At 37.0% G+C, this 72,089-nt stretch overlaps 3 long non-coding RNA genes and 1 pseudogene across 5 annotated transcripts in view; 3 read left to right on the top strand and 1 right to left on the bottom strand.

Moving 5' to 3' along the window:
* Positions 1-13,588: 13,588 nt before the first annotated feature.
* Positions 13,589-35,357, bottom strand: LOC142527921 (uncharacterized). Its single transcript, XR_012815562.1, has 3 exons — positions 35,222-35,357; positions 33,839-34,303; positions 13,589-13,725 (listed from the first exon to the last, which is right to left on the bottom strand). It is a non-coding gene; the product is annotated as an uncharacterized LOC142527921 (long non-coding RNA).
* A 4,212-nt stretch (positions 35,358-39,569) lies between these two features.
* Positions 39,570-49,093, top strand: LOC142527913 (uncharacterized). Of its 3 annotated transcripts, none has more exons than XR_012815559.1 (3): positions 39,570-39,800; positions 39,901-39,959; positions 48,885-49,093. It is a non-coding gene; the product is annotated as an uncharacterized LOC142527913 (long non-coding RNA). The 3 variants fall into 3 exon arrangements; XR_012815558.1 differs by lacking the exon at positions 48,885-49,093 and adding an exon at positions 43,051-43,266; XR_012815560.1 differs by lacking the exon at positions 48,885-49,093 and adding an exon at positions 42,150-42,250.
* An 8,778-nt stretch (positions 49,094-57,871) lies between these two features.
* Positions 57,872-71,470, top strand: LOC142525969 (calmodulin-binding transcription activator 6-like; annotated as a pseudogene).
* A 262-nt stretch (positions 71,471-71,732) lies between these two features.
* LOC142527912 (uncharacterized) overlaps positions 71,733-72,089 on the top strand; it is a 445-nt gene continuing 88 nt past the window's right edge. The window contains exons 1-2 of the long non-coding RNA XR_012815557.1: positions 71,733-71,899; positions 71,980-72,089. The exon at positions 71,980-72,089 is cut by the window's right edge and continues 88 nt beyond it. This is a non-coding gene — a long non-coding RNA (uncharacterized LOC142527912). The remainder of the gene's footprint in view (positions 71,900-71,979) is intronic.

Here is a 72,089-nt window from a genome sequence, read left to right as displayed (position 1 = left end):
TAGATTGAGTATCTTATGTTTCCGCACGTGTCATTTAAAGAAAAATTTTATGTCCCACATTTCTTAATTGTTATACTGATTCATAATAATGATTAAGAAGACGAGTTAGGTTCGGGTCCCCACAATAACAGTGTTTCTTAACGAAGTATTATTTCGAGTTTTTTCCGCTTGGTTCTATACCAAACTCGATCTAATTCATCGGTGTATACATTCTTAGAACACGAGCTATTGTAGCTCTTGGAGAATATTTTGTTTGAAGCACCACAAGGTGCTCTGCAAACGATCATTCAATATATCATCATGTAATCATAAACGTGTTCATTTTCCATATTTGAATTCAGATCATTAGTTGTGACTTTTGTATCAGCTCTAGTCGATGGATTCATCTATGTATAATCCCGATGCCCGGTGGCGGGGACATCAGCAAGAGTATTACCCATCCACTGAGTCTTGGCCTTATATGTTCATGTTCTTGTTCGTGTTAGTCACAACCAACTCTCATCTTTTAAAAACATGTCATTGTATTCACCACTTATAAAATCATGCATATACGTAATTTCCTTAAAATCAAGCATGCAACGTATTTTCCGTCTTTTCATAAAAATTCATGTTCATAATAACATATAAATTTTTAAACATGCAATTTTTAGTGATCAGGGCGCTGCGAGGACTGCTAACTCGACCCAGATGCAAAATGACCATTTTGTCACTGGAAACCCTAATTGCCCATTTTACCCCTGGACTTCAAAATTTCGACCCGGTGTCAATCAAACTTATTAGAACACCTCAAACATACTTATAACTATTTCCCAGACGTAAACTCGAGTCCAAGCATTAATTCTATAGTTCGTTTTAAAACTTGGACTGAAGACCTGGTTTTAGCCCGAACTCAATCAAAATTAAACCATAGTCCGAAGATTCCTAATCGAACCCCGTATGACCTAATTTAACTATCAATATCCTAAGTCACATCTACATATAAACACCCAAACAATTCATAAGCGCTAAAACCAATATCCCATCCATACTGCACTTGCGCCTAGGCACTGACACTGTGGCGCTTGATTAGCGCCTAGATTCCTGGCATCAGCGCTGCAGCGCTACCAGCCCCGAAGATCGAGCATTGTGGCGCCTAAAGGGCAATGCCGCGGTACTAACCCTGTGGGAAACTATCCCAAAATCAACTTCGATGCCAAACACTATGCCACGCCCATATGGCTCGGACCAGGCTCGACTAACCTACCCTAGACCACAACCAAACCTTCCTACACGACCCTAGCCATGATCCTCTAACCCATGCTCTCAGATACACGATGTAACATCTACTAGTTTTAAAAGTGCGGAATTTTTTTTTTTGTACAGCTCGCATTTTCGAAATAATATTTAAAGATGATCTTAAATATTTGTCAGTAAAAATAGCGTAGTTTAAAATAATCAAACTCGTCCAAAACCATACGTAAACGTAAACGTGTAAAAATCATAAAATCATCATCTTAAGAAAATGTTCATCTCCTCTCAATTGCATAAATCGTAATGCGGAAAACATGTGGTCCTCGGGTTGTGTCACCGCACCAGGTCTGCCTACTCAGAGTTCGGCACCTCCAGTCTCCTCAACATTTAGCTCACCTGCATCACACACGCCTAGTGAGTCTAAAGACTCAACACACCTGTACCAGGAATAACAAGTACATATACATAGCACACAGCAGTGAAAAATATCATACTCAACATATCTTTCATGAACTTAAAAGTATAACGTAAACGTGTTGTGTAAAATCATATCGTGTCAAAGCATGTCATCTCATGTCATCATATACGTAAACGTGTCGTATCCTTTCAAAACATGATAATAATCATAACATGTATCATCGTATCAACATATACGTGTTAAAGCATGTCAACTCATGTCATCATATACGTAAACATTTCCTTTTTAATTGAATTCAGTTCATTAGTTTTGACTTTCGTATCAGCTCTATCGTATCAGCTCTATCGATGGATCCATCTACATGTAACCGTGGTACTCGACGGCGGGGGACATCAGCGACAGCATTACCCGTCCACTAAGCCCGGGCCTCAGCTCATCATATCTCATATCATCGTATACATATACATCGTCAGTCACAACCAACTCTCATCCTTCAAAAAAACATCATCATATTCACCACTTAATAAAAATATGCATATACGTAATTTTTCCTTTAAACCAAGCATGCGACGTATTTATCATAATTGACTAAAAATCGTAAATATAATGCATAAACATTTAAAATATCATAAAATTGTGCTCAGGCCGCTGTCTTGACTAAAATCTCACCCCGGGTGCAAAATGACCATTTTGCCCCTGGAAACTCGAAAATTATCTTTTCACCCATGGACCTCTAAAATTGACCCGAAACTTACCAAACTCCTTAAAATGTCCCAAAACATATTTATAATCATTCCTAGACGTAAACTTGAGCCCATTACATAACTTAACCGAATTGTTTTAAAACTTGGATCATTGTCCCGGTTTTAATCCGAATCGACTCGAAACTTAACCGAATTTTCCCAAACTTTTTACCATATCTTACAAACACTTAAAAGTCCAAAAAACTCAACAATTCTAGCCCATAACTCACGAAAACAACCTCTTACAGCGGCTGGAAAGTTGCTGGAACTTTCTCTCCTCAAACCCACATGGCACCATACGCCCTTTAGCACCTCTAGGCTCGCACCCACTCGCACCAACCACAAACCAATCCACCTAGGACCTAAACCAGACCCTAAGGAACCTACCCGCACCACAGAACCAGACCCATGCACACTAGGAACCGCGATCCCACGCTAGCGTCCCAAGAATGCCACTCGCGGCCTCTCCTCCTTGCACACGCTTGATCTGCTCTATGGACGGCACCAGCAGCACTCAGCCTTCCTCAGCCACGTCTCAAACCCCACATGGTCTGGTCCAGGCCTTGATTCGGCCTCTACACGCTGGAACCCAAGAACCCGATCCCCTCTCTAAGAAACCTCCCTCACGCACCTCTCCTTGCTGCGTTCAGCAACAACCCGAGCCCCCAAACCAACATATTGACACCACTAGCAGCCTCTAAACATTCAAGACCACAGCCCCTTGCATCCAAAACCAGAAAAACGTGAGTTCAAAAATCAAAGAATGCATGGTAAGAAACAAAACCGAATATCCTTTCCTGCTCCCTGATAAATCGAGATTTTCCTACACGATATGCACACTTAACAGCAATATACAACGCATGTGATGCAGAAATAAAAGTACGGAGCGTGCCTTATGATGAATAAACGCAAGAGGAATGAAGAGAAGAGCGCCGGATAGCCTTTGATGCATGAACCAACAAACAACCGTGGCTTTAAATTGGTGTCTCCCATTATTTTTCTGAAACTAAGGGTCCTAAATTTTTAATGGGGTGTCGGTTGTTGTATAATATAGATGTAGGGTAGTTCTAATATAATAATTGAAAATGGGGTGTCGGTTGTTGTATAAAAAAAATATTTAAGCCCAATAAACTTAAAAATAAGCTCATTTAATCCAAACACACTCCTGAAAAATATTTCGTGTTGGAAAGTTTTTTGAAAATATTAACCGAACCCTCAAAAAGTCCCTCGAATCGTTAAAATTTGCGTATCTTAAAAACATAAAATCATGCGGTTAAAATACCCCAAAAATTCCATTTTAAAAAAATACACTTAAAAACACCTTATATTAATTAATAAAAATAAATCATGTAATTAAAATAATTTTCTTGAAAATTCTCCGGTCCGGTCCCCATTCCTCGTTCAAATGTGAAATGCAACTAGAATCCCTAATACATGAACTTTTAAAATTTCGTGAAATAATTACTACCATGTATGAATTATGCATAAAATGCATAAAATAATTAAACATATAATTTAAAATAAAATCCTAGATTGCATGCATTCAGGTTACGTGAATTAAATTACTGGACCTTACAACTCTCCCCCCCCTTAAATAAAATTTCGTCCTCGAAATTTAGAACGTACCGAATAACTCCGGGTATCGACTTCTCATCTCGGTCTCGGTCTCCCAAGTAGCCTCCTCTTCGGAATGATTCAACCATTTGACCTTGACCATCTGGATCACTTGGTTCCGGAGTTTCTTCTCCTGCCTGTCCAAAATCTTAGTGGGTTTCTCCTCGAATGATAAGTGTGGTGTCAGCTGAAGTGGCTCATAGTTAAGTACATGAGAAGGATTCGACATGTACTTCCGCAGCATAGAGACATGAAATACGTTATGAACTCCCGCCAGATTCTACGGTAAGGCAACTCTGTACGCAAGTGTTCCTACTCTCTCTAGGATCTCGAATGGGCCGATAAATCTAGGGCTGAGCTTACCCTTCTTCCCGAACATCATCACACCCTTCATCGGTGCTACCTTCAGGAACACATGATCCCCTACTGCGAACTCAAGATCTCGTCGCCTCTGATCAGCATACTCTTCTGGCGGCTCTCTGCAGTCTTCATCCTGTCCCGAATCCTAGCCACTAAATCTGCTGTCTGTCTGACAATATCCGGACCCAACTCTGCTCGCTCTCCTACCTCATCCCAATGAATTGGCGACCTACACTTCCTCCCGTAAAGTGCCTCATATGGAGCCATACCTATCGATGCCTGATAACTGTTGTTGTATGTGAACTCCACAAGAGATAACTTCGACTCCCAACTGCACTAGAAGTCGATCATGCAAGCTCGGAGTAGGTCCTCCAGAATCTGAATCACTCTCTCTGACTGACCGTCTGTCTGAGGATGAAAAGCAGTACTGAACAATAACTTCGTACCCAAAGCCTGGTGAAGACTCTTCCAGAATGCAGACGTGAACCTCGGATCTCTGTCTGACACTATGGACACTGGAATCCCATGCAGTCTGACTATCTCTTTTATATACATCTCTGCGTACTGAGTCATGGTGAATGTCTTCCTGATTGGTAAGAAATGGGCCGATTTAGTGAGCCGATCAACAATCACCCAGATGGCGTTAAATCCTCCAGTAGTCCTCGGAAGCCCTGTCACAAAATCCATAGTAATGTTCTCCCATTTCCATTCGAGAATAGGGAGTGGCCTCAGCTTCCCTGCAGGTCTCTGATGCTCTGTCTTAACCTGCTGACATGTCAAACACTCAGATACGAAACGCAGAATATCCTTCTTCATGCCCGGCCACCAATATAGAGTCTGAAGATCCTTATACATTTTTGTACTCCCTGGATGGATGGAATACGGGGTGCTATGGGCCTCGTTCAAGATATCTGCTCGAAGAGAATTATTGTCAGGAACCCATATGCGGTCTCTATATCTGACTATGCCATCCACCACTGTATACAGTCTCTGGCCCTTAGCCTCGTCCCTCTGTCTCCACTTCTGTAACTGCTCGTCAGAAGTCTGCCCTGTGCGGATTCTGTCTCTCAGAGTCGGCTGTACAGTCAGAGTAGCAAGATTCGGGGCCTCGGCCCTGGCATAAACTGCAAGCTCGAATTTCTGAATCTCAGCCTGCAACGGTCTCTGTACTGATAAATGGGCAAGCACAACGTTCTTCCTGCTCAGAGCGTCTGCAACCACATTAGCCTTACACGGATGGTAGCTAATGTCGCAATCATAATCCTTCACCAGCTCAAGCCATCTTCTTTGTCGCATGTTCAATTCCTTCTATGTGAAAAAGTACTTCAGGCTCTTATGATCTGTGAAAATCTTGCACTTCTCTCCATACAGATAGTGTCTCCAGATCTTTAGGGCAAATACCACTGCTGCTAGCTCGAGATCATGAGTCAGATAGTTCTGCTCATGAACCTTCAGCTGTCTGGACGCATAGGCTATCACTCTGTCCTGTTGCATCAGAACTGCGCCCAATCCAAGCTTAGATGCATCTGTATAGACCACAAACTCTCCCTGCCCTGATGGCATAGCTAGTACTGGTGCAGTGGTCAATGCTAGCTTCAGTCTGTCAAAGCTCTCCTGACACTCGGGTCCCCAGATAAACTTGGCATTCTTCTTCGTCAATGCGGTCATAGGCACCGCAATAGAAGAGAAGTTCTGGATGAACTTCCTGTAATAGCCTGCCAATCCCAAAAAACTACGGATCTCTGTCACACTCTTAGGAACAGGCCAATCTCTGACTGCCTCTACCTTGCTGGGGTCAACCTCTATGCCATCCAGAGATACGATGTGGCCCAAAAATGCCACCTTGTCAAGCCAGAACTCATATTTGCTGAACTTGTCATACAATCGTCTATCCTGTAGAGTCTGCAATACTATCCTCAGATGCTGCCTGTGATCCTCTCTGTTCTTCGAATATATCAAAATATCGTCAATGAAGACTATGACAAACTTATCTAAATATGGATGAAACACGCGATTCATGAGATCCATGAATATCGCTGGCGCGTTCGTCACACCAAAAGGCATCACCAAAAACTCATAATGCCCATAACGCTTCCGAAAGGCTGTCTTATGCACATCTGACTCCCTCACTTTCAGCTGATGATATCCGGATCAAAGATCTATCTTGAAGAACATCGACGCTCCCTGAAGCTGATCAAATAAGTCCTCGATCCTTGGCAGCGGATACTTATTCTTAACTGTGACTCTGTTTAGCTCTCGGTATTCAATACACAGTCGCATGCTGCCATCCTTCTTCTTGACGAATAACACTAGAGTGCCCCAAGGAGAAAAGCTAGGGCGAATGAAACCCTTATCTAGCAGATCCTAAATCTGATCCTTGAGCTCCTTCATCTCAGTAGGCGCTAAACGGTATGGTGCCTTAGATATCGGCACTGACCCGGGCATAAGCTCAATAGAGAAATCCACCTCTCTGTCCGATGGTATACCTGAAACATCGTCAGGGAACACACTAGAGAACTCACGGACCACATCTACATCCTCCAGCCTCTGACTGACTGGCTCTGTCACTGATATAATGCTGCTAAGAATGCCTGGCAACCTCTCTTGACAAGCTTCCTCGCACACAAGTAGGAAATGACGTGCGGGAACTGCTGATGTCTGGCTGCCTCAAAAACAAATGGTTTTCCACTAGGTGGTATGACAGACACTGACCTCTATCGAAAATCAATGACTGCACCATGAGAAGATAACCAGTCCATGCCCAATATGATGTCGAACTCCGGTAGTGGTAGTACTATCAAATCTGCGTGCATCGAATACTTCTGTAACCGAAGCTCTAATCTCTTTACTATCTGGGAGGTGAACATCTGATATCCGGATGGGATCGATACTTTGTAACCCAAATCCATCGCTACTGGTATGATTTCTAGTCGCTTCACGAAATATTCGGATATGAACGAATGCGTAGCCCTGAATCTAGCAATGCATGCGCGGCTACACTTGCAATATGTATCCTCCCAATAATCAATGTCGAGTCTCGCGCTGCTTCCGACTCCTCGGCATGCATCACGTAAGCCCTACCAGTAGTGGGGTCCTGGATCCTAGGGCAATCTGCAGCCTTGTGCCCCTCATGTCCGCACACAAAGCACTTAAAGGTCCCCCACATGCACTTACCGAAATGGAATCTGTTGCACTGTGGGCACGGCTGTCTGTCGTCTGGCTTAGGTGCCCATGGCGCCTGAGGGGGTCTCTGCTGCTGCTTTGGCCTCCTAAACTGCCCTTGAGGCTTTTGCTGTTGTCTCGACGGTCCGATAAACTGTTTCTTATGAGGCTGGAAACTGGACTGAGTCTGGTGCCGTTTCCGCTGCAACTCAAAATCTATGTCTCGGAGTGCCTGCTCTGCCTGGAAGGCACAGGAAGTGGCCTCATCGTAATCTGCCGGCCTCATCATCATGACATCTCGGCGAAGGGTAGGTCTCAGTCCATCAAGGAAATGCCTCAGCTTCTGGGCGGCATCCCCTGCTATCATGGGCACTAAATGGCAGCCCCTGTCAAACTTGCGGATGAACTCCGCCACAGATAAATCTCCCGGCCTGAGGCTCATGAACTTCTCGTCAGGCGGCCCCTGACGTCAGCTGGGAAATACTTCCCGAAGAACATCTCCCTGAATCTGGCCCACGTGAGAGTATCCACATTCACTGCATGTGCGGCTCCCTCCCACCACAGGGACGCATCATCCCTCAGCATATAAATGGCACACCTGGCCCGATCGCCATCTCTCATCTGGAGGTAATCAAAATGTAGCTCCATTGATCTAATCCATCCCTCTGCAACGAATGGATCAGTGGTACCCCGGAACTCCTTCGGGTTGAGCCTACGGAACTGCTCAAAGATATCAGTCTGCTGTCTAGGAGCCTGCTGTACTTGCTCCAACAATCTAGCCATACCCTCAAGAACTCGGGTAGCTGGGTCCCCTGGCGGTGGTGGTGGAGGCCCTCTGCCATCCTCAGGGATATCATCCACTCTAACCATCCTGGGCTCGCGTCTGGGAGGCATATCTGATTACAGTCCAATTAAAACGTAACCCATCATGCAATTAATCTAGTTTTGAAATTAGTGGACCTTACAGTGTAAAAACAGTTAAACATAAGCAGTAAATCATCATAATGCGTAAATCATGAAATCATGCCGGTGATAACAATCAATCAATTAAAACATTTAAATCGTAAAAGCTTACAGACTTGAGGCTTTGAAGACTGAGCGGCAGAAGCTGACGGCGGCACAACCCTATACAGGACCCAGGCTCTGATACCAACTGTAACGTCTACTAGTTTTAAAAGTGCGGAATTTTTTTTTTTTACACAGCTCGCATTTTCGAAATAATATTTAAAAATGATCTTAAATATTTGAAAGTAAAAATAGCGTAGTTTAAAATAACCAAACTCGTCCAAAACCATACGTAAACGTAAACGTGTAAAAATCATAAAATCATCTTAAGAAAATGTTCATCTCCTCTCAATTGCATAAATCGTAATGTGGAAAACATGTGGTCCTCGGGTTGTGTCACCGCACCAGGTCTGCCTACTCAGAGTTCGGCACCTCCAGTCTCCTCAACATTTAGCTCACCTGCATCACACACGCCTAGTGAGTCTAAAGACTCAACACACCTGTACCAGGAATAACAAGTACATATACATAGCACACAGCAGTGAAAAATATCATACTCAACATATCTTTCATGAACTTAAAAGTATAACGTAAACGTGTTGTGTAAAATCATATCGCTGTCAAAGCATGTCATCTCATGTCATCGTATACGTAAACGTGTCGTATCCTTTCAAAACATGATAATAATCATAGCATGTATCATCGTATCAACATATACGTGTTAAAGCATGTCAATTCATGTCATCATATACGTAAACATTTCCTTTTTAATTGAATTCAGTTCATTAGTTGTGACTTTCGTATCAGCTCTATCGATGGATCCATCTACATGTAACCGTGGTACCCGGCGGCGGGGGACATCAGCGACAGCATTACCCGTCCACTGAGCCCGGGCCTCAGCTCATCATATCTCATATCATCGTATACATATACATCGTCAGTCACAACCAACTCCCATCCTTCAAAAAAACATCATCATATTCACCACTTAATAAAAACATGCATATACGTAATTTTTCGTTTAAACCAAGCATGCGACGTATTTATCACAATTGAGTAAAAATCGTAAATATGATGCATAAACATTTAAAATATCATAAAATTGTGCTCAGGCCGCTGTCTTGACTAAAATCTCACGCCGGGTGCAAAATGACCATTTTGCCCCTGGAAACTCGAAAATTATCGTTTCACCCATGGACCTCTAAAATTGACCCGAAGCTTACCAAACTCCTTAAAATGTCCCAAAACATATTTATAATCATTCCTAGGCCTTGATTCGGCCTCTACACGCTGGAACCCAAGAACCCGATCCCCTCTCTAAGAAACCTCCCTCACGCACCTCTCCTTTCTGCGTTCAGCAACAACCCGAGCCCCCAAACCAACATATTGACACCACTAGCAGCCTCTAAACATTCAAGACCACAGCCCCTTGCATCCAAAACCAGAAAAACGTGAGTTCAAAAATCAAAGAATGCATGGTAAGAAACAAAACCGAAAATCCTTTCCTGCTCCCTGATAAATCGAGAGTTTCCTACACGATATGCACAATTAACAGCAATATACAACGCATGTGATGCAGAAATAAAAGTACGGGGCGTTCCTTATGATGAATAAACGCAAGAGGAATGAAGAGAGGAGCGCCGGATAGCCTTTGATGCATGAACCAACAAACAACCGTGGCTTTAAATTGGTGGCTCCCATTATTTTTCTGAAACTAAGGGTCCTAAATTTTTAATGGGGTGTCGGTTGTTGTATAATATAGATGTAGGGTAGTTCTAATATAATAATTGAATTATTAATTAGTAGATAATATACTTTAATTGTTTAATTAGAAGTAAAAAAAATATTTAAGCCCAATAAACTTAAAAATAAGCCCATTTAATCCAAACACACTCCTGAAAAATATTTCGTATTGTAAAGTTTTTTGAAAATATTAATCGAACCCTCAAAAAATCCCTCGAATCGATAAAATTTGCGTACCTTAAAAACATAAAATCATGCGGTTAAAATACCCCAAAAATCCCATTTAAAAAAATACACTTAAAAACACATTATATTAATTAATAAAAATAAATCATATAATTAAAATAATTTTCTTGAAAATTCTCCGGTCCGGTCCCCATTCCTCGTTCAAATGTGAAATGCAACTAGAATCCCTAATACATGAACTTTTAAAATTTCGTGAAATAATTACTACCATGTATGAATTATGCATAAAATGCATAAAATAATTAAATATATAAATTAAAATAAAATCCTAGATTGCATGCATTCAAGTTACGTGAATTAAATTACTGGACCTTACACACGAGATACACCCAAACATCTCCAAACCGAGTCCTAACCATGTCTAGCTTCCTCGATTTAATCCTAGCCCAAAACCAGTTGCGCTCGAGCCACTCCAAGCCACGTCTCAGACCCACCAGGGTCTGCTCCACGTCTCGAAACAGCCCTTGCACAGCTGCACCCCTTGAACAACCGATCGAACCTAAAACCCTACCCCAAAACATGTATGTCCAATCGATCCTTACGTGAAAATGATCCCACTTCGATCTCTACATCTAGATGCCAACAATCAGACTTAGTTGAGTCCCCTACCACTCGTTCCAGGCAGCCCCTTCAACCAAAGCCCAAAAAACGTGAGAAGCATGGTAATAAAATGCGTATTTTCGTGCAAGAATTGTATAAAATCAACAAAACATGATAGATCGATGGTTCCTCATATAAAAACATACAAACCAACATATATTGATGTGAATGATGAGAAAAACGATATATAGCCGTGCCTTTAAATATATACGCTCGAAACCATTGAGATATTCGCATAGAGCTTGCACCAGAGAGACGGTGAAAGAGTTCTTTGAAAAACTTGAGAGAAATCAAGAGGAAAAGTTGATGAATTTCTCAAAAAAATGCTGCTGCAATGGGGAGAGGGCGGCCAAAGCTAGGGTGGGAGGTTTTAGGGTTTGGATCTAGGGTTTAATTGACCCTTAATTAAAATTAATGAGGTTTAAAAGGATTTTAGGCTCATTATGCGATAAAATAGTCCCAAGAGCCTAAAAACACTCTCGAAAAATATTTCGTTTGGGTACGTTTTTGAAAATATTTCACGAACCCTCAAAAAGTCCCCCAACTCGCTAAAATATGTATTTCGAAAATCACCCTTAATTACGTCATATATTAAATAATTATTTAATAAAAATATTTTTTCTTAAATATTCCCGGTCTCCGTTCTTCGTTCGAACGCGAAATATTAATAAAAAGCTCTAATACATGAAACCTTAATAAACCGTAAAATAAAACACATATACATGTCATAATCACTCATTTAATGCATTGAAATAATTAAACACTTATTTTAGTAAAACCCTAAATTGCGTAGTCAGATTACGTAGCTCGAATTTCCTAGGCCTTACACTAATTAGGGTTTATTAAATTTATTATTGAATGTTAAGCTTGTTAAATGTACCTATATTGGGTAAGACGCTACAATAAACATAATTTTCCAGTGCATGATCATTCTTTTATCTCCTAAAAGTAGTAAAACCAACCATTGTGTGGTCTAAAAGCTAGAATTTACCACAACCTCATACAAATCTCAACTAGAAAGTGTCAAAACAATCTTACAAAAGAAAAAAAGTCAAATCTTAAGAAAAGAGAGCCAAGTCTTAATGATGTGAGATGATCGCATCTTTACAATCCCAAATAACTTTTCTTTATTTATTTCCTAAAGTTGAGAGGAAAGGGTTACAAGAAACAATAAAATTTCCAGGTAATTTATAAAATTGTTTCATGAAGTCCATGCATTAAGCATGTTAATGACCTCATCAGACATGATGTCAATTGTCAAGTAAAATAATTTCCTGTCATGCTTGTTTCTATTTTCAATTCAAATTTATGAATTTTCATTTTGTTTAGCCATGGAAAGATAGTCCATTGGAGAAGAAATGGAGTCGACCAATGTTTTGATCATGTCAGATTCGAGTTACCCATGAGTGGAATTGTTTCATTAAAAATATGGAGAAGATATGAAGAAGATTGTTTGGCTGAATATATTGTAGATTGTTGCTCTATTAACCCTCAAACAATCCATTCTGGGATATTTTTATATTTCTGTTTCAAATAGCCGAAATGTATTGTATTTTATTTGGCTATATATAGTAAGGATTGAAATTAAGGATATATCAATATTGGAACTTGAACGTAACTCAACCTCAAAAGCTAGCTCAAGTGGAGAGGATTGTCTAAGTCCATATATGCAACTCACAAATATTTTATCCAACCGATGTATGACAACTAACATGATAGAATTTTAATTGTCATACGACTTATAATTTTTGAGTTGCATTGTTACCACAAAATATTTAACTGTATGATTGATAGCTGAATCAACATCCTGCAAATCCTATAAAGTTGTATGTTTTATTGTACGAAGGGCGATTGTCGTGGAACAATAACCGCTCTTCTTATCCTTAGTTTCAATTTATGAGTACATAGTTTAAGAATTAAGACATGAAAATATACAGACTTCGGTATAAACACAAATACGAGACGTAAAATCAACTAGAATGTTTTTTTTAATTATTATTTTATTTTATGCCTCTAACAAGTTTTCTGATTGTGTCTAGGACACAATGGCAGAAGAATCAGAGAGAAGGGAGAAGCGTGAGAGATCGAAGATAAGTCACGTACCAAGTATTCGCCTCGAAAATGGCATAAAGAATGATTCTAACTCATCAGCCTCTCTACCAACCTCACCAGTGGCCTTGAGAAAGACAGCAAGTGTAAGACACAGTTGCTTGTGTTCGCCGACAACACATGTAGGTTCCTTCAGGTGCCGATTCCACAGAAACGAGGCTTTCATGCATAGCAGCAAGTCCGTTGGATCTAAGCTCTCTGAGTTTGCAGGAAAATGAATCAAAACTTGCTAAAGCACTTAGTTTACATGGATAAATATGAAGGGATTTCAGACAGATTCTGCACATCCTGGTTCTTGGTTTGAAATATGTTGATACCTTTGAGTAGTTCAGCTGACTTCAGTATCTGAATATAATTTGTTTGGTTTGGATATTATGATCATTGATCTGTCAACTCTCCAAAAAATTCTTGTTTACGTATGTTTGATTCTGTATAGGTGTCCTCGTTGCTTTGTCCTCGAAAACATTTTGCCCCTCATATTTCTTCATTAGGATCCTGGATCTCTGATTAATTACCTCTTATATATACTCAAATTTCTGAAATGCAAAATTTAAAATTCGAATTTTTACGACCAAGTATTGTAAAACTGAATAAAGAATACAAAGAGAATATGTTTATATACCTAGGATAAACACAAAAAGAATAAATGACTAATCTACCCTTGAGAGCTAACAATAATATATTATATTCTAACATCCCCCTTCAAACTCACGATGCTACAGCTAAAAGCATGGAGAGTTTGTCAGACAAAAAACGGAAGCGCGAAGCGAAATGTGCCTTGGTAAACATATCAGCTATCTGCAGAGAAGAAGGAACGAAAGATAACGTGATGGTGCCAAGCTGGAGATGATGACGAGTGACGTGACAATCGATCTCAATGTGCTTTGTCCTCTCATGAAAAACTGAATTGCGTGCAATCTGAATTGCACTCTGATTATCACAATATAACGGAGTAGGATGACAAAGAAGAATACCGAAATCCGCAAGCAACCAACGTAACCAAACAATCTCGCAAGTAGTTCAAGCCATAGCACGATACTCGGCTTCGGTAGAAGATCTAGAGATAACTGCTTGTTTCTTACTTTTCCAAGAGATAAGAGAATCTCCAAGAAAAATACAGAAGCCAGTGGTTGACTTACGATCCGTGGGATCGCCAGCCCAATCAGCATCAGAGTATGCACGCAGCTCTAAGGAGGAAGTAGAGGGAAACAAAAGACTCTGAAACTGAGTTCCCCGAAGATACCTGAGAATGCGAAGAACAGCAGCCCAATGAACTGTAGTTGGTGCAGTGACAAACTGACTTACTACATGAACAGCATGCGCAATATCTGGACGAGTCACAGTGAGATAAACCAAGCTGCCAACAATAGTACGGTATAAGGTAGGATCTGGCAAAGGAGGTCCATCTGACAGAGAGTACCGAGCATTGGTCTCAAGAGGAGTATCAACTATTCTGTTATCAGTTAGACGTGCACGCTCAAACAGATCTGCTATGTACTTTGACTGAGATAAAAGATAACCTTTTGGAGAATAGGCAACCTCAATTCCTAGAAAGTAAAGTAGCAAACCTAAATCCTTCATAGCAAAGCAGCGAGCTAACTCAGACTTCAAAGCCTCAATACCATCAATATCATCACCGGTGATTATCATGTCATCAACATATAAAGACACAAGTATACGACCTGCAGGAGTACACTTGACAAATAATGCGGAATCATGATGACTAGGAATAAACCCAAGCGAAGTAATCACTATAGAAAATTTCTCAAACCAAGCACGAGGAGCTTGTTTGAGACCATAAAGAGCCTTACGAAGTCTACAAACTTCACCAGGTTGGTGAGCAACACCAGGAGGAGGAGCCATAAAAACTTCTTCATGATGATCACCATTCAAGAAAGCATTCTTGACATCCATCTGACAGATTTTCCATCGACGAACAGAAGCAACAGCAATTAGAGTACGAACTGTCATCATTTTAGCAACGGGGGCAAATGTTTCCTCATAATCCATGCCATGCTTCTGAGAGTAACCTTTAGCAACAAGACGAGCTTTGTAGCGTTCAATAGATCCATCAGATTTGGTCTTGATCTTGTAGACCCAACGAGAGCCAATGGTGTGCTTTCCGGGTGGCAACATAACCAAATCCCATGTATGAGTATGATGAAGAGCAGTCAGTTCCTCAGCAATAGCATTCTGCCAAAGTGGATTACCAACAGCTTCGCTATAGGATAAAGGCTCAGAGAGACGATGAACAGAGGCAACAAATGAAGCGAAAGAGCTAGAATAACACGAATAAGCAAAATCAGGTAGGCGAGTAGACTTACGAACCCGAGTGGACTGACGGAGTGGAGGATTATCCGCGATGCCAGGAGATGATTGGGTTGTTGTAGGGGGATTTGGAGGAGCATGAGTCTCTAGTGTGATCGTGGGCAAAGTCTCGTCGGTGTCGGAGGTGAAAGGGTCAATACGAATAAGATCTGCATGTGTCATATTATGCGAACTAACAGGTATAGAAAAGAATGGAACATGTTCAAGAAACACAACATGACGAGAGACATAAAGTTTTTGACTAATTGGATCAAAGAAACGATACCCTTTTTGACCAATACCATAACCCAGGAAAACACACAGAGCAGAGCGCGGAGACAACTTATTGCGCTCGATCTCCGGTCGGAGAACAAAACAGGCACAACCAAAAACACGCAATGAAGAATAATCAGGAGCATGACCATACATTTTTTCAAAGGGTGACAAACCTGAATTGTGTGAAGTTGGGATTCTATTGATCACGTGAACAGCAGTAAGAATTGCTTCACCCCAAAATGCACTAGGAACATTAGAAGACAGTAAGAAAGAGCGAGTTGTTTCAACAATATGTCTATGTTTTCTTTCGGCAACACCATTTTGTTCAGGGGTTTCTCTACACGAGGTTTGACGTATGGTACCATCAGAAGCAAGCAAACGCGAAAAATCATTAGAAGTGTATTCACCCCCCAAATCACAACGAAAACACTTGATGACAGCTGAATGTTGATTTTTCACAAGAGCTTTAAAATCATTGAAAATAGCAAGATAATCATATCTATGTTTCATCAGATAAATCCAACAATAACGAGTGCAATCATCAATAAAAGAAACATAATATCTCGACCCCCCTTTCGTGGGAACAGGAAATGGTCCCCACACATCTGAATGAACAAGATCAAAAGGAGTAGGAGAAAAAGATAGACTTTTATAAAAAGGTAATGCCGAAAATTTTGCCAGTTTACAACCACTACAATCAGAAATATCATGACTTTTCAAAGTTCCTAGTGCTCCTGTAGACGCTAAAAAATTCAAACGAGACGCGGAAACGTGTCCTAGACGATTATGCCATAAATAAAAAGCAGAAGACGACTGACTCAAACGAAAAGAAGAGAGATCCACACTAGATGCTGCAACATCTGGTACTCTGAGATAATCCAAAACATAAAGTCCCCCCTGTCTACGGCCTGTCCCAATCAGCCTCTGGGATCGCGGGTCCTGCACATAACAATTTGAAGAAGAGAAGTAGACTAAGTATCCAGACTCACATAATTGACTGACCGAAACAAGATTGAGTGTAAGATTGGGAATATAGTATACATCGGGAAGAGATAAACAACACGTAACAAGAGAACCAACGCCTACTAATGGCATAGGTGTACCATCAGCAGTCACAATTTCAATGGAAGAATTGTGAGACAAAGAAGCAAAAGATGACAAATCAGGAGACATATGATGAGATGCTCCTGAATCCAAGACCCAGATGGACGAAGATATACCTGAAGTGCCAGAGGATGACAAACCTATATGTGAAGAAGCTGACATAGCATGAGGCTGTGAAGCGAGGAACTGTTGAAACTGCTCAAACAAATACGGATCCAAAGACGGTGCAGCAACTGCATTGTTAGGTTGAGGTGGTCGATATGTCCACTGGTTTGATGGATTACCAGGTTTCCATGGAGTGTTCTGAGATGGCTGCTGCTGCTGCTGTGGTTTCCATGGAGTGTTCTGAGAAGGCTGATGTTGCTGCTGTGGTTTCCACGGAGTGTTGTGTGGTCGTTGTTGCTGCTGTTGTGGCTGCACTTTTCCTTTACTCAACAATAGTGGGAATTGAGCTTTCCAGTGCCCCTTCTCTTTACAAAAAGCACACTCATCTTGAGAAACATTCGTATTTGACCTGTTTTGGTGATTAGCTTGAGGTCGTTGAGGAGCTGCAAAGACAGATGGTGTAATCGGGATTGTCCCTTTGTCAACGTGAGACTTAAGACGAATCTCTTCAGCTAACAATTCACTTACAACCGAGTCAACAGAAGGAAGAGGGTTACGATGAAGAATCGTCCCACGCAGACCCTCAAAATCATTCCGAAGTGCCATCAAAAACTGTACCAAGCGCTGTTCTTCTCTCCTAGCAATATAAGGTGAGAATGCTCGCAATTCTGCAGATTCTGTTAATGCCAATTGATCCCAGAGTGACGACATGGCAGAATAAAATTCTTGGATGCTCATATCTTTCTGCTGAAGGGCACAAATATCTATCTTCAATTGATATTGTTTGGCAAAATTAGACTTTGTATACAAGCGTGCCAGATGATCCCAAACCTCCTTAGCAGAATCATATTTTGCCAATTGAGCACCTATTGAGTGCGCAACAGAATTATTAATCCACGTAATAATCTTCGAATTATCTGCCTCCCAAACATCCAATGACACAGCATAATCAGGGTTCGTCTGGTCTGTAGGCTTGTCTCGTACACCTGTGACATAGCCCCACATCGATTTCCCCCGCAAGAAATTCTTCATAACATAACCCCAATACGAATATTTTTTTCATCCAATTAAACACTAATTGACTGAAGAGAATCGTCTTTACGAGTAGCCATGATGCCAAAACCAAATAAAACCGAACGAATAAAACAAAACACGATGCAGAGAAGAAGTCGATTACCAAAGAGAAACTAGACGAACGAAAGATGTGGATGAGATTAACAGTTCTTCTCTACAATTGACAGATCCATGAGATGGAGGCTCTGATACCATGAAGAAATAGAGAGTGAGCGGAAAGCTCAAGTCGTAGTATTGTAAAACTGAATAAAGAATACAAAGAGAATATGTTTATATACCTAGGGTAAACACAAAAAGAATAAATGACTAATCTACCCTTGAGAACTAACAATAATATATTATATTCTAACATTATGCAACTTAACCATAGGACCAACGTCTTGTACTTCTGTAGTACATAAGATTAACAATGTTATATTATTATAAGAGGATAAAAGAACATGAGGAGGTATCAAACACCTCAGATAATGCATACTTTGTGTAACATCTCATAGTACATAGATGTGTGGGATTTCGTTTTTCTCGTCTTCAAAAAGCAGCGGAAGTTTAAAATTTTTATTTTGATGTTCAAAATTTTCTTTAGATACTCGTATGGTTTAAATTAAATAAACATTCATAGGGTGTTAGAAGTTATACCTTTAGTCAATAATTTCACTTGGTTCCAACTACTCCGGTATTAGCGGACGTAGCTCTTGTTGTAATTTCCTACGAACTTTCTATTGGATCTTGGTTTTCGTGCCCAAAACGCAGCGGAAGTTTTTAAAAATTTTAGATCTTGACATTCACGATGTATTTGTTTGAACACTCGTATGATTTTAAAGAACAAACATACATAGGATGTTTAGTAATATATTTTTAGTGAATTTTCACTTGGCTCCAACTACGCCGGTATAAGCGAACGTAGCTCTTATTGTAAATCCCACGTACATTCTTCCAATCTCCTTTCTTCAATCTTCGAATCAGGTCCACGACCGGATTACTTGTTCCTCTTCTAACTTGCACTAGAAAATTAGAAGGATTTTTCGTTAAGATTAATTAAACGAGAGGAGGCCGAAAATTTTGAGAGGAGAGGAGGAGGATTTTTGAAATCCATGGCTTGGAGGTTAGGGTTTCAAAAATTGTGAATGAATTAATTCTAACCCTAAACCTAATACACATATATATAAGCTTAGGGCCTATTAAATAAATTAAATATTTAATGGGCTTAATCAATTAATTATTCTAGTCCAACTAGTTTAATTAATTAATTAATCATTTTAAAACCCAATTAAGAACCTTAATAATTTGTATATTGGTCTTGTACTTTTACAAGCCCATAATACATACACCCATTACATTTAATTTAAATCTTTTATAAATTTAACATTTGAATTTAATATTTAAATTATAAATTCAACTTCTTGAATTTATCACCTCCGAAAATTTAATATTTAATAAACCCAACTTTTGAGTTTAATAAATTAAATTCTCAAATTTTGTAAATCCAACTCCTAGAATTTATTCTCTTCAAATTTTATAAATTCATAAATTCAACTTCTTGAATTTACTATTTTAGAAATTCAACTCCTTGAATTTATTTTCTAAAAATTTAATTATCATAAATTCAACTCCTTGAATTTACTATATCATAATATAAATTCAACTCCTTGAATTTATTCTCTCAACGGGAACAAATGATCCAGTACTTGTGTGACCCTCAATGGTTTAGGATACAGCTAGCCGTGGGTTCACAACTCTTTGTGATTCAGAATAACATTTATTCTTATTCGGGCTTACCCTAGTTAACCTCATTCTTTTCATCAACACCTTGATCAAGAAAATCAGAACTCATTTCTGATTGCATCCATTGGATCATGGTAAGAGCGTCTAGTAGAATCGTCCCATGATCCCCTAGGTATCATTGATAGTGCCTGCAAGAACCAGTCGATTATGATTAACATACAGTACGGTCCCCTCATCTCATATATTCCGATCGAATCTGCAACCATTGGTTCATCGAGGGTTGCATAATAATTCGATAACTATGTGATACATATAAATAGTGGCATCGCATATACCATTGGAGAACTCATTCTTCAATGTACATCTCATACTCTGGCAGAGATTCAACGCACTATTATTTCATAAGATAACATAGGATATCCACACCCGTAGGTAAGCGGTGAATTCCCGGCTACAATGCACTGGCTTCTACATGTGTTGCAACTGTACCCAACCTCACCACCGGATGACTCTCCTGGAGCCGATAAACGAGTCAAAGCATAGCCCTAGCATATAGAGCCTCAGTGTTGTGCCGGATCATAAGGACTAATGGTGTACAATCATTACCACGGACTTATTCTCTCGATGAATGATTACCACTTGAAAAGTCCGAGGGAGGGTTGTTCGGTATAATCATCATATGACTACCCATCTGAATGTTTGGACATCTCTATGCCCTTACCAAGAAACGCAGTATACAACATCACAGATGCTAATATCGAGCTCAAGCGGCCTTTATCCTTATTTTAGACGGCTGAATCGACTAGGAACGAATTTAGAATATGCAGTGTTTACAAATGAGTTTTAACATCGAATTACGATTCATTTGTATTAAAGCATAATCAAAGACTTTATATATGCTGATTGTATGGGTATACAGATAAAGTAAAACGAAATCATTAAAAATTAAATTATATTAAAATAAAGATTGTTTATTACATTTGAGTCAATAAATTCCCCAGCCAACAGTTGGCTTACAGGACATCTACTCTAACAATCTCCCACTTGCCCTGGAGCCAACTACCCATAAACTTTTAATCACATTGATTCGCGATGCTTTTCAAACAATGGTCCTGCCAAGGGCTTTGTAAGTGGATCAGCAACATTAACTGCAGTGAAGACTCTTTCGACTGATATATCTCCTCTTCCCACAATCTCCTGGATGATGTGGAACTTCCTCAGTATATGTTTGGATCTTTGATGAGACCTTGGTTCCTTTGCTTGCGCAACGGTACCAGTGTTGTCACAGTACACCGGGACTGGATCAACTCCATTAGGAATAATGCCCAACTCTTGGACAAAATTCCTCATCCAAACTGCCTCTTTGGCTGCAGCAGATGCAGCAATGTATTCAACTTCAGTGGTGGAATCCGCAACGGTGTCTTGCTTGGAACTTTTCCAAGAGACAGCCGCACCATTAAGCATGAATACAAAGCCAGAGGTCGATTTCGAATTATCTACGTCACATTGGAAGCTAGAATCAGTGTAGCCTTTCAATTTCAATTCTCCACCCCATAGACCATGAACAAGTACTTAGTCCTTCTCAAGTACTTAAAAATATCTTTCATAGCCTTCCAATGAATTAGACCAAGGTTCGCCTGATATCTGCTTGTAACTCTCAGAGCATAAGCAACATCAGGACATGTCGATACCATACCATACATGATACTACCAATAGCTGACGCATATGGAATACGTGTCATCATCTCTATCTCTTTATCAGTTTTGGGACACATAGCTTTATATAGAGTAATAACATGACACATTGGTAAGTATCCTCTTTTGGACTCTTCCATAGAGAATCGTTTCAAAATGATTTCGATATAAGTGTCTTGGGTGAGTCCTAGCATCCTCTTGGATCTATCTCTATAGATTTGTATTCCCAATACATAGGATGCTTCACCCATGTCTTTCATGAAGAATTTACTTGCTAACCATACTTTAGTAGATTGCAGTAGTCCTACATCATTCTCAATTAGTAAGATGTCATCAACATAAAGTATAAGGAATGTCACTGCACTCCCACTATGAAACGTCCGCTTAATCGTTTTCTTAAAACGTACTAGAATTTTTATTTTTTTTTAAACCTCCCTTAGCATCGGCCGAACCATAAAATATTTTTGACATCATTTTAAAAATAAACATCCAACTGTCATTTAAAAATCCAAAGGAAAATATTTTAAAGCATAAACTAGTCAAACATTTTACCAACCTAAAAACATTATTTGAAAAGTATAGCCCATACTATAACCTCTCAAAAATCTCTCATAACATAAATAAAAGACGTAAAAATATCTTTAACATTACTTAAAATCATAAATAATAACTAGTGCGAAAAACTAGGGTCGGTCCTCGGGTTATGTGCACCTCCAGTCCAGTCAGATCAACCATCAAGACCTCCATTAACATTATCATAACACCTGCATCAATCACACCTAGTGAGTCTAAAGACTCAACACGTCATATTCTTGATAACGAGTACTACATAATACAGTTAACATATAACAGTGAAAAATACTTGTACTTAAAATATCGTTTTCATGAAGATGCATAAACTTTAAACATAAACTTTTTCGTAAACGTTTTCACGATGCATAAAAACATTTTCAAAAAACATAAACATATCACTTAAACATATTCATATCCATATTCATATCAACATATTCATATTCATATCATGTTCATATCAACATAATCATATTCATATTTGTATTCATGTTCGTGTATGTTGAATTCAAATCGTTGATTGTGACTCGTATTCTTAAACGTATTGGGCGATGGATCCATCTAAAGAAACCACAGTACTGGGCGGCGGGGACACCAGCAACACTCTCACCGGTCAACTGGGCCGGGCCTTGGCCAACGTATTAACATATTCGTATTCGTATCACGTATTCGTATTCGTATCCGTATCCAAGGAAACACGATCGTCAAGCTCCCACTGGGACCATAACCCTAACGATATTTCCAACATGTAGTAGTCACAATCCCTTCACGTCCTTCAACACGTTATCATCACTTAATAAAAACATGCATATAATATCATTTTTATTTTGAAATCAAGCATGCAACATGTCTTTTAAATGCTCATATTTAAATCATAAAATTCATAAATATTTAAAAATCATAATTTAATATATTAAAATCATAAAAAATATATAAACGTTTTAAAATAAACATTTTAACATCATAAACGTTTAAAATAAATATTTAAATCACAAACATTTAAAATAAACGTTTTAACATATTACATCATAAAACATTTAAACATATTAACATCTTAAAAATCCATAAACATTTAAAATTAACATATTAACATATAAAAATTCCATAAACATCCATAACCATTGAAAATAATCATATTATCACATAAAACAGCATTCAGAAGACTGTCATGACGTTTACTAATTTCTAGGTGTAAAAAGACCGTTTTACCCCTGGACGTATAATTTCTCGACTTTGACTTTTCCTTAAATCCATTGACTCTAAAATGTCCCAAATAATTATTTAAGCTTAGAAGAATTTTCTCATATTTTTATTTAGCATAAATCGAGGACTTTTAAATTAATCTTTAAATGTGACGTATTAATGCGTTTTAATCCCGAATTAAACCAAACCTTAATATAAAATTCCCAAATTAAAAACTTAGACTTATAATAATTATTTAAAATTAAATTTAATTTTTCATAATTTTATAAAGCTTAAAATTAGGCGTTTCAATTAACTTGTTAATTAGCGTTTCGTGCAGCGATTAAATCCCGGATAAATCCAAAACTCGTTATTTTGACCCCAAACTTTAAACATAACCTTTTTATGATTTATTATACCCTTCCAAATCATGAGCCACACCCGTGGACCCATGGATTCAAATTTTTTTTCTTAATTTTCGTTTTTGACACACTAACGAACACACCAAGCCAACTCCCAATTTACTCGAGCCACGCCTGAGCCACCTTGAGCCAAAACCTAGCCAAACCACCTAGGGACCCTACTGACCAAGCCCAGCCCGAAAAATCAGCCCTGGCCCGCACAAAAACCTTCTGCCCCTCAACCCAATTGCATGCATGTGTACGTGTGTTAGTGCCCTTGAACAAAGGAACTCCTATCTAGTCTAGAACTCCTCCCAACCCTTAACCATCGAGCCACCCTGACCCTAACTGACCCTAGACCATGCCCAGACAATACCCAGACCAACCCAAGCCCCTGGACGTGAGCAGCAAACCACTGAACCAGTGGCAGCATCATCGCGTATATCATGCTGTCAATGCTTCATCATGTTCCTTCGAGCCACAGCACACCCAAGCCGCACCAGCCCCTGCCCAGACCCTAGTGCACCCTTTTAGGACCCTAATGACTCGACCTAGCCCAGCCCAAAGCCCCCAGGCCGAGCCATCTCTCCCCTGCACCAGCTTCTGTACCTGCGCTACTCCTCTTTCAAATTCTCGGGTGGAGTCCTTCTCAACAAGGACTCCTCCCAGCCCTCTTAGCTCGAGTCCTAGCATGGCTAGGACTCTTCCCTAGGCCCCTCACGGACCATAGCAAGCCCTGGTCCCAACCCATAAAAAAAACGAACCCCCTCAATTCCATGACAGCAAGTTGGTTCATGCTAACGTTTCTGTTTTTTTTTCTTTCTTGCACAGCGTTTTGGTTGCTTTTGTGTGCGATTCTAGACCTTTAAACTTGTGGAAATACATACTAATTCATGTCCTAATTCATGGCAGCCCCTAAACCACATAATAAACAAGTTTTTGGATGACAGCACAAGTCTTAAAAATCACCTAAGATGCAAATCCGAAATATAACATGATGCAACTTGTTTTCATGCAAAACACAATTAAATAAATACTATGGTGTGATGGATGAGTAAAAGGAGAATATGGCGTGCTTTGCATTTTTAACGCACGATTTTACGTTGACAAATCGAAGAACGGCGGAGAGAAGACGATGGCTTGAAACCCTTTGCAACTTTTGAACTTTTCTTCAAATTATTTTGTGTGTGTGTATCGTGTACAAGGTGGGGTGGGGAGAGTTTGAGTTGATTAAAATTGTGTGGCCGTGTGTAGTTATGGAAATAATGGGGAGAAATTGCATTTTAAATAGCTAAATAAAACACTAACCAAGCTTAGGCCCATTAGGTAGTTAATTAGGCCCATTAATGCTTAATTAGAATTTAATTAAAATATTAAAATAGTTTTGTTTAAATAAGTTTGTGAATTTATTAGCCGGGTTGTCAAAACATTCGTATTTTTGTTGAAAAACCAATAGCGATAAAATTTACGTCCCGACGTATAAAATCACCTCAAAATCTCTTATTTTAAAAAAATAAGAAAAACCATCACTCATATTTTAAATAATTTTAAAACAATTATTCCATAAAAATATTTTCTATTTTTTTTAGCCATCGGTCTTTGTTCCTCGATCGCAACTCGAATATCCTTTAAAAATACATTTTAATGTAACCATGCAGAAAAATATAATTTAAACATATCAATATGCACCACATTATTAATTTAATGCAATTAAAACAATTAATTAAAATACAAGAGAATTTAATAAATCGTATGCATGTGTTTTGCGTGGACCTTTAAATTTTCGGGGCGTTACACACTAACTTTTTTGTACACACATGGTTCCTCAGGATTCTTAGCAAAACCAAACTCTTTGATAGTGTTATCAAATCTGAGGTTCCAACTCCTTGACGCCTGCTTGAGACCATATATTGATCTCTAAAGTTTGCATACATTATGCTCACTTCCCACTGATGTGTATTCCTCAGGTTGAGACATTCAAATTTCTTCTTTGATGTCTCCATTGAGAAATGCAGTCTTTACATCTATTTGTCATATCTCATAGTCATACCATGCTGCTATGGCTAGTAGTATTCTAATGGACTTAAACATAGCAACTGGTGAAAAAGTTTTCTCATAGACAACTCCTTGCCTTTGAGTATAACCTTTTGCAACCAGTCTTACTTTGAAGGTCAATACCTTCCAATCTGCCCCAAGCTTTTTTTTATAGATCCATTTGCATCATATGGGAACGATTCCCGCAGGTGGATCCACCAATGTCCAGACTTGGTTTGAATACATAGATTTCATTTCAGACTGCATGGCTTCAAGCCATTTGGATGAATCAGTATCAGATATTGCTTCTTTAAAGTTCATTGGATCACATCCAACACAAGACTCATCATGGTCTTGTTCATGAAGAAGCGTATATCTAGCATGTGGTCTAATAACCCTATCAGACCTTTTAGAAGCTTGTACTTCAGCTACTGGTTATTGGGGATTAGGTTCAACTACTATAGTTGAGGGAGTATCTTGAATTTCTTCAAGTTCTATCATCTTGTCTTTTCTATCTAATAGAAATTCCTTTTCAAAAAAGGTGGCATTTTTTGAAACAAACACATTTGCTTCATTGGGGTGATAGAAATAATATCCAACAGAATTCTTTGGATATCCTACAAAGTAGCACAAAGTGGATCTACTATCCAATTTGTCTCCCACTGTCTACTTCACGTAAGCAGGACATCCCCATATTCTCATGTTAGAATATTTGGGAGTTTTTCTCATCCATATATCATATGGTGTTTTATCCACTGCTTTAGTATGGACATTATTCAACAACATTGCCGTAGTTTCAAGCGCAAATCTCCAAAACGATGTAGGCAATTCAGTGAATCACATCATGTGATCGAACCATGTCCATCAAGGTTCGATTACAACGTTCAGAAACAACATTCAATTGTGGTGTTGCTGGTGGAGTTCACTGTGAGAGAATCTCATTCTCTTTTAGATAACCCAAAAATTCAGCTCTCAAGTATTCTCAATTTCGATTAGATCGAAGTGTCTTAATACTCCTTTCTAGCTGTTTTCCTACTTCAGATCTGAATTCTTTGAACCTTTCAAATGCTTCAGATTTGTGTTTCATAAACATAACCATACCTCAAATCGTCATCAGTAAAGGTAATGAAGTAGGATTGCTCATATTTTGTGCTAACACTTAGCGGGCCCAAATGTCTATGTGAATCAAATCCAATAGACCATGCGCACGTTCCACATTTCCATCGAATGGAGTCTTTGTCATTTTTCCTTTTAAACAGGACTTACAAGTAGGTAGAGAATTTATGTCTGACAAGTCAAACATGCATTCGCCCACTAGTTTGTGCATCCTTCTTTGGGAAATGTGACATAGTCTAGCGTGCCATATTTGTGCGGGATTTGAATCATCTAACTTTCTTTTGTTTGATGTTGAAATCGTGTTTACTTGGACATTCACTTATCATTTACAGAATATTTCTGGCGCATATAATTTCTTATGTCCGGACCTCTTGCAATGAAATAAATATGTTCTGACTTATCGGGCTTTGTAGGCCCATTAATGTCCTTCAGAGTTTGCCTCTTATTGGGATTTTTTTTCTTGTGAGGGGCAGAACATTTCTTTCCCTTACCTTGTGGGCCATTTTTCGTCTGACGGGGCCCATAAGAAAAACAATAATTTCCTGTTTTATGGTGATCTCATAAGTTATAAGCATATTGACTAGCTCTTCAAGGATATCATCTATCTTATTCAAATTGAAGTTCACCATAACCTCGTCAAATGAGGAAGAGAAAAAACAACAAATTGATGTCATCAATTAACTCGTTAGGAATCACATATTCTAGGCCCAGCACATTCTCAATAAGCACAGTCATATATACACCACGCTCATGGGTCAAAGCCCTATCTTGCATGCGTGTAGTCATGAGCTTCTTGAAAGTGGTGTGCATAGTTTCATGCACCATGCAACTCTTGCACGTGCATTCGAATGTTAGCAGCATTCAAAATTTTCTCAAACTGTCCCTACAGTTCATTTGACATAAAAGCGAGCATGTTACACTTTAGCTTGCATACTATGGTCCTACCATCTTGCATGCTTTGTCAGTTCAGCATGGCTGACATTAGTGTGTATGCAACTTTCTCTGAATTCAGAATAATTTCCCAACCAATCTTGAAAATTAGATTCGTTTAGGTTGTTAATAACAGAAGTGGATTATTTGACGAAATCGAAAATATACTGATATGGAAACAGAATAATAGTTGCTGATAATTTTAAAATAATTCTAAGATATAAAATATGGATTTTATTTTATAAATCTATCTCCCACTATTTTGACATTTTCACCACCCTCTGATGAAAAAAGGAAATCGTATTTCCTTAGTGGGCACGTATAGTCCAGTTAGCCAATTATAATCCCGAATAATATCAGCCAATTATAATTTCTAAAAGGTATAATCGAATTGCATCCCTATTCAACCTCCGCGTGTTTTTCCTCACGTTTAATAAGGACCCAATAATATGACGACGTTTATTTTCACGTGTCAAACCAACCCATCAATATTAAACTGTAGTGGACGGTCGCCATAAGTTCCCCCAATAATATGAGCCGAAGTCATGGGAGTTCCACTCAATTCACATCATATGCCGGTGGAAGTCACAGCTTTCCGGCGTCCAGGCCTCCCCAATAATATGAGCCAGACACTGTCCGCGGGTAGCGATCAAAATGCAACCACGGTTGATAGAAGGCAAGAACAAATTAAACTCTTTTAATTTTTACTTTTTCGATTTGATATAAATTTTGAATCTTATTCAAAATGAGGGATTTTAATTTTAAAATTGTCTCATCATTTTAATTTTTAAAAATCACGTGCCACGAGTTTGTATGTTTGCCAGATTCATTCAACTATATTATCTAATAATATACATACATGCATACTACTATATATCGCTTATATCATAATATGACATTCAACAATAGATAAGGATGATCGATCGCCAACACTATTAGATCCATGTGAGCCATACATGGATCCAGGTTCAAAACCTAGGTGAATGCAGGGATGCAAATGCAACTATTACAAAAGCTTCCAATATTTTACATGTCTTCATCTTGTTCGTCGGGCCCACCATCTTCCAGTCTTGATCTCCCACTATTCCTAATAATTACATTTAAATAGTCATGACACATAAGGGATACATCTCATGGGGGTGGGAACGGGCCATAAACCAGGTCCACTTTAATAATATAAAATATTAACAAAATGAATAAAACAGTAAAATATTCTAACATACACCTAACACATTGATCAAGGCTCTCGATCATCCTTCATGCATTTTAATATCAAATATTAACATCAATTAAATTAAAAAAATTTAATTAATTGATAAATCATATATCTAATAATTTTATCACTAACCACCATAATTATTAAAGAATTTAATAAATTAAATAAACACCTTTATTTAATTTTCAATTAAATCAATAATAATTGGTTTCTTGTAAAAACTCATTTTTACCAAAAATAATTAAAATCATATTTAATAATTTATTTTACAAGAAAATTATTAATTTTCCAAAAGAAAAATTAAACAAATTTTCAAAAATATCAATTTTACCTAAAAATTTGAAAAATCAGAAAATTGCACCCTATGCCAAACAATTCAAGCTCATCATCCAGCACGGTTCCCGAGACGCTCCCGCTGCCCGAACATTTCGGGCAGTGGCGAGTCTCTTGTGCGCGCACAGGCGTGCGCAGCGCCGCGCGCAGCGTGCGGACGCTCCGCACGCGGCGCTGCGCAGGGCGTTCGGACGCTCCGCAATCCAGGCCGCGCTGCGCGCACACACCGTGCGCGCAGCCGCGCGCGTGGTCTTCCCGGAACAGTTCTGGGCAGACCGAAAAAAAACATTTTTTTATTTCCGAAAAATAATATTTTTTTGGTGCTATAATTTTCTGAAAAACTTTATTGTGTGGTTAGAAATATATTATTCAATATCAAAATCATACGATTTAGAGAAACCTGGCTCTGATACCACTATTAAATCTTGGTTTTTTCGTGCCCAAAACGCAGCGGAAGTTTTTAAAAATTTTCGATCTTGACATTCAAGATATATTTGTTTGAACACTAGTATGATTTTAAAGAACAAACATACATAGGATGTTTAGTAATATACATTTAGTGAATATTCACTTGGCTCCAACTACGGCTGTATAAGCGAACGTAGCTCTTATTGTAAATCCCACGTACATTCTTCCAATCTCCTTTCTTCAATCTTCGAATCAGGTCCACGACCAGATTACTTGTTCCTCTTCTAACTTGCAATACAATATTAAAAGGATTTTTCGTTGAGATTAATTAAACTGAGAGGAGGCCGAAAATTTTGAGAGGAGAGGAGGAGAATTTTTGAAATCCTTGGCTTGGAGGCTAGGGTTTCAAAAATTGTGAATGAATTAATTCTAACCCTAAACCTAATACACATATATATAAGCTTAGGGCTCATTAAATAAATTAAATACTTAATGGACTTAATCAATTAATTATTCTAGTCCAACTAGTGTAATTAATTAATTAATCATTTTAAAGCCCAATTAAGAACCTTAATAATTTCTATGTTGGTCTTGTACATTTACAAGCCCATAATACATACACCCATTACATTTAATTTAAATCTTTTATAAATTCAACATTTGAATTTAATATTTAAATTATAAATTCAACTTCTTGAATTTATCACCTCCAAAATTTAATATTTAATAAACTTAACTTTTGAGTTTAATAAATTAAATTCTCAAATTTTATAAATTCAACTTCTTGAAATTATTCTCTCCAAATTTTATAAATTCATAAATTTCAACTTTCTTGAATTTACTATCTTATAATTTCAAATCCTTAAATTTATTTTCTCAAAATTTAATTATCATAAATTCAACTCCTTGAATTTACAATATCATAATATAAATTCAACTCCCTGAATTTATTCTCTCAACGGGAACAAATGATCCAGTACTTGTGTGACTCTCATGGTTCAGGGATACAGCCAGCCGTGGGTTCACAACTCTTTGTTATTCAGAATAACATTTATTCTTATTCGGGCTTATCCTAGTTAGCCCCATTCTTTTCATCAACACCTTGATCAAGAATGTCAGAACTCATTTCTGATTGCACCCATCGGATCATGGTAAGAGCGTCTAGTAGCATCGCCCCACGATCCCCTAGGTATCACTGATAGTGCCTGCATGAATCAGTCGATTATGATTAACGTAAAGTACGGTCTTTTCATCTCATATATCTTGATCAAATCTGCAACCATTGATTCATCGAAGGTTGCATAATAATTCGATAACTATGTGATACATATAAATAGTGGCATCGCATGTACCATTGGAAAACTCCTTCTTCAATGTATATCTCATACTCTGACCAGAGATTCCACGCACTATTATTTTATTAGATCCCATAGGATATCCACACCCGTAGGTGAGCGGTGAATTCCCGACTACAATGCACTGGCTCCTACATGTGTCGCAACTGTACCCAACCTCGCCACCTGATGACTCTCCTGGAGCCGGTAAACGAGTCAAAGCATAGCCCTAGCATATAGAGCCTCAGTGTTGTCTCGAGTCGTAAGGACTAATGGTTTACAATCATAACCACGGACTTATCCTCTCGATGAATGATAACCACTTGGAAAGTCCGAGGGAAGGTTGTTCGGTATAATCATCATATGACTACCCATCTGTATGTTTGGACATCTCTATGCCCTTACCAAGAAACGCAGTACACAACATCACAAATGCTAATCTCGAGCTCAAGCGGCCTTTATCCTTATTTTAGGCGGCTGAATCGACTAGGAACAAATTTAGAATATGTAGTGTTTACAAATGAGTTTCAACATCGAATTACGATTCATTTGTATTAAAGCATAATCAAGGACTTTATCTATGCTGATTGCATGGGTATACAGATAAAGTAAAACGAAATCATTAAAAATTAAATTATATTAAAATAAAGATTGTTTATTACACTTGAGTCAATAAATTCCCCAGCCAACAATTGGCTTACAGGGCATCTACTCTAACACTTTCTTCAAGGACTCCTTTCTTCGATCTCCTAATCCGGTCCACGACTGAAATATTTGTTCCTCTTCTGACTTGCACTAGAAAGTACAGAAGATATTTTATATTCGAGATCAAGAAAACAAAATTGGTTCAAAACCTGTTGAGAGCAAGAATGGCCAATGAAATTGGAGACTCTCTCTTTTTTCTTTTTAAATCTTCGGCCCTCTCCTTTTTCTTTGAAAGCTTCGATGATCTCCACCCATAATTCATCAAAGTAACACATATATTATTATTTTAACTAATAATTGTTTCCTTAAGTAGTCATTTAATTAAGTTAATGATCTCATTAAATATATATCTCTCGAAATTAGCACAACCATAATCATCCAATATTATTTTCTTTGTGTACAAGTTGTTAATTTATGGTATCATGAAAATTTTCATGTTTCATAAATCATTACCATATTTTATAAAAACTTAATGAGCTATATTTTAATTCAATTAAAATACAATTTAATTTAAATTCTATTTGAACTTTAATAAATTAACATGATGTGCTTATACTCTTACAAGCTTATTATCCATGCTCCCATTATATTAATCTCATCATAATCCCGATCGACGATCCAATATCATCGATGTGATAATTTCAACTTGTTTGCTATTATGATGCACACTTTAATTTCGAGATTACCAATGTCTAAATAAGGCAAGGTGCACTCCTTTTAATTGTTTTAGTAGTCATGTTCTCAAAAATTTCTATAAACTTTTATAAACTTTATTTATAAGTTTGTCGATTGATCATACCGAACTTATTTCTTATAAATTCAACTTATTGAATTTATTATCTCAATGGGAACAAGTAAAACAATACTTGTGTGATCTTCAATGGTTCAGGGATACAACTAGCCGTGGTTTCACAACTCTTCATGATCCAGGACAATTTTTTTTATTCGGGCTTACCCCAATTTGCCCATATTCTATACACCAACATTTGATCATGAGAATGTCAGAAACCATTTTCTGATTAAACTCATCGAATTATGGTAAGAGCGTCTAGTAGCATCGCCCCATGATTCCCTAGGTATCACTGATAGTGCCTACAGGAACCAGTCAGTTATGATTGACGTACAATACGGTCCATTCATCTCATATATCCCGATTGAATCTGCAACCATTGGTTCGTCGAGTGTTGCATATTAATTCGATAGCTATGTGTTACAATCATGAAACATTCATAGTGTCATCGCATGCACAACTAGGGAACTTTTTCCCTAATGTACATCTCACACTCTAGCCAGAGTTTTCATGCGCTATTATTTCGTTAGATCACATAGGATATCCACACCCGTAGGTGAGCAGCGAATCACCTAATACGATGCACTGGCTCCTACATATGTCGCAATTGCACCCAACCTCGCCACCTTGTGACCCTCCCAGAGTCGGTAAATGCGTCAAAGCACAATCCTAGTATGTAGAGCCTCAGTATTGTCACGGGTCGTAAGGATTAATCATGTACAATCACAACCACATACTTTTCCTCTAGATGAATAATAACCACTTGGAAAGTCCGAGAGAGGGTTGTTCGGTACAATCATCGTATGACTACTCATCTGTATGATTGGACATTTCTATGTCCTTACCATGAAACACGGTACACAACATTACAGATGCTAGTCTCAATCTCAAGCGACTGTTATCCTTGTTTTAGGTGACTGAATCGTCTAGAAACAAATTTAGAATATAAAATATTTATAAATGAGTTTCAATATCGAATTACGATTCATTTGTATTAAAGTATGATCAAAGGTTTTATCTATGTTGATTGCATGAGTATACAGATAAAATAAAATGAAACCATAAAAGGTTAAATTACATTAAAATAAAGATTGTTCATTACACTTGAGTCAATAAATTCTCTAGCCAACAGTTGACTTGCAGTACATCTACTCTAATGATAGAACACACATCAGTCACGAGGACCCGTCGCCCCGAAGAGGACGCAAAATGTTGGCAGCTAAACATAAATAATTGATTACACAATCCGAGGCCTGAAATTTTTGTAGATACTGATATGTACACTGCGCACACTACTAATACTCACATGAGGGATCGTATTCTTCCGTCTCTTGAGGCATCAGATAATTCCGACAAAGAGGACATGTTGCGTTCCAATACTTCAACCACTCCTCGAGGCACAATTTGTGGAAAATATGGCCACAAGAAAGGCGATTAACCTCTGAAGTTGGCTCGAGCTCAGTTAGGCAGATGGAGCATTCTTGTCTGGGGCAGCCGGATAAGAAAATCGAGTCATACTGGATTGCTGGTGTTCGGCTTCTGAACTCCTCCATGTATGATTCTGAGGGGATCGCACAATATTCCGATGAATCAAAAGACTCGACTGAGAATTCTTCCCATGATTTAATATGAATGCCGATCATATGAAGTATTGAGCAAACAATTTCCTTGAAAATGGAGACGCATATTGCTGTGTTTGCCAGGATCATACAGAGGACTCCGGCGTCGACTGGATTAGGCTAAGATAATATAGCCATTCTGAAGGGCAAACCTAATCAAGATTCGAAAGAATAGGGTCAGCCAACATGTGGCTATATTTCGACAAGGTATTAACAAAAGAACCAAACCTATGCACCGTATTTTCCCCAAATGGTGCAACATAATATCAATAAAAAATTTCCAACAGTTTATACAAAAAAATTGTGGGGCTTTTCATATTTTGGCTCTTGAACCGAACAAATCATGGTCGATTAAGAAAAATCCCCACATTCAGTGGAAGTGTAACCTCAAATATTCATCACCCAACATCTATCCTCCGGCTTCTTCACTTTCTAGTATGAGGGTGGCGCAAAGTCATGGGGGCAAAGGATGCACGTCGAACGTGAGGTCATGAGGGCTAAACCCCTTGACAAGTTGCGTGTCGCAGCCATAAAATTGTGCCACATTTGTGAAATAACGGTAAGTAGTTTTTTCAAAATGTAAATCACAAGATATTAATTTGTTTTCCAAAATTAGAGTGATCGACAGCCTAAACTTCGCCAAAACAACGTTTCACAGAAACCATGTAACAGGATTTGCACACAATAAACCACTCGCAAAAGGAATGATTTTCATTCTATAAAAATTAGATTAAATATTTCCTCATAGATTCACAAAATAATATGCTTTTCTTGACACAAAAGCGAAAAACCATGACCGAAATTATGCACACTAGAGGAAATCATTCAACTTCAAAAACAAAACATTTCCAACACAAAAATGGCCAAAACAAAACAAGATCAAAATCAAAACAGAACCACCATAGCAGAAATCAAGACGATGACCAACATCATGAGCAGAAAACGTGATCTATCAAGACTAAGAACTTGAGATCCCATAAAAGAAACCCAAGAACGGAAAAGACTCGAACCCGTTAAAAGAAACAGGTATTTGTAGTGAAACAATACAAGAAAAAAATAGACGGACTCACAGTTTTAAAGATTGAGCTGAAAATCAGTTCTTCTCCAATCAAGAATCTTAAGATTGAAAGAAAGAGATTAAATTTTGTTTGTGAGGTGAAAAATTCAATTGGGTTCTCGACAATGAGAGATAAGAATAGAGATTAGTTTTTGTATTTGTTTTCTAGATGAGTCTCAGAAATGTTCAAAAGTGACTGTTGACCCCACCACCAAGGCTGATCTGGCTTCCCAATGCTATAATTTAATTTTTGTTATCAAGAAAAATTTATGATAAAAAATAAAAATATCAAAACTCTCAAAATTATCAAACTACACATTTTATAATTTTTTTCTCTCAACTTAATTGTGATTTTCTTCAAAAATGAGATATCTATTTATAAAATTTCTTAATAAATAATCCAAAAATAAATTCATCAATACATACATCAGCACACACTAATTTTCAATATTTACAACTCTTATTTTTAACATTCAAATATTCAACTATTATTTTTCAACATTCAAAACATATTTTTCAACACTCCCCCTTGTGATGATGATCATGATACATTGATTGTCTTCATTACGTGTTTTATACTGCCTCGTTAAAAATCTTACTAGGAAAAACTCATTGGGATAAAAATCATAGTAAGGAAAAAGAGTGCAGTCACGTAAACTCTCCCTCATGTTGACACGAACAATTCTTCACAAATTTCATAGATTGCGCATCTCAATATTATATATGTTCTTCGTGAATATTGTTGTAGGAAGTGATTTTGTGAAGAGATCTAATGAGTTTTAACTTGATTGAATGTGATGAATATCAATATATTTATTCTTCTCAAGCTCCTTGGTGAATGCGAAGAACTTATGAGGAATATGTTTAGTTCTGTCGCTTTTTATGTATCCTTCTTTCATTTGAGCAACACATGCAACATTATCTTCATATAGTATCACAGGCTTCTCGTCGAATGATAATCCGCATAAGATTTGGATATGTTGGGTCATCGATTTTAACCACACACATTCACGGCTTGCTTCATGTAGTGCAATAATCTCGGCATGATTTCATGAAGTTGTTACGAGTGTTTGTTTTTGAACGCCAAGAAATTACAGTGCCTCCACGAGTAAATACATATCCAGTTTGGGAACGTGCCTTGTGTGGATCAAATAAGTATCCAGCTTCAGCATAACCAATTATACTTGGATTAGCATCTTTTGTATACAAAATTCCCATGTCTGTTGTTCCTCATAGATAACGGAATATATGTTTAATTCCGTTCCAGTGTCTTTTTGTTGGATATGTGCTAAATCTTGCCAATAAATTTACGGCAAAAGATATATCAACCCTTGTACAATTTGTAAGATACATAATGGCACCGATAGCACTTAGATATTGTACTTCTGGACCAAGAATATCTCCATCATCTTCACATGGACGGAATTGATCATTTTCTATGTTTAATGATCTAACGACCATTGGAGTACTTAAAGGATTTGATTTATCCATATTAAAACGTTTAAAGATCTTTTCTGTATAATTTGTTTAGTGAACAAATATTCCATATTCTTTTTGTTCAATTTGTAAACCCAGAAAATACTTGATTTTTCCAAGATACTTCATTTCAAATTCTTCCTTTAAGTATGACACAATTTCTTAAATTTCCTTATTCGTTCCAATGATGTTTAAATCATCAACATATACAACAATAATTACGCATCTGGACGTTGTTTTCTTAATGAAAACACAAGGGCATATTGAATTATTTACATATCTCTTTTTCATCAAGTGATCACTTAGTCGATTATACCATATTCGGCTGGATTGCTTTAACCCATATAATGATCTTTGTAATTTCACAGAATAACATTCTCTGGGTTTTGAACTTTGTGCTTCAGGCATCTTAAATCCTTCAGGGATTTTCATATATATATATTACTATCAAGTGATCCATATAAGTAAGATGTAACAACATTCATAAGACGCATTTCTAAATTTTCAGATACCACCAAGCTAATCAAATACTGAAACGTAATTGCATCCATAACGGGAGAATACGTTTCTTCATAATCAATTCCAGGCCTTTGAGAAAACCTTGTGCAACAAGTCGTGCTTTATATCTTACTATTTCATTTTTCTCATTTCGCTTTCGAATAAAAACACATTTGTATCCAAAAGGTTTTATACCTTCAGGTATAAGGACTATAGGTCGAAAAATATTACGTTTATTTAGCGAATCCAATTCAATCTAGATGACATCTTTCTATTTTATCTAATCCTGTCGATTTTTACATTCACCAAAAGATTTTGGTTCATGATCTTCATTATCATTTATGATGTCGATTGCCACATTATAAGAAAATATATCATCAATTTCTTATATATCTTTTCGGTTCCATATTTTTCCAGTATTAATATAATTGATAGAGATTTCACGATTCTCGTCAGTTTGTGGTTCTGACAGGACATTTTCATCATCATGTGTTTCTTCAGAAACATCATTCTCTATTTTGTGATCATCGTGTGTTTCTTCAGGAACATCATTCTCTATTTTATGATCATCGTGTTTCTCTATTAATTTTCTTTTTCGAGGATTTTTATCCTTAGAACCGACTGGCCTTCCACGCTTCAGGCGTTTTACGACATCATGAGTTTTTTCAATTTGTTTCTTTAGAATTTCAATTCGAGCAGAAGCATTAACAATATGTATATATGATTTAGTTACTTCTTTTGCATTTGTAAATGCATCTGGTATTTGATTTGCTATTCTTTGAAAGTGCAAAATTTGATGTACATCTTTTTCACATTATTTTATTCTTGGATCCAGATGTGACAATGATGATACATACCATGTAATTTCATGTTCGGTATGTTTCTTGTCTCCCCCTAACATTGAGAAGATTTCCTCATTAAAATGACAATCAGCAAAATGTGCTGTGAACACGTCGCCTGTCTGAGGTTCAAGATATCGAATGATTGATGGACTATCATAACCGATATAAATTCCAATCTTTCTTTGAGGTCCTATTTTCTTTCGTTGAGGTGGTGCAATAGGCACATACACCATACATCCAAAAATTCTCAGATGAGAAATGTCTGGTTCTTTACCAAATGCAAGCTGCAATGGGGAGTATTTATGATATGCACTTGGTCTGATGCGAATTAATCCAGCAGCATGTAAAATTGCATGTCCCCATATAGAAATAGGTAGATTTGTTTTCATAATCATTGGTCTAGCAATCAGTTGTAGACGTTTATTCAATGATTCAGCCAATCCATTCTGTGTATGCACATGAGCAACATGATGCTCAACAGTGATTCCCAAAGACATACAATAATCATTGAAAGTCTGGGAAGTAAATTCACCAGCATTATCAATTCTAATTTTCTTGATTGTATAATCAAGAAATTGATTCCTCAATTTTATTATTTGAGCAAATAATCTTGCAAATGCAACATTTCGAGTTGACAATAAACATACATGTGACCATCTGCTGGGAGACATCAATCAATACCATAAAGTATCTAAATGATCCAATGGTAGATGAATTGATCCACAAATATCACCCTGAATACGTTCAAGAAACATTAGTGATTCAGTTTGGATTTTGGCTAGTGATGGTCTTATAATAAGTTTTCCAAGAGAACATACTTTACATTGAAACTTATTATTCTGAAAGATCTTCTGGTCTTTCAGCGGATGACCATGTGTATTTTCTATAATTCTTCGCATCATTGTTGAACCAGGATGTCCTAATCGATCATGTCAATTGGTTAATATTGAAGAATTATCAACTATCATGTTTGATTCAATGAGACTTATATGTGTATAATACAACCCAGTAGGGAGCATTGATAGTTTTTCAATCACATATTTTTTCCTGATTTATATGTGGTAAGACACATATATTTCTCATTCCCTTCATTCATTGTTTGAGTATCATACCCATTGAAATATATATCATTAGAACTCAACAAATTTCTTTTCAAATGTGGTGAATACAAAGCATCGTTGATAAAAAAATTTGTACCATTAGGTAACAAAAATTGTGCTTTACCACAACCTTTAATCAAGTCTACAGGACCTGATATTATATTCACCATTGTTTTTGTTGGTTTTAGTTCCAAGAAATATCTTTTATCTCGGAGGATAGTGTGCGTTGTCACTAATTTGTTAAGAAAAATGTATAATCATTGCATAATCACCTTTTAATCCGTGTTGAAAGCACTACCTAACTAACTCTTTACTGCACATTTTAGTCCGTCTTGAAAGCACTATCTAACTAACTTTCTACTGCTCCTTCCCTCTTTATTTCTCTTTCCCCTTCCCAATTTGTGTTTAGTGTGCATGTGCATCTCCTTTTGGCCTTCTAGAATACACAGATTTGATAATGGGCTGAGGCCTCTCATTTTCACTCAATTCCCTTGACAGATTATAGCATTTCCTGAATTTGTTGTTGGAAAATAGCTGGTAGTGTTATCTTTTTTTTTCCCCAGAGTTTCGTGACAGTCAGACCATGAAAAATCATGAACATAGACTTCTTGAGATAAATACTCTTGAAGATCTTTTGCTGCCAGACATTCCCGCAATACACTAGCTCTGCCAGAAGGTGCAGGCTTATTATATTTGAAGTGTTCAATATAAAAGTTCGGTTTTGAAAGAACTACTGTTTATCTTCTGTTTTGGTGGTTGCAATATTCTGGCTGCAGGAAAAGCTGCAGGTTTTGAGCTGACCAATGAATACGAGACAAAGAGTTGTATAATTAGTGTAAGTGGAGCTGGCGATTCAATTTCTCTTCTAAATGGAGTTTATTTTTTCAATTAATGTGCTAATAAGGTGTGTGTTCTTATTGCATTGTCGTTACAACCACAAATTCATGAGCTGAAAATAATCTGCAAATACATTTGAAAGTATCCCAGCGATGAACTCTGTACACAAATCCTAGCACTATGCTAGTCCTAGCCTAAGCTAGTATCAATACTCTACACAAAATAAAATAACCGAATGGATATCAATTCTCCTTCCTCACATGTTTATTTATTGCCCTCTTTTTAGACTTTCTAACACTCTTGGGCTATTTAGATCTAGGCCAAGCAATAACAGGTCCATAACAATACCACCGTATTCTAAATCAGTCTTGTCCGATCTTCTACGAATCCGGCTTCCCTCCAGCCAACATCGAAGAGAATAACCTCAAAACCAAGATCGAAGAACTCTTTGTTAAATTCCTGCAACTTCGAGTAAAAATCACGAAGCTTATTCTTCCCAAAACGTGCTTCTAGGACAATAAAGCTGCTAGAGAAATCCCTCAACTCCACATTCTCTGAGTCTTGCATGGTCATTTCACAAGAATCATTACTCCACAACTTTCCTGTAATCGACTTTATTATCAAAGGATTAACTTCTCCAAGTTCTTTTTCGATCCTCTGGATAGAGCCATCAACCGTATTCACCTCTTTTTCTTCTGATAATCCATTTATACTTTGAGGAAAACGCATTTGGCATAAATTTTAAAATTCAATATATATAAATTGATTTATATTATAATATTACTTAAATTAAACATTTTTCACAAAAATAACAAACATTTTGAATAAAAATTCATTGATAGATAATGTAGCGTAAATCATAGCTAGGAAAAAAACTTTAATCATTTAAATTCTTTAGTAAGTCATCAATTCATAGTATATTAAAAAAAAATTCAAATATCTAAATCATCAAATTTTTTAACAAACTTCAAATATCTATATCATCAAATTTCTCTTCATCCTCTTCAACTATATCTTCATCATCATCTTCCAAAACAATAGTGAGTCATTAGTGCAGAAGAAATTAAAGTAAAAGTTATCATAGAGGATTATAATATCATCTAAATCATCAAATTCATTTTCATCATTCTCAACTATATCATTATTGTAATGATCATTGAAACATGAATGTAGAAGAAATTTGTAATGCCCGAGATTTAATTATGGTAATCAGATGTTGATTAATTGACAAAATTGTGATGAATGAAGGTTTTAGGAGTTCAAGTGACGAAGCCGGATGTTGGTTTATTTTAAGCCAAGATGTTGAACCGAACATCTCAAGATGTTGGGCCGAACATCTCGCACCCGAGCGGTAGAAAAGAACCGCCCGAGCGCCAATTTTACTTCTTGGACATAATGTTTGGCGCCCGAGCGGTAGAATATTACCGCCCGAGCGCCAGGAGATGTTCAGCCGAGTATCTCGACAGAAACTGTCGCGCCCGAGCGGTAAGTTTTAACCGCTCAAGCGCCGAACAAGCGCCCGGGCGGAAATTCATGACCGCCCGAGCGCGAGACATGCAGATTGAGGAGTCGCCATGTTTCTTGATTCATGCATGTGTAAATGGATGAAATTTACATTCAATTATCCGAGGAAGCTTCGGGGAAAAGGCTCCGTCTGTGATTTTCGAAATTGATTTACGAGCGAACCGTCTGTTTGATTTTGAATCCGACTTCAGTACTGTGTTCCTATCAACGCAAGCTACAATTGGACGTAAGTTTTGTTACGTTTAGATACGATTTGAAATTATGATGTTGTCAGAATTGAATAGGAATCATATATGGTGTTTCTGATACAGTAGACATCGTATAATTGAAGTCAGATTGAAGAACAGACTGTGTATGTATTTGTTATGATTTTTGGAATTGATTAATTGAGATTCGATATCAGATTTGTATTGTTATTGAAATTATGAGTTCTGGTATTGTATCTGTGATGTTGGAATTGACGGGGTTATCGAGACTGTATTATTATGCCGTCGAAACATCCGTAAATTAGATATTGATCAGATTCGGTATTGGTTGAGATTGTATTGTGGTACCCTATGTCGATTGGCACTGATCAGATTATGTTTTGATTTAAGTATTAATCAGAACAGGGTTTGAAATGAGTTATATACTGATATTGTATCTATTCGATTGTCATTACCAGATTGGGTATGGACAGAGTTGAATTCGGGACTTTGTCTTCGTCGGACCGAGAAGATAAATGTATAATTAATGTTGAGTTGGGATTGCACAACTCGAGTGAGGTTTGGCTCGAGTTTCCCTAAATCACATATTTTACTTTATTGTATTGATTTGATTGATGTACTTGTTCTCTCGATTTATAGACAGTAGGTATTAGACAAGTAATCTTGTGATAGAAGTGCCTGATAGTGGTGGGATCGCCACGGGCACATTTCACGATGTCACAAGATAGTGTATTGGCGATAGTGCCAAAGTCTGTCACCGGATGATTGGCTATCGACGTGGATAGAAATGTGGCTTTTTCTATTACTGGTGATCGGTACTGTATCGATGTGGATAGAATCGTAACTCTTCTATTACTGATGATCGATATCATATCGATGTGGATAGAATCGGAGTTTCTTCTATTACGGGTGATCGATACTATATCGATGTGGATAGAATCAGAGCTTCTTCTATTACTGGTGATCGATACCCTATCGACGTGGATAGAACTAGAGTCTTTTCTATTACTGTTGGTCGATATGGGAATGCTAACTTCTGGAAACCGGGATCCCTAGACTAGGATTGAGTCTAGTCTTAAATGTAAAGTCATGAGTGTAATTGACATTTTATTTTGAGTTACGTTGATTGTGTTCCTGAATATGGTACATGATGAATTATGTTCCTGATGATGGTACTTGTTAAGAATATGATTTATTCTTGATATGGATTTATATTCTGATTTGAATACATGTTAGACATATCTGTTATATGCTTTTATATTGTTTTATGATTGCATGTATACATGATTTATACTGAGAATGTAATTCTCAGCGGAGTTATCCGGCTGTTGTCTTGTTTGTATGTGTGCATGGCAACAGGTGGGATAGGATCAGGGTCAAGAAGAGAACGAGGCTGGACTAGATAGCGTGGAGATCCGGGCTTCGAAGCAACTTAGGATTCAGCACTGATATATATAGTTGAACCTAGTTGAATTCTTGTAGATAATACAAGATTTATATGTTCATGTTTAGTATGTAATCTGAATTGAATTACATTACGTTTCCGCTTTGTATTTAAATAAAATTTAGACCCTGTTTATATATAATTGTTTGAATTATTCCTAAAGACGATTAAGGAATGAATTAGTGTCCGGGTCCCCACAACAGGTGGTATCAGAGCATTAGGTTCCAGAATAGTAGGTTCTAGAACTATAGGTTCTTGAGATTGAGATAGAAGAGAGTGAGCGGGGTAGATTGAGTTTTCCTTCCTGCATGTGATTGCTAGCATGTGATTTACTTATAATGTGGAATTACATTGTGTATGCTAGCATGATATTATGTTTACTTCTTTTAAATACATGTTACCTGAATACCTGAGTTGATTTGGTAATATGTTTGATTTGAAATTGAATCAGAACCAATTCTTGATCAGAAGGTAAGCTGATCAGAAAAGGACTGAGATTCATTTATCTCATGTGATACTAACCCTTGTGGTAATCAGATATACCTCCTCGAAGAATTCCGGAAAGGGGTAGTACTTCGACTGATCAGATAGATGTATCAGAAACTCCGATGGAAACACAGTTGAAACAGTTTCAGTCATTTCAGCCGCCGATTCTGAGGGGTGTTGAGACGTATGAAGATTGTGAGAATTGGTTAGATGACATAGAGATACTGTTTAATTCACTTGATTATCCAAATGAACGGAGAATTAAACTGGTGCCCAATCAGTTACACGAGGTCGCTAGGAGTTGGTGGATTACAACCAAAAGAGTATTCGAACAGCGGGGTACGGTGATTACGTGGGAAGTCTTTAAAGCTGAATTTTATCGAAGATTCTTCTCAGGATCGTACCGAGAGGACAAGAGAGCAGAGTTTGAGAATTTGAGACAAGGCCAAGTGAATATTGAAGAATATGTTGCTAAATTCTCTACTCTACTGCGTTTTGTTCCTCAGATAGCTGGGAATGATGAAGCTGTAACTGAGCAGTTCATCAAAGGATTGAATTCAGAGATAGTGGCATTGATAAATATGCAGCGACCTTACCATTTTGCTGATACTTTGAATAAAGCAAAAAGAGCTGAGGCGAGTCTGATTAGACAACAAGAAAGGTTGTGTGCAATGCAGCCCCAGACACAACAATTCCCTCTCCGATTGGAGATAGTGGCAGTACGAGTGGGAAGCAAGATTTGATGAAAGCTCGAAAGAAACAGTTCAAGAAGTTAGGGAGCGGTTCATCTAGCTCCAGTGGTTCTAGCCCGAGTTATACTGGAGTTTATTGTAGAACCTGTGGAGGAAGGCATCCCACAGAACAATGCCGAGGTGTACTTGGTAGTTGTCATGTTTGTCGACAACCAGGACACATTGGTAAAGTCTGTCCACAGAGAGGTTCCCGAAGAGTTCAAGGAGCAGAATCATCTGGTGGTAGTGATCGAGGAACAAACCCAGGACACACGTGATGATATAGTGGCAGGTAATAATCTTTTATGATTATGTTGCATATGTATTGATATATACTAATGCATTCCATACGATTATCTTTGACTGAGTTGTATTGATATACGTTGTACCTGCGGGGTCTGTATTATTGTAGTATTGATCTTTGTACCGTTTGGGGAGAGAGTTTGACATCAGTGAAATTCTGTGACATACAGTATACTGCAGTAAGATAAAAATGGAATTGAGATAGACTGTGTGGTACTTGTGTTGTCTGATTATGACTGCATGATTGATATTGATATATCGAACAAGTACAGAGTTGTTGTAGATTCTTGCCAGGAGATGGTAAGATTCGGACCTGAAATGGCCGATGAACGAATGATATACGGTAAGGATTCTCGATTTTGAATTCCTTGATATCCGTATCATGTATGATTCGATGATTATCGAAAAGAATGGAGTAATTCCTTATGTATTCAGTTGATTACTGGAGTTGAGCCTATCTGGGAATGATTTGTCAGTAGCAGGAGAGTTGCTATAGTCGTTCCAAATGAAATTCCGGAGTTGTCCTATATAGGGAAAGCGATTTCAGCCTTGATTCGATATCAGGGTATGATTGATTGAATCGAACAGTTGAAATTTTATTGAATATCCTGGGAACTGAGATTGTTGTATACAGAATTGTTCAGATATGAATCTTTATTGTAACAGAGGGTATTCAGAGTCTATGATATCTGAAGATAGTATATTGACTGACTATAGCACAGTTGAGATCGTGATCTGTGGATGAGAACGATATTGAAAATGGCATAACTTCATAAATGTCAGAAATGTCAGAAATTGCGTTTTATGTGTTTAATAGATTAGTATAAATGATTGGTATTTTGAATCCGATCCGATATTGCTGTTATTCTGAATCCGTATTTGATGCCGATTGTTATGAACCGTTGAGATTATATACAGTTCAAGCCGACTCAGAGTTGATTTTGAGAATTACAGCAATTCAGAAGTTTGATCAAACTGTTCAGAACTTGATTTCGATAGTCAGAACAGTGCGTCGATTAGAATACCAGGTAGGTAATATTTTAGTTTATATAACTAGCTGATTTGTTTGTCCCAGATATTTCGAATTTGAAATGACAGGTATTGTCAGAGGCACACAGTAGTAAATTCAGTATTATTCTTGTAACAGGAAATGTGTGATAATTCGAACAGATAGTTTCGATGTAAACAAACGAAATCAGTTATGTCAGAATTTGTATTGAAATGTCTAAATCGCTGACAGATGAGGACAGGAAGATAGAAACCAGGAGATTGAATATACATATTATCGATTTCTGAATAGAAATAGGAGTACAATTCTATGGATCTGGCGATAGATTTACCGAAATCTTGCCAAGAATGTACCAGGATGTGGTTATGATTGAACGATTATTCAAATCTACATATGTTATATTGTACATGATGACGTACAGATACGACTAGACGACTGAGAGGTATGTCAGAAAAGGGGTCAAATTGTAGCCAATGCCAGAGTTAATTATATCATACCGTGATTTTGGTTGATTTTATACTTTTGGTAGAATGTATAGCATGATCTTTTTATCTATGATTTATAGATTGACGGATAGTCGGAGCGAACTATCTAGATACTGGAAGATATCCAGGAACTGTAGTGCTGGATTTTAGCACTAGTGACCTGAGATCTTGTCACTTTATGAATTATTGTACAATGATAGCTATTAGATGAATATCGAAATAGCTTTAGTCGAGGTATTGTACAGTGAGAACTGCGGATTTCCTTCGCATGGGAATGAGATTGCGGTGATACCTGAGATTGGATTTGATGGGATCAGAGATATGAAAAAGAAAATGAAACTGATTGAGAAGCAAATGAAGATAGTTCGGAAATTGATATGAACTATGTCAACGTCGGACGATGACTGTTGATATTTGAAGCCGAGATTGAGTTGAGGAACTATTGATTGGTATATACGGATGTTGTATAGCCAGTATTTGCAATTAATTTTATCAGGATGATCTTAAGTAGTATGATGATATTATACTTCTTGAATTCTTCTTCAAATTGAAATCAGGGATACGTGAAAGAATGAAAATTCAGAATGAAGACTATTCTGCTGTTGAAAGTCCAATAAAATTGGTAGAATATCGAAGAAGCTAACTGAGAGATAGAATCATATATGAGACAGCAAATTTCAGAATTGTTTCATTAGGGTAAGTTTTCTCTTGGCTTCTGTGTATCTCCTTCTTGTATCTGATTTGATATCTAATTTGACTGCCTGTGATTTTGGGGACGAAATCATATCTAAGGGGGGAGAAATGTAATGCCTGAGATTTAATTATGGTAATCAGATGTTGATTAATTGAAAAAATTGTGATGAATGAAGGTTTTAGGAGTTCAAGTGACGAAGTCGGATGTTGGTTTATTTTAAGCCAAGATGTTGAACCGAACATCTCAAGATGTTGGGCCGAACATCTCGCGCCCGAGCGGTAGAAAAGAACCGCCCGAGTGCCAATTTTACTTCTTGGACAGAATGTTTGGCGTCCGAGCGGTAGAATATTACCGCCCGAGCGCCAGGAGATGTTCAGCCGAGTATCTCGACAGAAACTGTCGCGCTCGAGCGGTAAGTTTTAACCGCTTGAGCGCCGAACAAGCGCCCGGGCGGAAATTCATGACCGCCCGAGCGCGAGACATGCAGATTGAGGAGTCGCCATGTTTCTTGATTCATGCATGTGTATATATATATATATATATATATGTAAATGGACGAAATTTACATTCAATTATCCGAGGAAGCTTTGGGGAAAAGGCTCCGTCCGTGATTTTCGAAATTGATTTACGAGCGAACCGTCTGTTTGATTTTGAATCCGACTTCAGTACTGTGTTCCTATCAACGCAGGCTACAACTGGACGTAAGTTTTGTTACGTTTAGATACGATTTGAAATTATGATGTTGTCAGAATTGAATAGGAATCATATATGAGTGTTTCTGATACAGTAGACATCGTATAATTGAAGTCAGATTGAAGAACAGACTGTGTATGTATTTGTTATGAATTTTGGAATTGATTAATTGATATTCGATATCAGATTTGTATTGTTATTGAAATTATGAGTTCTGGTATTGTATCTGTGATGTTGGAATTGACGGGGTTATCGAGACTGTATTATTATGCCGTCGAAACATCCGTAAATTGATATTGATCAGATTCGGTATTGGTTGAGATTGTATTGTGGTACCCTATGTCGATTGGCACTGATCAGATTATGTTTTGATTTAAGTATTAATCAGAACAGGTTTTGATCTGAGTTATATACTGATATTGTATCTATTCGATTGTCATTACCAGATTGGGTATGGACAGAGTTGAATTCGGGACTTCGTCTTCGTCGGGCCGAGAAGATAAAGGTATAAATTAATGTTGAGTTGGGATTGCACAACTCGAGTGAGGTTTGGCTCGAGTTTCCCTAAATCACATACTTTACCTTATTGTATTGATTTGATTGATGTACTTGTTCTCTCGATTTATAGACAACAGGTATTAGACGAGTAATCTTGTGACAGAAGTGCCTGATAGTGGTGGGATCGCCACGGGCACATTGCACGATGTCACAAGATAGTGTATTGGCGATAGTGCCAAAGTCTGTCACCGGATGATTGGCTATCGACGTGGATAGAAATGTGGCTTTTTCTATTACTGGTGATCGGTACTGTATCGACGTGGATAGAATCGTAACTCTTCTATTACTGATGATCGATATCATATCGATGTGGATAGAATCGGAGTTTCTTCTATTACTGGTGATCGATACTATATCGATGTGGATAGAATCAGAGCTTCTTCTATTACTGGTGATCGATACCCTATCGACGTGGATAGAACTGGAGTCTTTTCTATTACTGTTGGTCGATATGGGAATGCTAACTTCTGAAAACCGGGATCCCTAGACTAGGATTGAGTCTAGTCTTAAATGTGAAGTCATGAGTCTAATTGACAGTTTATTTTGAGTTACGTCGATTGTGTTCCTGAATATGGTACATGATGAATTATGTTCCTGATGATGGTACATGTTTAGAATATGATTTATTCTTGATATGGATTTATATTCTGATTTGAATACATGTTAGACATATCTGTTATATGCTTTTATATTGTTTTATGATTGCATGTATACATGATTTATACTGAGAATGTAATTCTCACCGGAGTTATCCGGCTGTTGTCTTGTTTGTATGTGTGCATGGCAACAGGTGGGATAGGATCAAGGTCAAGAAGAGAACGAGGCTGGACTAGATAGCGTGGAGATTCCGGGCTTCGAAGCAACTTAGGATTCAGCACTGATATATATAGTTGAACCTAGTTGAATTCTTGTAAATAATACAAGATTTATATGTTCATGTTTAGCATGTAATCTGAATTGAATTACATTACGTTTCCGCTTTGTATTTAAAAAAAAAAAAATTCGACCCTGTTTATATATAATTGTTTGAATTATTCCTAAAGACGATTAAGGAATGAATTAGTATTCGGGTCCCTACAAAATTAGAGTAAAAATTAGCATAGAGGATTATAATATTATCTAAATCATCAAATTTTTTTCTTCATCCACAACTATATCATCATTATAATGATCATTATAGGGGGAAGATTACTTAAAATTTGCATAGAAGACTTCTGAACTTTCTGATAAAAAAACCTTGCTTAAATGAGTGACAATAGGTCAAAATTGGTTGCGCTCGAATTAATTTTTATTACTTACAAAATATCAACCCACTTTTTTAAAGCTTCGAAACGTCTCTTTGTAGCGTGCTTGTTTCAAGTGACACAAGGGCAATTGGCGCGTACACTTTTAATAACTATGCCCCCATCAACAACCATATTGCCTAATATATTTTATATCAACGACACTGTAGCCAATAATCTTCATCACTGTATATGTTGCCCCAACCACTGAATTTCTTCAATTATTTCCCAGATCACATCATGTTAAAACAAATAATCGAACACCACCCTAGCCTATCACACCCACAAAAGATCGACATCATAAACAAAAGCTTACATGTACCCAACATAAAACCAACGTCAGTATTACCAATTCCAGCAGCAGATTGATCAACCTCCGCAGCTGCACCTATATTGTAATCTTCCACCAATTCAGCCACAGCTTTGGGAATTTGTAGGTGCAATCTGCTTTTCGTTCAACCCTTTTCGTCACTATTGGGAGGGACGTTTGATTCCAATGCGCCGCTGCATTTCATTCCGCCACCATAGTCAACCGCAGACAACCCACTGGCCAATCCCATAATCTTCCAAAACAACATTGTTCTCGTTGTTTCGCCCAGACCCTGAAATCCATCCAATTGACTCTCTCCCATCCGAGCCCAACCCCTGCTCTTTAATGTGATGTTTGAAAACCCTAATCCAGAAATTCTCGCCCCCATTCCGTTGACACTATTAATGTCATTCATGCCTAGGGCTGTTTCTCCTATCAAAATTCCATCTGTGAGCCCTATATTACTCCGATCCAAATATTTTTCTCTGGTCCAATTCTTCTGGACTAACAACCCACATACCTTGCAGTGCCCACTCCTTCAGTCATGCGTTCCTTCACCAACGCAGAGTTGTACTCATTTGGTTTCACCGCCTTCCTCCCATTGTACCAACCCGATTATCTCCATGATGCTGAATGTTGAGTATCGCCCAATTCTTGATACCCATCCCACCCTGTCTGTCCCTTGGACTCCAGTGCTTTCGTTCGTCCAACTTGCTTCGGATTGTCGCGTGGTCAGTGACCGCCTATCGCCTCAGCTGTCTAGGCGGTTGAATATTTTTAAGTAATTTTTCATAGATAATCATATATAATGATGCAATATAATCACAAATAGTTATCATTTTTTATTTAAGATGTGTAATTAAATAATGTTTAAACATAAAGAAGATTCATACAATATAGTATCATCTAGATAATATGCAAATATATATATAAATGCAAATTAAAAGATAATTTTTAAAGATTCATCATCATATTAATGCTATTATGCTAACAAAGTAATATAATTATTTTTTCAAAAAAACAAAGTTTTAATTTCAGAGTTTCAATCCATCATTAGAACAAGTACGAGACAAAACATAATTAATCTTCCAAATCATTTATATATGCACCATCAACTACATTCATAATTCTCTCATCATCAGATTCAAAATCAACATCTTCTTCATTTTCCTCCTCCGATATATCTAAATCTTCGTCAAATGCTCTAACAGAGATGTTCCTTGCACTCCTCCTTGGTTGTAGCACTTCATCCGCTCCTGAGGCTTCCGCTACCATTCTCCAAGTAAGTCCTGAACCCGGCTCGACCATCACCACCACCATCAAGCCAACCTTGAGTTTCACTAGCTTGAGAGGATAGAAGCAAATCTCCACCAATTTCTCTTTTACTCTTCCTTCATAAGATTGACATTGAATTTGACATATACATGATCGTTCAATCTTGATGTCCAAAGCCTATTCCTCTTTTGAAATTTGTTAACAACAACTTAAAAATGTTGACAGCCTCACCCGGCCCACCTACTCGCCGCCTCCACCCGCCTCGACCGCCTGCCCACCGTCGTATAGCTTGGGCCGCCTAAAACAACCGCCTCATGTGTAGGCGGGGTGGCGCTAGGCGTCCACCTCGACCGCCATTTAGAATACTGGAAAATATGATGACAATTTTGATCCCTCCTTAACCACCTCTTAATATGAAGTTTTTATCACTTTGGTTAAATATGTGCTAATATTCTCTATACAACTCTGCATCACCTTCTTAGTCACTTTCTTTGCATTTGGCAAAGTTTCATCATAGTTCTTTTTCAAGGCAACCAGAATGGGGTGAATATGGCTGAAGACATATCTTCACTTTCTTATAAAATCATAGGTCATCACCACTTCCATGGACTCAATCACTTTCTTCTGTCACCAATGTCTTAATTGGCGGTGCAACATTTAGCATTGATTTGGTAGGTGATTGCTTCACTTTCGATAGAAGCTTTTAAAATTTGAAACCAGAGGAGTTCATTCTCAGACGATGGAAGCTGCGAAAGATTTTCTCCAGCTGCTGTGAGGTGATCTTTAAGCTTCAAATTCCTTCAATTTGTGTGTTTGTTGTTTCGAATTTCTTCCCAAACTCGCACTCAAGGCGCAATGTAAGTTTAAAATTTTTGTTTTGACGTTCAAAACGTTTCTTGGGTGTCATATGGTTTAAACCATTCATATGGTATTTAAATTTGTTTTACCTTTGCGTTTAAGAACGTTGACTCAAACTATCCTGATGTTTAAGCGGTAACAACATTTCTTTTAAATCCCTTCGAACTTTCTTCAGTCTCTTAATCAGGTCAACGATAAAAAACAAAGTTTCTCGTATAGATCAAACTACAAATCTAATCGAAAATTGCGTCCAGATTGAATCGCTGGAATTTCAGAAATTTGGCGGCGTCAGGTGGCAACGCGGCGGTGGAAGGGCGACCGTAAATATTTCCTCAAATTACAGGGGCAGCCAAAATTGTGATGGAGAGAAATTTTGCGCACATATATATGTTATATTATCAAAAGCTGATAATTTAATTATGTATGCTATTTTCATCAATAGAAAATACATACATCAGAGTCTTTTGATTTACAAATTTGTGTATAAAAGTTATCTGTGTTATTCAAATATAGAATTCACAGATATTAAAAGGCTCTCTCTGATCTAATCAGGAGTCTCAATTTTTTAAGATATTGTGTTTCACAATTCAAAGACTGATGTATGTATTTTCTACTCTTGAAAAGAACATACATAATTAAAATATTATCAGCTTTTAATAATACAATATACATATATACGTGTGTATGCGTGTGTGTGTGTGTGCGTGTGTGTATATATATATATTTATGCTTTAAATTAAATAGCTTTATTTAATTGCTCAACTAATTAATTAATCTATTCTAGACTGTTCGGAATTTACTAAATAAATAAGAATGAATCTATTATAATCTTGATCGACGATAAGATAGCGCTGATGTATTAATGTAATCTAGTTCATATAATGAAAAATCAAGATTTTGAAGGACAAAATTTTCCAACTTATCCATTTTTGCACCTGCCATTTTTGTAAACTCTTTTATTGAAACAGACAATTCCACTTTCCTCACTTAAGTAGCAGTTAAGCTAAATTCGACAATGTCTATTACATGGAATCACTTTAGTTTGATCTCCATCAAACTACAATCGTCAAATTCAACTCTTTGAATTTGACTATCTCAACGGGAACACAAAATCCAATATTTGTGTTATTCTCAATGATTCAGGGATACAGCTAGTCGTAGGGTACACAAATTCATGTGATTCAGACAGTTTGTTCTTATTTGAGCTTACCATAATTTGTCTCATTCATTTCATCAACCCCTTGATCAAGAACATGAGAATAAAAGTCTGATTGCACCCTTTGGATCATAGAAAGAGCGTCTAGTAGAGTCATCCCATGATCCCCTAGGTATCACTACTAGTTTCTGCAAAAACCTTAAGTTATTGTTAGCATATAGTACGGTTTCTTCAACTCATATATCCCGATCGAATCTGCAATCATCGGTATATCGAGAGTTGCAAATGAATTCGATAACGATGTAATATATCTTTGAGTAATAATAGTGACATGGTATGTACAACTGATGAAACCTTTTTCCAAAATGCACATGTCTTACTCGGGCCATAGATTCCTTGCTCCATTACGTAATGTTGTACAACCATGACCGCGGACTATTCCATTCAATAAGTGATAACCACTTGGAAAGTCCGAGATAGAGTTGTTCAGTGCATCATCAAATGATCACTCATCTGTATAAATGAACATCTCCATGTCCTTACCAGTAAAACATGACGTTTACTTCACATATGCTAGTCTCAAGCTTTAGCGACCTTTATCTTTATTTTAGGCGGCTGGATCGACTAGGAACCAGTTTAGAATATATAGTACGTTTCCTAATGAGTTACATAATTTTACGTTGAGAGACAAACCTCATGGTATCTATTGTGTATTCAAAGAATTTTTCTACGCAGCTTACATGAGTATACAAATAAAGTAAATGTCATAATTGGATAAAACTGTAAAATAAAGATTGTTTTTACATATGAGCCAATAAAACCCAAGCCAAATATTGGCTCGCTGGGCGTCTCCTCTAATAATCTCTCACTTTCCCTATAACTAATCCAAATGATATCTTCCTAGATGATATCTTCTGAAGTAATTGAAATAAGCTCTTATTTAATGAATTTAAAAACAAGATAAATCAAGAATCCTATGATCAAATCTACCACCTTGTACTTCCCATGAGTGTCTTTGATAGACAATATCTTTTGAAGAAGTTGGGTTGGGCTCGGCATTTGCTGGTGGTGGGCTGGTCGTGACAGGGCCATACACATCTGTATGGATCAAATCTTGATCTTCAAAATTTTTGAGGATCGAATATCACCATTTTCAAATCTTGATCTTCCACTAAATCTAATATTTACATTAAATTTTCATGGCACATTGGAATACAAATTGTAAAGGGTGAGAACGAGCCATAAACCAAACTAACTTTAAATAATTATCAAATAATTAAAAACACAACATATAAGATATCCCAACATACATTTAGCAAATTGATCATGGCTCTCGATCATTCATTTTTTTATATATTATCAAATATTATATTAAAACCATAATATCAAATATTATCAACAAATCATGTATCTTGTAACTTTATCACTAACTGTCATAATTAGAAATATATTAATAAGTAATTAAACACCTTTATCTAACTTCAATTAATTTATTAATCATTAAATTTTTTTAAAACATGTTTTACTATAAATATTAAAATCTAATTCTAATTATTTATTTTGTAAAAAAATTTCATAATTTTATCAAAATTTATTTTCAAGGGTTAATTTGATTAAATTTTCATAAAATATCAATTTGACCAGAAAATTTTGAAAAATAAAAAATTTCCCCGAGGCCCTCAAAAGAGACCTTGTGGGGTAAGGGCTGCCCGAGACCATCTCGGGTACCCTGCCGTGCCCCTTCTACTTTTCTCGAACAGTTCGGGCAGCACTGGCCTTGCTCATCTAATTTTTTTAAAAAAAATAAAATTGGGCAGTCGGCGTATTGGCGCAGTGTTTGCCCAGAGTTACGCACTGCCCAGAACTATTCCTGGGAGCAAAATTTTTTTTTTGAAAAACAATTTCTCTAGGGGCTTCAATTTTCTTGAATTTTAAACGATGTTAGAAATAAATTACTTCACATGATTTAAATTAAACAACAATTAATCATACAATTGAGAAACCTTGACTCTGTGACCAATTTTGGTGTACCATTTTCTCATACTCAACCCGCAGCAGAAGTGTAATAATTTTTGTTTTGACATTCAAAAACATTTCTTGGGTATCGTATGATTTAAACCATTCATAAGGTGTATAGATTTAATTTACCTTTGCGTTTAAGAACATTGACTCTAACTATCCCGGTGTTTAGGCGGTAATAGCTCTTCTTGTAAATCTTTATGAACTTTCTTCAGTCTTTTAATCAGGTGTACGATCAGAAATTTTGTTTCTCGTATATATCACACTAGAGATCTAAACGAAATTTGCTTCAAGATTTTCCGTTGGAATTTTAGAAATCTGGTGGCGATGTGGTAATGTCAGGGCTGCAGCGCGACGGTTGAAGGGAAGTCATAAATATTTCCCTTAAATATAGGAGTGGCCGAAATTGTAAAAGGGAGAGAAATTTGTGGACAAAACTTGTGTGTAAAAGTTATGTGTGTTATTCAACTATTGAATATACACATATTAAAAGTCTTTCCCTGGTCTAATCTGGAGTCTAAATTTTTTAGGATATTGTTTTTCACAATTCAAAGACTCTCATGTATGTATTTTCTACCACTGAAAATAACATACATAATTAAATTATTATCAACTTTTGATAATAGAATATATATGCACACATATAAATATACACACACACATATATTTATTTATGTTTTAAATTAAATAAGTTTAATTTTATTACTTTATTAATTAATTAATCTATTCTAGACTGTTCTATAATGTTTAATGAGAATTTTGCACATATTAGTCAATGTTACTAATTCATTATTTAATTAATATATTCTAAATTTACTAAATAAATAATTGTGAACTCATTATATCTCGATTGACGATCAAACATAGTCGATGGGTCTAGGGTACAAATCTCGTTCACATAATGAAAAATGAAAATTTCAAAGGACAAAAATTTTCCACTGATTCATTTTTTTATAGCTGCCAGTTTTGTATACTCTTTTACTAAAATATGCAGTTCCATTCTCCTCATTTAATTAGTAGTAAAGCTAAATTTCACAAATTCCAATACATGGAATCAACTTATAAACTTCTTTATAAGTATTCTGTTTGATCTCCATCAAACTACAATCGTCTAATTCAACTTTTTGAATTTGACTATCTCAACGACAACACATAATCAAATATTTGTGTGACTTTCGATGGCTCAGGTATACCGCTAGCCATGGGTTCACAACTTTATGTGATTGAGAACAACATTTTTTTTATTCGTGCTCACCCTAATTAGCCATATTCCTTTCATCAACCCCTGGATTAAGAACGTCATAACTCAAGTCTGACTGCACCCATCAGATCATGGTAAGACTGTCTATTAGCACCGTCCCATGATCCCTTAGGTATTACTTATAGTGCCTGTAAGAACCTTAAGTTATGATTAGTATACAGTACGGTCCTTTCAACTTATTTATCGCGATCAAATCTACAACCATTGGCATATCGAGAACTGCAAATGAGTTCGATAAAGATGTGATATATCTTTGAGTAATAATAGTGATATGGTATGTGCAACTAAGTAACCCTTTTTAAAAATGCACGTCTTACTCTGGTCAGAAATTCCTCCTTGCACTATTAATTTATTAGATCACATAGGATATCTTCACTCGTTGGTGAGAGGTGAATCCCCGACTACAATGTATTGATTCTTACGTATTTCGAAACTAAAAGCAACCTCGTCACCTGATCACTTTTGGAGTTGGTAAACGGATCAAAGTACATGCTAGTACGTAAAACGGATCAAAGTGCATTCTAGTACGTAGAGTCTCTACTTTGTCTCGGGTCAAAAAACTAATGGTGTACAACCATAACCGCGGACTATTCCACTCGGTAAATGATAACCACTTGGAAAGTCCGAGGGAGGGTTGGTCAGTGCATCATCAAATGATCATCCATCTGTATGAATGGACCTCCATGCCATTACCAATGATACATGGCGTTTACATCACAGATGCTAGTCTTAAGCTCGAGCAACTTTTATCCTTTTTTGAGACTGGTTGAATCGACTAGGAACCAATTTAGAATATACAATATGCTTCCTTACGTTAAGAGACAGATTTCATGGTACCTATTATATATTCAAGAACTTTATCTATGCAGCTTGCATAAGTATACAGATAAAGTAAATGCCATAATTGGATAAAACTGTAAAATATTATTAAAATGAAGATTTTTTTTACTTAAGAGCCAAAAAACCAGAGCCACAAGTTGGTTTGCAAGACACCTACTCTAGCATCTGCCAGGTTGGACCAATTGTTACAACCAAAAATGTATAAACTGTAAAATAATTTGCAAATACACTGGAAAGTATCCCATAGATGAACTCTGTACACAAACCCCAGCACTATGCTAGTCCTGGCCTAATCTAGTAACAATACTCAAATACAAAAAAAAATAACCAAATGAATATTAACTCTCTTTATTTATTGCCTCTTTCTAGACTTTCTAACACTCTTGGGTTATTTGGATCCAGGCCCACCAATAACAGGTCCATAACAATTGTCTTTTTAATTCCATGTCCGCAGCGACAGATTGAGGTCCTTGTGTTTGTTTGAATACCCCAAAAGAATGAAAAAATATGTGTACTTCTCCGTTTAATTCCGTAAGAAAAGAATAGGTCCTCATTTTCATTGACAGGAAGTTTTAACTAATCAGAATGAAAGTGAGGATAGGCCAAGCATAGCCGTACCTTTTATTAGACCAACCAAGCGGTTGCCTCAGGGCCCGGCCCAATAAGGGGCCCAAATTTATATATATAAATATATATATATGATACTTGCTATTTATTCTCCAACATACTACAAATCTCAACCCTAATTTTTTTCTCCATTCAACAAATAAAGTTTATGGTCTCCCTACGATGTGTAGATGATTCAACAGAAACACCAAAAGTAGAAGAATATTGGGTTGGGTTTTTGAAGGTAGATGACACATCAGGTCTTGGGTTGTCAAATGAAATTCTAAATGCACTAATTAAAGTTGGACTTGAGATTGATGATGTAAGAGGACAAGGGTATGACAATGGATCTAACATAAGTGGAAGACACAAAGGTGTGCAAAAAAGATTGCTTGAAATAAATCCTAGAGCTTTTTACACACCCTGTGGTTGTCATAGTTTTAATTTGGCTTTAGTTGATATGGTGGAATGTTGTCCTAAAGCTAAGTCCTTATTCGGAGTGGTACAACGCATCTAAACATTGTTTTCATCCTCTACAAAGAGATGGAAAATTTTTAAAGACAATGTGCCTGGTTTGACTGTGAAGCCGTTTTCACATACTTGGTGGGAAAGTCATGTTGAAAGTGTAAAAGCCATAAAAGAGCAAGTTGTACATATAAGAGATGCTTTACTGAAGATAGTGGAAGTTGCTGAAGATTCTAAAACAAAGAGTGATGCTGAGACTTTGACACTTTATGATCTTGAGAGTTTTGAGTTCTTGCTTGGGATGATAATCTGGTATCACTTGTTACATGCAATAAATGTTATGAGTAAGTTTATTCAATCTGAAAAAATGGATATTGATATTGCGATCGATCTTTTACAAGGACTTGTTCAATTTCTTGACGATTTTAGAGAACGGGGTTTTGCTAGTGCCATGGATGAAGCTACACAAATGGCAAGTAAAATGAGGATCGAACCTAAATTTCGAGAAAAATGCATCATTCGATGAAAAAAACAATTTGATGAAAGTGACAGTGATAATGTGACACAATCAGGTGAAGAGGCATTTAGAGTTGAATATTTTTTGTTTATAATTGATCAAGCTCGATCTTCTCTTAAAGTTCGATTTGAACAATTTAAACAATATCAAAAGTCGTTTGGGTTTTTATTGAATTTGGACAAGTTAAAGATTGAGCCTTTAAATAGCTTGATGAAGTCTTGTATGGAGCTTCAACAATTTCTGAGTCATGGTGAACATTCAGACATTAATGGTGATGAGTTGTATTCGGAGTTGATGGTCATGAAATGTTATATAACAGATGAAAAAAGAGCAATTGATACGATGCAGTTTTTGGCGAAACTGCATGGTTTATTTCCAAATACTTATATTGCTTATAAGATTTTGTTAACCATACCAGTAACAGTTGCATCGACAGAAAGAAACTTCTCGAAGTTGAAGTTAATCAAGAATTATTTTCGATCAACAATGTCGCAGGAGAGACTAAATGGACTAGCTATGTTGTCGATTGAGAAAGAAATGGTCCAACAATTGGATTACACAGATTTGATAAATATTTTCACCTCTAAAACAGCTAGACGAGTAGTTTTTATGTAGTTATTTTAAATATTTATTGAGTTGTTATTGATGTAATATATTGGCTTTGGTATATTTATTTATTTATTAGTATATTTGTTATTTGAAAATTGAATTTTATATTTATTACTGCAACAAGAGAGCCCATTTTTCAATTTTCGTTTCAGGCCTCATTCAACACAGGTACGGCTCTGAGGCCAAGTACTCCCATAGAAATAAATTTTTGTCTTAAAATGGTACTGTAGAGGTTTCTCTTGTTTGATCGGTTGCTACTTCAATGTTAATGCACTCTGTTTGACTTGGCGTGCACAATATTTAAAAATTTTCTTTGGCAAATATAAGAGTGTAGTCTGTGTTGGCTTTGATATTAGCATTCCCCAATGTTTTGTTATTTGCTATTCTTATGTTGCTTCTATAGTTGATATTCTGTTATTTAGTTTCAAGAAGTAGATGTATCTTCGCTAGTTCATTCTTCGCTATTACACATTTACTCCTTTTGTCCCTTTTATAACGTTTTTTTAATGAATCTTGTTCAAACAAATCAAGACATTCTGGTGCTGATAGGATCCACTCCCAAATATAAGAAAAACGGAATCAGAATTGAAGGAAATTAGGATTTGATAAATGCAATTCCAGACATAAATTTATTTTAGTGATTCAAACTACAAAAGGGATGGTGAACCATAGGGATGGCAATGGGCCGGGGCGGGGACGGGTTTGCCATCCCCATCCCCGAATTCCATCCCTACCCCCATACCCGTCCCAATCCCCGCTTTTTCGGGATCGGGGAATCCCCAAATCCGAAACTTCGGGGATCAACTTTCCATCCCCGTTTCAAAAATAATAATTTGACAAGACGATGATGAATTCAAAGATTTTCTTGAACCAAAACTTATTATTATCTATTATTATTAGAGATAATATTAATATTAATATCAATATTAATAATAATAAGATTTTTAATATTTTAAAAAATAATAATATTATTTTATTATTATTAATAATACTATTATTTTATTATTTATATTATTTTCGGGGCGGGTTCGGGGATTTCGGGGTTGGGGATAGTAATCTCATATCCGTCCCGAATTACATCGGAGATTTTTTTAAATCCCCGAACCCGAACCCAAACCCGAAAAAAACGGGAATCCTCATCCCTATTTCGGGCTTTCTCCGCGGGGCCCCAAACCCGTGGGAAAAGTTGTCATTCCCAGTGAACCACAATAAATAACGGGAGCTATGACAAAAAAAATAAAATAAAGGAACCACCACTACGCAACTTTTACTCACCTTCTTTTCTGTGCATGCCTTTATCTTATAACTTCACTAGATGTTATTACTCCTGAAATCACCAAACAAATTTCCTGAGGTTAGTCTCTAAATGCATCAATCCATAATTCTGCCCCCAAATCATCTCCCATGATATTTGCTTCTTGTTTATTTCCTCTTCATAATTTGGTATCTAACATAATCATTCACCTTCTTTTGTTGGTTCAAAATCATCAATACGCATTTCTGTGAACAGAGTGATGCCATATCAACCAACAAAATGTCCCCAGAAAGTTCTGCCAATAGTTTTTTTGATTAAGTTTCCTGGAGGAACTCTATTAATTACGCTTTTCCAAGCAGTGAACCCTGCCAGAATGTTGGGCGTGAAAAGATCGTAAGTTTACAGACTAAGGGACTAGGGCCATTAGGTGAAGGTGTTGGTTTGGATGATCCGGGACAAGATGGTTTGCAAGCGCAGGATAGTTTCGGAAGGTGGATGACCAATATCATTGCTGATTCTCCAGGATCTGCTGATGATCAAACTCTGGAATATTCTAGATTGACTGTGAACCAGCCTTTCACATCTCGGGCGGCCAATAATCAACAAACTTCTTCATTCAGGAATATATTCGACATAACAGAGGTCTCACCTGCATGGGCTATGTCAACTGAAGAAACGATGGTCGTTTCCTTTTTACCGTTCTTACTTAATATTTGCCTTTGTTTTTCATTGAATATTTACGCACAGGTTTATGCACTAGTTTTTAGATGAAGTAAGACAAGTCACATATGAATGGTGAAGCAGCAAAAAATGAAACTCAGTTTCTTTGACAAGAATAATGGCTAATCTGCTGAATGGAGCATATGTTTCAAACGAAATGTGGAATGAATTATATCAATTACTGTAATTGTTTTTTTAACTTGAGTAGCTTGCTGGACTCAAATTGTAAGATCCACTGAACAAGTTTACGTTCCTCTTTTCTTTTGGATTATAAGGAAAAAAAAATTCCTTTTTGCTTGTTGCATGCACAGTTAACACATGGTTTTCTTCGGATTTCCTAAACCCATGTTTTGCTAAAATTTTGGTAATTGTCATCGACTTTCTTTTACATCGAAGTTTTTGTTAGAGTAGATGCTCTGTAAGCCAACTGTTGGTTGAGGAATTTATTGACTCAAGTGTAATAAACAATCTTTATTTTAATATAATTTACTTTTTAATGGTTTCATTTTACTTTATCTGTATATCCATGCAATAGCATAGATAAAAGACCTTGATTATGCTTTAATACAAATGAATCGTAATTCGATGTTGAAACTCATTTGTAAACACTGCATATTCTAAATTCGTTCCTAGTCAATTCAGCCGCCTAAAATAAGGATAAAAGCCGATTGAGCTCGAGACTAGCATCTGTGATGTTGTGTACTGCATTTCTTGGTAAGGGCATAGAGATGTTCAAATATGCAGATGGGTAGTCATATGATGATTATACCGAACAACCCTCCCCCGGACTTTCCAAGTGGTTATGATTGTACACCATTAGTCCTTATGACCCTGGACAACACTGAGGCTCTATATGCTAGAGCTTTGCTTTGACTCGTTTACCGGCTCCAGGAGAGTCATCAGGTGGCGAGGTTGGGTACAGTTGCGACACATATAGGAGTCAGTGCATTGTAGTCGGGGATTCACCGCTCACCTATGGGTGTGGATATCCTATGTGATCTGATGAAATAATAGTGAATGGAATCTCTGGCCAGAGTATGAGATGTACATTGGAAAAGGAGTTTTTCAATGGTACATGCGATGCCACACAAAAATTTTTTTTGATATTGAATAATTTATTTCTGACCACACAAGAAAATTTTTCAGAAAATTGATGCACCATGAAAAGTTTATTTTTCCATAAATTAAAAAAAGGGGCTGCCCGGAACAGTTCTGGGCAGTGCTCTGGGCGCGCTTGCGCGCGCAACAGGCGCTCCGCACAGCGCGCGCGCCTGCTGCGCGCGGCGTGCGGAACGTCCGCACGCTGCGCGCACAGGTGGGCCGCAACCTGCCCGATACAATTGGGCAGCGGGCAGGCATCGTGGGTGGCTGCCCGGGAGTGTCTCGGGAACCGTTCTGGATAATGGACTTGAATTGTTTGGGCCTAAGATGCGATTTTCAGATTTTTCAAATTTTTAGGCAAAATTGATATTTTTGAAAATTGGTTCAAAAATTTTCTTTTTAAAAATTAATTTTGAAAAAGTAATAATTTTCTTGTAAAATAAATAATTAGAATATGATTTTAATTATTTATGATAAAAATGAGTTTTACAAGAAATCAATTATTAATGATTTGATTGGAAATTAAATAAAGGTGTTTATTTAATTTATTAAATTTTTTAATAATTGTGGTGGTTAGCAATAAAATTATTAGATATATGATTTATCAATTAATTAAATTTGTTTAATTAAATTTATGTTAATATTTGATATTAATTGCATGAAGGATGATCGAGAACCTTGACCAATGTGTTAGGTGTATGTTAGGATATTTTACTGTTTTATTCATTTTGTTAAATATTTGATATTATTAAAGTGGGTTTGGTTTATGGCCCGTTCCCACCCCCATGAGAATTATCTCTTATGTGCCATGACTATTTAAATGTAATAATTAGAAATAGTGGAAGATCAAGACTCGAAGATGGTGGGCCCGATAAACAAGATGAACACATGTAAAATATTCGAAGCTCTTGTAATAGTTGCATTTGCAACCCTGCATTCACTTAGGTTTTGGACCTGGATCCATGTATGACTCACATGGATCTAATAGTGTTGACGATCGATCATCCTTATTTATTGTCGAATGTCATATTATGATATATGCGATATATAATAGTATGCATGTATGTATATTATTAGATAATATAGTTGCATGGATCCTGCAAACATACAAACTCGTGGCACACGATTTTTAAATTAAAATGATGAAACAATTTTAAAATTAAAATCCCTCATTTTGAATAAGATTCAAAACTTATATCAAACCGAAAAAGTAAAAATTAAAAGTGTTTAATTTTTCTTTGCCTTCCATCAACCGTGGTTGCATGTTGTTCGCTACCCGCGGACAGTGTCTGGCTCATATTATTGGGGAGGCCTGGACGCCGGAAAGCTGTGACTTCCACCGGACATATGATGTAAATTGAGTGGAACTCCCATGACTTCGGCTCATATTATTGGGGGAACTCATGGCGACCGTCTACTACAATTCAACATTGATGGGTCGGTTTGACACGCAAAAATAAACGGCATCATATAATTGGGTCCTTATTAAACGTGAGGCAAAACACGCGGAGGTTGCATAGGGATGCAATTGGATTCTACTTCTTAGAAATTATAATTGACTGATATTATTCGAGATTATAATTGGCTAATTGGACTCTACGTGCCCACTAAGGAAATACGATTTCCCTTTTTCATCAGAGGATGGTGAAAATGTCAAAATAATGGTAGGAAATTTATGAAATAAAAATCCATATTTTATATCATAAAATTATTTTAAAATAATAAGCAACTATTATTCTGTTTCCATATCAGTGTATTTTCGATTTCGTCACATAATCCAATTTTGTTATTAACAAGCTAACCGAATCTAATTTTCAAGACTGGTTGGGAAAATTGTTCTGATTCGGAGAAAATGACATACATACTAATGTCAGTCCTACCGAACTGACAAAGCATGCAAGATGGTAGGACCATAGTATACAAGCTAAAATGTAACATGCTCACTTCTATGTCAAATGAACTGTAGGGACAGTTTGAGGAAATTTTGAATGCTGCTGACATTCGAATGCACGTGCAAGAGTTGCATGGTGCATGAAACTATGCACACCACTTTCAAGGAGCTCACGACTACACGCATGCAAGACAGGGCTTTGGCCCATGAGCGTGGTGTACATATGATTGGGCTTATTGAGAATGTGGTGGGCCTGGAATATGTGATTCCTAACGAGTTAATTGATGACATCAATTTGTTGTTTTTCTCTTCCTCATTTGACGGGGTTATGGTGAACTTCAATTTGAATAAGATAGATGATAGCCTTGAAGAGCTAGTTAATACGTTTATAACTTATGAGATCACTATAAAACAGAAAATTATTGTTTTTTTCCTTATGGGCCTCTCGTCAGACGAAAAATGGCCCACAAGGTAAGGGAAAGAAATGTTCTGCCCCTCACAAGAAAAACAATCCCAATAAGAGGCAAACTCTAAAGAACATTAATGGGCCTACAAAGCCCGATAAGTCAGAACATATTTATTTCACTGCAAGAAGTCCGGACATGAGAAATTATATGCGCCAGAAATGATCTGGAAATGATAAGTGAATGTCCATGTAAACACGATTTCAACAACAAACAAAAGAAAGTTAGATGATCCAAATTTCGCACAAATATGGCACGCTAGACTATGTCAAATTTCCCAAAGAAGTTTGCACAAACTAGTGGGAGAATGCATGTTTGACTTGTCAGACATAAGTTCTCTACTTACTTGTGAGTTCTGTCTAAAAGGAAAAATGACCAAGACTCCATTCGATGGAAACGTGGAACGTGCGCATGGTCTACTGGATTTAATCCACACAGACGTTTGTGGCCCGCTAAGTGTTAGCACAAAATATGGGCATTCCTACTTCATTACCTTTACTTATGACCATTCGAGGTATGAGTATGTTTATTTGATGAAACACAAATCTGAAGCATTTGAAAAGTTCAAAGAATTCAGATCTGAAGTAGAAAATCAGCTAGAAAGAAGTATTAAGGCACTTCGATCTGATCGAGGTGGAGAACACTTAAGTGTTGAATTAATGTGTTATCTAAAAGAGAATGTGATTCTCTCATAGTGGACTCCACCAGCTACACCACAAGTGAATGGTGTTTCTGAACGTCGAAATCGAACCTTGATGGACATGGTTCGATCCATGATGGGATTCACTGAATTGCCTACATCGTTTAGGGGCTTTGCAGTTGAAACTGCGGCAATGTTGTTGAATAATGTCCGTACTAAAGCAATGGATAAAACACCATATGAGATATGGATGGGAAAAACTCCCAAATATTTTTACATGAGAATATGAGGATGTCCTGCTTATGTGAAGCAGACAATGGGAGACAAATTGGATAGCAGATCCACTTTGTGCTACTTTGTAAAATATCCAAATAATTCTGTTGGATATTATTTCTATCATCCCAATGAAACAAAAGTGTTTGTTTCAAGAAATGCCACCTTTTTGGAAAAAGAATTTCTATAAGATAGAAAATACAAGATGATAGAACTTGAAAAAATTCAAGATACTCCCTCAACTATAGAATTTGAACCCATTTCCCAACAACCAGTAGTTGAAGCACAAGCTCCTAGAAGGTCTGATAGCTTTATTAGACCACCTGGAAGATATACGCTTCTTCATGAATAAAGCCATAATGAGCATTGTGTTGGATGTGATCCAATGAATTTTAAAGAATCAATATCTGATACTGATTCAACCAAATGGCTTGAAGCCATGCAGTCTGAAATGGACTCTATGTATTCAAACCAAGTCTGGACATTGGTGGATCCACCTGAGGGAATCGTTCCCATAGGATGCAAATGGATCTACAAAAGAAAGCTTGGGGCGGATGGGAAGGTAGTGACCTTCAAAGGAAGACTGGTTGCAAAAGGTTATACTCAAAGGAAAGGAGTTGTCTATGAGAAAATTGTTCACCAGTTGCTATGTTTAAGTCTATTAGAATACTACTAGCCATAACATCATGGTATGACTATGAGATATGACAAATGGATGTAAAGAATGCATTCCTCAATGGAGACATCAAAGAAGAAATTTATATGTCTCAACCTGAGGGATACAAATCAATAGGAAGTGAGCATAAGGTATGCAAACTTCAGAGATCAATATATGGTCTCAAGAAGGCATCAAGGAGTTGGAGCCTCATATTTGATAGCACTATCAAAGAGTTTGGTTTTGCTAAGAATCCTGAGGAACCATGCGTGTACAAGAAAGTTAGTAGGAGTGCAGTGACATTCCTAGTACTTTATGTTGATGACATCCTACTCATTGGGAATGATGTAAGATTACTGCAATCAACTAAAGTATGGTTAGCAAGTAAATGCTCCATGAAAGACATGGGTGAAGCATCCTATGTATTGAGGATACAAATCTATAGAGATAGATCAAAGAGGATGCTAAGACTCACTCAAGTCACTTATATCGATACCGTTTTGAAGCGATTCTCTATGGAAGAGACCAAAAGATGATACTTACCAATGTGTCATAGTGTTACTCTATCTAAAGCTATGTGTCCCAAAACTGATGAAGAGATAGAGATGATGACGTGTATTCCATATGCGTCAGCAATTGGTAGTATCATGCATGGTATGATATCGACACGTCCTGATGTTGCTAACGCTCTGAGTGTTACAAGCAGATATCAGACGAACCCTGGTCCAATTCATTGGAAAGCCGTGAAAGATATTCTTAAATACTTGAGAAGGACTAAGAACTTGTTCATGGTTTATGGGGGTGTAGAATTTAAATTGGAAGGCTACACTGATTCTAGCTTCCATTGTGACGTAGATGATTAGAAATCGACCTCTGGTTTTGTATTCATGCTAAATGGTGCGGCTGTCTCTTGGAAAAGTTCCAAGAAAGACATCGTTACGGATTCCACCACTGAAGCTGAATACATTGCTGCATCTGCTGCAGCCAAAGAGGCAGTTTGGATGAGGAATTTTGTCCAAGAGTTGGGCGTTATTCCTAATGGAGTTGATCCAGTCCTGTTGTATTGCGACAACACTGGTGTCATTGCGCAAGCAAAGGAACCAATGTCTCATCAGCGATCCAAACATGTACTGAGGAAGTTCCACATCATATGGGAGATTGTGGGAAGAAGAGACATATAAGTCGTAAGAGTCCCCTCTGTAGATAATGTTGCTGATCCACTTACATAGCCCTTGCCAGGACCATTGTTTGAGTAGCATCGCGAAGCAATGTGATTAAAATTTATGGGTAGTTGGCTCTAGGGCAAGTGAGAGATTGTTAGAGTAGATGCCCTGTAAGTCCACTGTTGGCTGGGGAATTTATTGACTCAAGTGTAATAAACAATCTTTGTTTTAATATAATTTAATTTTTAATAGTTTCATTTTACTTTATCTGTATACCCATGCAATAGCATAGATAAAGTACTTAATTATGCTTTAATATAAATGAATCGTAATTCGATGTTGAAACTCATTTGTAAACACTGCATATTCTAAATTCGTTCCTAGTCGATTCAGCCGCCTAAAATAAGGATAAAGGCTGATTGAGCTCGAGACTAGCATCTTGTGTACTGCGTTTCTTGGTAAGGGCATAGAGATGTTCAAACATGCAGATGGGTAGTCATATGATGATTATACCGAACAACCCTCCCTTGAACTTTCCAAGTGGTTATCATTTATCGAGATGATTAGTCCGTGGTTATGATTATACACCATTAGTCCTTACGACCCGGGACAACACTGAGGCTCTATATGCTAGGGCTGTGCTTTGACTCGTTTACCGGCTCCAGGAGAGTCATCAGGTGGCGAGGTTGAGTACAGTTGCGACACATATAGGAGCCAGTGCATTGTAGTCGGGGATTCACCGCTCACCTACGGGTGTGGATATCCTATGTGATCTGATGAAATAATAGTGCGTGGAATCTCTGGCCAGAGTATGAGATGTACATTGGAGAAGGAGTTCTCCAATGGTACATGCGATGCCACTATTTATGTTTATCACATAGTCATCAAATTAACATGCAACCCTCGATGAACCAATGGTTGCAGATTCGATCGGGATATATGAGATGAAGGGAGCCGTACTGTACGTTAATCATAATCGACTCGTTCTTGCAGGCACTATCAGTGATACCTAGGGGATCATGGGGCGATGCTGCTAGACGCTCTTACCATGATCCTATGGGTGGAATCAGAAATGAGTTCTGACATTCTTGATCAAGGTGTTGATGAAAAGAATGGGGCTAACTAGGGTAAGCCCCAATAAGAATAAATGTTATTCTGAATCACAAAGAGTTGTGAACCCACGGCTAGCTGTATCCCTGAACCATTGAGGGTAACACAAGTACTGGATCATTTGTTCCCGTTGAGAGAATAAATTCAAGGAGTTGAATTTATATTATGATATAGTAAATTCGAATTTATGATAATTAAATTTTGAGAAAAATAAATTCAAGAAGTTGAATTTATAAAATTTGGGAGAATAAATTCAAGGAGTTGAATTTATAAAATTTGATAATTTAATTTATTAAACTCAAAAGCTGAGCTTATTAAATGTTAAATTTTGGAGGTGATAAATTCAAGGAGTTAAATTTATAATTTAAATATTAAATCCAAATATTGAATTTATAATGAATTTAATTTATTAAACTCAAAAGTTGAGTTTATTAAATATTAAAAATAGTGGGAATTATGTTTAATGGGCTTGTAGGTGTACAAGTCCAACATACTAAATAATTAAAGTTCTTAATGGACTTTGATTAATTAATTAAACTAGTTGGACTAGTCCAATTAATAAATCAAGCCCATTAGTGTTAATTAAGAGGTCTATGTATTATTCTATGGTAATTAGGTCATGTAGGCTTTATTTAAGTAGGAGACTTAAACCCTAGCCTCCATATGACAACCATAATTTCGAAATTCCTCCACATCTCCTCTCAAGAATTTTCGGCCTCCACTCCTAAAACCTTAGGGTTTTTTTTGTGTCGCCTCTAGTTTTGATCTCAACGTAAAATCTCTTCTAATTTTTTGGTGCAAATTAGAAGAGGTTCTAGAGGAACAAATCCTCTAGTCGTGGACCTGATTCGAAGATTGACAGAAGGAGTTCTTGAAGAAAGTTCGTAGGGATTCATCCAGAGCTAAATCCGCCAATACCGGATTAGTTGGAGCCTAGTGATTTAATTCACCAAAGGTATAAATCTAAATATCCTATGTATGTTTATTTAATTCAAACCATACGAGTGTCCAAACAAATATATTTTGATTGTCAAAATAAAATAAAATAAAATTTTAAACTTGCTTTGCATTTTGGGCACGAGAAAACTGAGATCCAATAGTTTTGTGGTAGATTATTGTAACAAATGATGGTTTGTTGACTTGATGATTGTTTTGCAGATTTTAGTTGTTGGGCGTTCTACAGATGGACAAGTATCCTGCACAAATTCTAATCTCTTTCTTGCATGTGGAGATTCTATTATGGCTGCGAGGGATGTACAAGATGGGGTAATTTAATGTATGATGTCACCTCAAAGTCCTGGGGTAGTAAGTCTCTATCTAACCTTTGATGGCCACAATCCCATCAGCCAAGTTTTGAATTTTGAATTCCGAGCTCCCCTAGTGCCCAAGCGTGAGATTTCTTCTGATGACAGGGCTAATTGGGAAGAATTTAAATTTCAGTTAAGGCTAGCTCATTTGTTGTTTTCATCATCAAACGACCTTGGTGTGTTTTCTGCTAAACCGTCACAAAATGCCTTGAAGGAAGCCAAAGCTTTTGCTCAAAAAACCTCACACGTCTCCAATGACTGGATGTCTTTGACCAAAATAGTTGAAGGTGCCAAAATTTCATTTGCCCGGGCAAAAGATAGCTTGTTTGAGTTGGCTCTGCACAACAGACTGCAAGAGTGGTTGCTAGAAAAAATGGTAGCAGGGTGCAAAATTTCTGAACGTGACAAGCATGGTCAAGGTGTAATTCATTTGTGTGCCATTCTAGGTTACACATGGGCAGTTAACTCGTTTTCATGCTCTAGCTTATCATTGGATTATAGGGACAAATTTGGTTGGACAGCTCTACATTGGGCTGCATATTATGGAAGGTAGTCCGGAAATGTTTCCTCTATTTGTGAATATTTCCTTTTCTCTATGTTAATCCTCTCCTGAGGTTTGGTTGTAGTTTATGCTTCACAGTGTTGGTAACTTGATGGGTTGGTTCCCAATGATTTGTTTCAAGTGAATTTTAATGGTTTAAGACTTCTAAATACAAGCTTAGAGTTGGAAGGAAATTGTTCAACGTCATTTAACAATTGAGATCAACAGGAGGGGGTATCAACATAGTTGGAATATGTATGTGATACCATCAGTGACTAATTTCTTTGGTTGATTCATCATATTCTTTATGTATTAATTTATCACTTTTTTCAGGGAGAAAATGGTAGCGACCCTTTTATCTGCTGGGGCAAAACCTAATTTAGTCACAGATCCAACTCCAGAAAACCCTGGTGGATGCACTGCTGCTGACCTTGCTTCTAAAAATGGTTTTGATGGTTTGGCAGCTTATCTTGCTGAGAAGGCTTTAATAGCTCAGTTTAATGATATGACATTGGCAGGAAACGTGAGTGGGTCGTTACAACCTACCACAAGTGGAATGGTGAAGGCTGAAAATTTAAGTGAGGATGAGTTAAATCTGAAGGAAACTCTTGCAGCTTACAGGACAGCTGCATGCACGAATAGAGGTTGCGTTGAGTGAGCATTCACTCAAAGTTAGAACGAAATCAATCCATTCATCTAATCCCGAAGAAGAAGCACTTACCATAGTTGCAGCATTGAAGATACAGCATGCTTTCCGTAATCATAATAGGCGCAAAAAGATCGCAGCTGCTGCTAGAATCCAATATAGGTTCCGTTCTTTCAAAATGCGAAAAGATTTCCTTAACAAGCGTCAGAAGGCTATTAAAATACAAGTAGACCTAAATACGAGGGCTTCATGTATGGAATTGAGATCCTTGTGGATTTAGAACGTGACTGAGTTGAGTTTGCTGGTTGCTAAGTTAGTCTTTAACGGGACGAAAAGTTCAATTCGTTTTGCCCTTTAGTTTATCCATTCCCTAGTAAACGTGGTAGCATTTTTCTGCAGTCTTCGGTTATATCAAGTGTAAGTATTCCCACATTTATTTATAGTGACAATTTTTAGTTTTTTAATGATTTTTTACGATGTGGGAAAAATAATTGGTTCCCTCCATATAAAACATGACATAAATTAAAAATGTCAGGATAACTAATCTAATATGTTTTTTTATTTTACACATTATTAATTTTTTACAAGTGTCATTATTAAGTATTTGTAACAACATTTAATTAAAAGTGTCTACAAAAAAGTGTCACAATAGCCCTTTATTGTTGTAGTAGTGTAGATCCAACTCAAGAAGGTGATGTGGAAGAGGACTTCTTCCAAGCTAGCAGGAAACAAGTCGAGGATCAGGTTGAGAGATTGTCATAAGTGTCCAGACAATGTTTCGCTCCAAGAAAGCACAAGAAGATTACTAGAAGGATGAAGTTAACACATAAAGACGCATCGGTAGATTAATATTTGTGTCTATTATTATTATGCAATATTGATTACCACAATCGACTAACCTGCTGTCTTGTCTTGTATAGCTGCAATTCGAAGAACTTCTCCATCCTGATTTAGACTTGGGACATGTAAGGGACTGATCCACAACTGCCCCCTTAGATTCTGATACAGCAGAATGATTAGAAAGAAACAA

This window comes from Primulina tabacum, chromosome 15 (assembly GCF_025594145.1).
Source record: "Primulina tabacum isolate GXHZ01 chromosome 15, ASM2559414v2, whole genome shotgun sequence".
Classification (NCBI taxonomy): domain Eukaryota; kingdom Viridiplantae; phylum Streptophyta; class Magnoliopsida; order Lamiales; family Gesneriaceae; genus Primulina; species Primulina tabacum.
The sequence above is the reverse complement of the archived record's forward strand: the minus strand, read 5'-3'. Positions and strand labels throughout refer to the sequence as shown.